This window comes from Coloeus monedula (assembly GCF_965178545.1).
Source record: "Coloeus monedula genome assembly, chromosome: 31".
Classification (NCBI taxonomy): domain Eukaryota; kingdom Metazoa; phylum Chordata; class Aves; order Passeriformes; family Corvidae; genus Coloeus; species Coloeus monedula.
This window is the reverse complement of record NC_138811.1, coordinates 1,581,394-1,649,896: the sequence shown is the minus strand read 5'-3', so window position 1 is coordinate 1,649,896 and position 68,503 is coordinate 1,581,394. Positions and strand designations below refer to the sequence as shown.

At 64.4% G+C, this 68,503-nt stretch overlaps 4 protein-coding genes and 1 long non-coding RNA gene across 8 annotated transcripts in view; 3 read left to right on the top strand and 2 right to left on the bottom strand.

Annotated features, from left to right (window-relative positions):
* ADGRL1 (adhesion G protein-coupled receptor L1) overlaps nucleotides 1–13,272 on the bottom strand; it is a gene marked incomplete at both ends in the record, with an annotated part of 57,346 nt that extends 44,074 nt beyond the window's left edge. Inside the window, 3 exons of the mRNA XM_082299334.1 lie at nucleotides 1,031–1,244; nucleotides 1,685–1,759; nucleotides 13,179–13,272. Coding sequence (XP_082155460.1) covers nucleotides 1,031–1,244; nucleotides 1,685–1,759; nucleotides 13,179–13,272 — 383 coding nt within the window. The remainder of the gene's footprint in view (nucleotides 1–1,030; nucleotides 1,245–1,684; nucleotides 1,760–13,178) is intronic.
* A 1,007-nt stretch (nucleotides 13,273–14,279) lies between these two features.
* Nucleotides 14,280–18,576, top strand: LOC309583650. Its single transcript, XR_014227166.1, has 3 exons — nucleotides 14,280–14,423; nucleotides 17,140–17,213; nucleotides 17,802–18,576. It is a non-coding gene; the product is annotated as an uncharacterized lncRNA (long non-coding RNA).
* Nucleotides 18,577–19,646: 1,070 nt separating this feature from the next.
* On the top strand, nucleotides 19,647–25,954 carry SAMD1 (sterile alpha motif domain containing 1; the record flags this gene model as incomplete). The annotated part of the gene is made up of 6 exons (XM_082299333.1): nucleotides 19,647–20,018; nucleotides 20,076–20,186; nucleotides 22,908–23,190; nucleotides 24,730–24,823; nucleotides 25,125–25,236; nucleotides 25,488–25,954. 6 exons carry the CDS (start codon nucleotides 19,647–19,649, stop codon nucleotides 25,650–25,652), a joined length of 1,137 nt encoding a protein of 378 aa, XP_082155459.1. The 3' UTR covers nucleotides 25,653–25,954.
* A 2,096-nt stretch (nucleotides 25,955–28,050) lies between these two features.
* On the top strand, nucleotides 28,051–59,627 carry MAP2K7 (mitogen-activated protein kinase kinase 7). 4 transcript variants are annotated; one of them, XM_082299394.1, is made up of 12 exons: nucleotides 28,051–28,193; nucleotides 37,728–37,775; nucleotides 40,463–40,598; nucleotides 42,685–42,751; nucleotides 43,187–43,300; nucleotides 44,550–44,669; nucleotides 48,013–48,120; nucleotides 49,666–49,845; nucleotides 52,846–52,926; nucleotides 56,360–56,502; nucleotides 56,642–56,687; nucleotides 59,360–59,627. In XM_082299394.1, exons 1-12 carry the CDS (start codon nucleotides 28,070–28,072, stop codon nucleotides 59,492–59,494), a joined length of 1,302 nt encoding a protein of 433 aa, XP_082155520.1. In that variant the 5' UTR covers nucleotides 28,051–28,069; the 3' UTR covers nucleotides 59,495–59,627. The 4 variants fall into 4 exon arrangements, with proteins under 4 accessions (XP_082155520.1, XP_082155522.1, XP_082155523.1 ...); XM_082299396.1 differs by lacking the exon at nucleotides 37,728–37,775; XM_082299397.1 differs by lacking the exon at nucleotides 49,666–49,845.
* Nucleotides 59,628–59,633: 6 nt separating this feature from the next.
* Nucleotides 59,634–63,534, bottom strand: LOC309583589 (uncharacterized protein; the record flags this gene model as incomplete). The annotated part of the gene is made up of 4 exons (XM_082299332.1): nucleotides 59,634–59,638; nucleotides 60,616–61,704; nucleotides 61,742–61,867; nucleotides 63,525–63,534. 4 exons carry the CDS (start codon nucleotides 63,532–63,534, stop codon nucleotides 59,634–59,636), a joined length of 1,230 nt encoding a protein of 409 aa, XP_082155458.1.
* Nucleotides 63,535–68,503: the final 4,969 nt, after the last annotated feature.

Below are 68,503 nucleotides of genomic sequence, written 5' to 3'. Positions count from 1 at the left end.
GGCCACGGGGACGTCCCTGAGCTGTGCCACCCCCGTGTTGTCCCCACGCTGTCCCCAGGGCCACCCACCCCACTTGTCCCACACCCTCCGTGTCCCTCCTTGTGCCACCCCCACGTGTCCCCGTGTCCTGCCCGTCCCCAGGTGCCCCCGCGTCACCACGGGGCCACGTCCCCCGCCCTCGCCCACGTCCCCTCCATGTCCCCAAGTCCCCAGCGGGTCCCCACCCCCGCCATGTCCCACCCTCCTGAGCGCCTGCACAGCTCCAGCCCGTCCCCATGTCCCCAAAGTGTCCCCAAGGTGTCCCCAAAGTGTCCCCAAGGTGTCCCCAGGGTGTCCCCAGGGTGTCTCCAAGGTGTCCCCAGGGTGTCCCCAGGGTGTCCCCAGGGGTGTCCCCTTCCTGTCCCTCTGTCCCTGTGTCCCCACTCCCAGTGCTGTGTCCCCCATCGCCCATCTGTCCCCATGTCCCCAACCTCCTACACCTTCCCAGTGTCCCCCCAGCGCCCCCAGTGCCCCCCAGTACCCCCAGTGTCCCCAGTACCCCCAGCGCCCCCAGTGCCCCCCCAGTGTCCCCAATGTCCCCAGTGCCCCCCCAGTGTCCCCAATGTCCCCAGTGTCCCCAGTACCCCCAATACCCCCAGCGCCCCCAGTGTCCCCAGTGTCCCCAATGTCCCCAGTGTCCCCAATGTCCCCAGTGTCCCCCCAGTGTCCCCAATGTCCCCAGTGTCCCCAGTACCCCCAATACCCCCAGCGCCCCCAGTGTCCCCAGTGTCCCCAATGTCCCCAGTGTCCCCAATGTCCCCAGTGTCCCCCCAGTGTCCCCAATGTCCCCAGTGTCCCCAGTACCCCCAATACCCCCAGCGCCCCCAGTGTCCCCAGTGTCCCCAGTGTCCCCAGTGTCCCCAATGTCCCCAGTGTCCCCAGTACCCCCAGTGCCCCCCAGTGTCCCCAATGTCCCCAGTGTCCCCAGTACCCCCAGTACCCCCAGTGCCCCCGGTGCCCACCAGTGCCCTCCCAGTGCCCCCAGTGTCACCTCTGGGCCATGATGGGGTGTGCCTGGGGCAGGTAGCACTGCACGTTCGCCATCTGCCCGGGGTCGGCGTCGCAGATTTTGTCGTCGGTCCGGCCGTAGTTGGCATCGGCCACCAGCACCACGTCGCTGCCGGGGCAGCGCAGCTCCAGCGGGTACCCCTCACATGCCAGCTCCCGGCGCGCCAGCCCGAACGGGAGCGCGCCCCGGATCAGCCCTGGAACCCCAAAACGGGGTCAGGGAACCCCAAATTGGATCTGGGAACCCCAAAACAGCCGGGGTACCCCAAACCCCCCAGCTCCAGCGGGTACCCCTCGCACAGCAGATCCCACAGCCAGCCCGAACGGGAGCGCGCCCCGGATCAGGCCTGGAACCCCAAAACGGGATCAGGGAATCCCAAAACGGGGTCAGGGAACCCCAAATGGGGTCAGGGAACCCCAAACCCCCGGGGTACCCCAATCCCTCCCACCCAGGGGTGCCCCTCATACACCGGCTCCCAGTGCACCAGCCCCAACGGGAGCACCCCTGGATCAGCCCTGGGGTCAGGGAACCCCAAAATGGGGTCCGGGAACCCCAAATAGGGTCCGGAAACCCCAAAACGGGGTCAGGGAACCCTAAAGGGCGTCAGGGAACCCCAAACCCCGGGGTGCCCCAAACCCCGCAGCTCCAGCGGGTACCCCTCGCACAGCAGATCCCACAGCCAGCCCGAACGGGAGCGACCCCGGATCAGCCCTGGAACCCCAAAACGGGGTCAGGGACCCCCAAAACGGGGTCAGGGGACCCCCAAACAGCCGGGGTACCCCAATCCCTCCCACAGCAGATCCCGCTGCGCCAGCCCCAGGGAGAGCGCCCCCAGATCAGCCCTGGGGTCAGGGAACCCCAAAAGGGGGTCAAGGAACCCCAAATAGGGTCAGGGAACCCCAAAATGGGGTCAAGGAACCCCAAATAGGGTCCGGGAACCCCAAAACGGGGTCAGGGAGCACCAAAGGGGGTCAGGAAGCCCCAGATGGGGTCCGGGAACCCCAAACAGGTCAGCGGACCCCAAACGGGGCCCTGCACCCCCAAACGGGGTCCCCCAGCCCCACCTCTGTGCCCTGCTCAGCCCTGGGGGCACCGGGGCCACCTGGGTCCCGAACCCCAAATCAGGGACCTGGGCACCCCCCGGCCCTGCAGCCCCCAGCCCCAAATCCCACCACCTGGGATCCCCAATCCCGGACATTTGGGAACCCAATCCCAAAGTCCTGGGACCCCCCGAGCTGACACACCCGGGACCCCAAAACCTGGGGTTTCCTCAATCCCGAATACCCGGGTCCTCCCAGACACCTGGGACCCCAAAACCTGGACAAGAGGGACCCCCAGTGGATGTTTGGGACCCCAAAATCCTGGATCCCCCCAGTCCCCGACACCCGGGTCCCCCCTGACCCCGACACTTGGGACCCCCCAATCCGACACCTGGGACCCCAAAATCCCGGATCCCCCCAGTCCTGGACACCTGGATCCCCCCAATCCCAAACATCTGGGACCCCAAAATCCAGGGGGTCCCCAATCCCTGACAATAGGGACCCCCAATCCTGGACTTTTGGGATCCCCCAGCCCCTGACACCGGGATCCCACCAAGCCTGCACAGCTGGGACACCCAAATCCCAAACACCCGGATCCCAAATCCTGCACACCCGGCTCCCAAATCCTGCACACCCGGCTCCCAAATCCTGCACACCTGGATCCCAAATCCTGCACACCCGGATCCCAAATCCTGCACACCCGGATCCCAAATCCTGCACACCTGGATCCCAAATCCTACACACCCGGATCCCAAATCCTGCACACCTGGATCCCCAGATCCCAAACACCTGGATCCCAAATCCTGCACACCCGGATCCCAAATCCTGCACACCCGGATCCCAAATCCTGCACACCCGGCTCCCAAATCCTGCACACCCGGACCCCAAATCCTGCACACCTGGATCCCCAGATCCCAAACACCTGGATCCCAAATCCTGCACACCCGGCTCCCAAATCCTGCACACCCGGACCCCAAATCCTACACACCCGGATCCCAAATCCTGCACACCTGGATCCCCAGATCCCAAACACCTGGATCCCAAATCCTGCACACCCGGCTCCCAAATCCTGCACACCCGGATCCCAAATCCTGCACACCCGGATCCCCAGATCCCAAACACCCGGATCCCAAATCCTGCACACCCGGACCCCAAATCCTGCACACCCGGATCCCCGATCCCAAGCACCCGGATCCCCTGATCCCGAACACCTGCCCCCCCCAGCTGACACACCTGCGTTCCCCCAACCCCAAACACCTGGGACCCCAAAATCCAGGGTGCCCCCCAATCCCAAACACCTGGGACCCCAAAATCCAGGGTGACCCCAATCCCAAACATGTGGGACCCCAAAATCCAGGGTGTCCCCCATCCCAAACACCTGGGACCCCAAAATCCAGAGGCTCCCCCAACCCCAAACACCTGGGACCCCAAAATCCAGGGTGTCCCCAATCCCAAACATGTGGGACCCCAAAATCCAGAGGCTCCCCCAATCCCAAACATGTGGGACCCCAAAATCCAGAGGTTCTCCCAGTCCCAAACATGTGGGACCCCAAAATCCAGGGTGTCCCCCAATCCCAAACACCTGGGACCCCAAAATCCAGAGGTTCTCCCAGTCCCAAACACCTGGGACCCCAAAATCCAGGGTGTCCCCAATCCCAAACACCTGGGACCCCAAAATCCAGAGGCTCCCCCAATCCCAAACACCTGGGACCCCAAAATCCAGAGGCTCCCCAGTCCCAAACACCTGGGACCCCAAAATCCAGGGTGACCCCCATCCCAAACACCTGGGACCCCAAAATCCAGGGTGACCCCAATCCCAAACACCTGGGACCCCAAAATCCAGGGCGTCCCCCATCCCAAATATGTGGGACCCCAAAATCCAGAGGCCCCCCAATCCCAAACATGTGGGACCCCAAAATCCAGAGGTTCTCCCAATCCCAAACACCTGGGACCCCAAAATCCAGCGGCTCCTAATCCCAAACACCTGGGACCCCAAAATCCAGGGTGACCCCCATCCCAAACACCTGGGACCCCAAATCCTGGACACCCGGAGGTTTGGGTCCCCCAAAATCCGGGAGCCCCCAAACCCTGACAGCCGGGACCCCCCGGACCCCGACACCTGGGACCCCAAAATCAGCGGTGTCCCAATCCCTGACAATGGAGACCCCGATCCCAAAATCCGGGCTGCCCCCAATCCCAGATCCTGGATCCCCCAAAACCCGGGGTCTCCCTTTCTCCAAGGCACCAGGATCCCCCCGATCCCGGATCCCGGGTCCCCAAAAATCGGTGTCCCCCCAGTCCCAGATCCTGGGTCCCCCAAAATCCGGGATCCCCCCATTCCCAGATTCTTCGGTCATCCCAAATCTGGGATCTCCCCGATCCTGGGTCACCCCCAAATCCGGGATGTCCCCGATCCCAGATCCCAGGTCCCCAAAAACCGGTGTCCCCCCAATCCCAGATCCCAAATCCCCCAAATCCGGGATCTCCCCCATTCCCAGGGCCCCCCGGGATCCCTGAACCCGGCACCTCCCGGATCCCCGATCCCGGAATTCGGGGTGTTCCCAGATCCCCGATCCCCGATCCCAGATCCCTGATCCCAGAATTTGGGGCATTCCCAGATCCCGGATCCCGGATCCCCGATCCTGGAATTTGGGGCGCTCCCGGCGCTCCCCTCAATCGGCTCCCGGGCGGGCACCGCTCGATCCCCGGGCGAGTTCGCACGGCCCTGGCACCGCCCGCGGCCCCCTTTGCACACCCCTTGCACACCCCTTACACACTCCTTGCACACCCATTGCACCCCCATCGCACCCCCATTGCACACCCCTTACACACCCCTTACACACCCCTTGCACACCCCTTACACACCCCTTGCACACCCCTTGCACACTCCTTACACACCCCTTGCACCCCATTGCACACCCCTTACACACTCCTTACACGCCCCTTGCACACCCCTTGCACAACCCTTACACACACCTTACACAGCCCTTACACACCCATTACACACCCATTGCAAAGCCCTTACACTCCTCTCACACAGCCCTTACGCAGCCCTTGAACACCCCTTACACACCCCTTACACACCCCTTACACACCCCTTACACACCCATTAACAGCCCTTACACACCCCTTGCACACCCGGGAGCGGAGCCAGCCTTGCACAACCCTTGCACACTCCTTACACATCCCTTACACACTCCTCGCACACCCAGGCCACTGTGCCAGCCTTGCACACGCCTTGCACACCCCTTACACACCCCTGGGATGCTGCACCAGCCTTGCACAAGCCTTACACAATCCTTGCCCGTGCCTTTCACACACCCCTTACACACCCCTTACACACCCCTGGGGCGCAGCCCAGCCCCTGCTCAAACACTGCTCAACCCTTGCACACCCCTTACACACCCCTGGGGTGCTGTGCAAGCCTTGCACAAGCCTTACACAATCCTTGCACGCCCCTTGCACCCCCCTGGGGTCTTGCAGAGACCTCACACGGCCCTTGCACACCCGTTGCACACCCCTGGGGCGCAGCCCAGCCCCTGCTGAAACACTCCTCAACCCTTACACACCCCTTACACACCCCTTGCGCAAGCACTTGTGCAGCCCTGGGGTGTTCCGCATCCCTTGCACGCCCCTTGCACCAACATTAGACCGACACGCGTCCCTTGCACACCCCCGTGCGCCCCTGGGGTGCTGCCCTGACCTTACCCGGCCCTTGCACACCCCTTACACAATCCCTGCGCCCCCTTTGCACCACCCCGGCCGCCTCGGGGGCATCGCACGCCCCTTGCACACGCCTTGCACAAGCGCAGGCACCTCCAGGACGTGTCACAGCCCTCACACACCCCTCGCACACCTCTGGCTGTGCCTGGGGTCTTGCACTGCCTTTGCACAAGCGTTTCACGCCCCTCGCACACCCAGGGCACCTCCGGGCTGTCACACCAGCCTTGCACGCCCCTCGCACACCCAGGGCACCTCCGGGCTGTCACACCAGCCTTGCACGCCCCTCGCACACCCAGGGCACCTCCAGGGTGGCACAAAGCCCTCGCACACCCCTTGCACAAGCACAGGCACCGCTGGAACACGTCCCAGCCCCTTGCACGCCCCTCGCACAAGCAGAGGCACCTCCGGGCTGTTTTACAAGCCTGGCCCACCCCGGGGTGATTTGCCCTGTTGTGTCACACGCCCCTTGCACACCCCTGGGGTGTCACACACCCCTTGCACACCCTTTGCACACCCCTGGGGTGTCACACACCCCTCACACACCCTTTGCACACCCCTGGGGTGTCACACACCCCTCACACACCCTTTGCACACCCCTGGGGTGTCACACACCCCTCACACACCCTTTGCACACCCCTGGGGTGTCTCACGCCCCTCGCACCCCCTTCACACGCCCCTGGGGCGATTTGCACACCTCTGGGTACCTCCAGGGTGTCGCACACCCCTTGCACACCCTTTGCACACCCCTGGGGTGTCTCACGCCCCTCGCACCCCCTTCACACGCCCCTGGGGTGATTTGCACACCTCTGGGTACCTCCAGGGTGTTGCACACCCTTTGCACACCCCCGGCCACCTCTGGGGTGTCGCACACTCCTCGCACGGCCTTGGGTACCTCAACGGTGTCACACGCCCCTTGCACACCCTTTGCACGCCCCTGGGGTGATTTGCACACCCTTTGCACAGCCCTGGGTACCTCCAGGGTGTCACACACTCCTTGCACACCCCTGGGTACCTGAACGGTGTCACACGCCCCTCACACACCCTTTGCACACTCCTGGGTTGATTTGCACACCCTTTGCACGCCCCTGGGATGTCGCACGTCCCCTGCACCCCCTTTGCACACCGCTGGGGATGATTTGGACACACTTTGCACGCCCCTGGGAATCTCAAGGGTGTCCCACAGCCCTCACACACCTCAGGGTGTCACACGCCCCTTGCACACCCTTTGCACGCCCCTGGGGTGATTTGCACACCCTTTGCACACCTCTAGGGTGATTTGCACACCCTTTGCACAGCCCTGGGGTGTCACACACCCCTCTCACGCCCTTTGCACACCTCTTGGGTGATTTGCACACCCTTTGCACGCCCCTGGGGTGATTTGCACACCCTTTGCACAGCCCTGGGTACCTCCAGGGTGTCACACACTCCTTGCACACCCCTGGGTACCTGAACGGTGTCACACGCCCCTCGCACCCCCTTTGCACACCTCTTGGGTGATTTGCACACCCTTTGCACGCCCCCGGCCACCTCTGGGGTGTTGCACACCCCTTGCACGCCCCTGGGTACCTCAATGGTGTTGCACATCCCTTGCACACCCTTTGCACGCCCCTGGGATGATTTGCACCCCCTTTGCACCCCCCTGAGCACCTCAAGGGTGTCGCACCGCCCTGGCACACACCTTCCACACCCCGGTGTGATTTGCACACCCTTTGCACACCTCTGGGATGTCACACGCCCCTTGCACACCCTTTGCACGCCCCTGGGGTGATTTGCACACCCCCGGACCGCTCTGGGGTGTCGCACACCCCTTGCATGCGCCTGGGGCGATTTGCACACCTTTTGCACACCCCTGGGGTGTCACACGCCCCTCACACACCCTTTGCACGCCCCTGGGCACCTCTGGGGTGTCGCACACCCTTTTCAGGCCCCTGGGGAGTCACACACCCCTTGCACACCCTTTGCACAGCCCTGGGGTGTCACACACCCCTCTCATGCCCTTTGCACACCTCTTGGGTGATTTGCACACCCTTTGCACACCTCTGGGATGTCGCACGCACCTCTCACGCCCCTGGGTACTTCAACAGTGTCGCACACCCCTTGCACACCCTTTGCACGCCCTTTGCACACCCCGGGGTGATTTTCACCCCCTTTGCACACCTCTGGGATGTTGCACGCCCCTCGCACACCCTCTGCACACCCCTGGGGTGATTTGCACATGGTTTGCACACCTCGGGAGTGTCACTCGCCCCTCACACACCCTTTGCACACCCCTGGGCACCTCTGGCGTGTCACACATCCTTTTCAGGCCCCTGGGGTGTCACACGCCCTTTGCACACCCTTTGCACACCCCTGGGGTGATTTGCACACCCTTGGCAGACTCCTGAGCACCTCTGGGGTGTCACACGCCCTTTGCACACCCTTTGCACGCCCCTGGGCTGATTTGCACACACTTTTCACGCCCCTGGGGTGTCGCACAGCCCTTGCACACCCTTTGCACGCCCCGGGGTGTCACACTCCCCTTTCACACCCTTTGCACACCCCTGGGGTGTCGCACACCCCTCACACACCCTTTGCACACCCCTGGGGTGATTTGCATGTGCTTTGCACACCTCGGGAATGTCACACATCCCTCGCACCCCATTTGCACTCCCCTGGGTACCTCAAGGGTGTCACACGCCCCTCGCACACACTTTGCACACTCCTGGGGTGTTGCACACCCTTTGTACGCCCCTGGGGTGATTCGCACACCCTTTGCACGCCCCTGGGGTGTCACACGCCCCTCGCACACCCTTTGCACACCCCTGGGGTGATTTGCACACCCTTTGCACACCCCTGGGGTGTCACACACCCCTCGCACACCCTTTGCACACCCCTGGGGTGATTTGCACACCTTTTGCACACTCCTGGGGTGTTGCACACCCTTTGCACACCCCTGGGGTGATTCGCACACCCTTTGCACACCCCTGGGGTGTCACACACCCCTTGCACACCCTTTGCACACCCCTGGGGTGTCACACGCCCCTCGCACACCCTTTGCACACTCCTGGGCTGATTTGCACACCCTTTGCACACCCCTGTGGTGATTCACACACCCTTTTCACGCCCCTGGGGTGTCACACGCCCCTCGCACACCCTTTGCACACCTTTCGGTACCTCAAGAGTGTCACACGCCCCTCACACACCCTTTCCACACCCCTGGGGTGTCACACACCCCTCGCACACCCTTTGCACACCCCTGGGGCAATTTGCGCACCCCTCTCACACCCCTGGGGTGTCACACACCCCTCGCACACCCTTTGCACACCCCTGGGGCAATTTGCACACCCCTTGCACGCCCCTGGGGTGTCACACGCCCCTCGCACACCCTTTGCACACCCCTGGGGCAATTTGCGCACCCTTTGCACGCCCCTGGGGTGTCACACGCCCCTTTCACACCCTTTGCACACCTTTGGGTACCTCAAGGGTGTCACACGCCCCTCGCACACCCTTTCCACACTCCTGGGGTGTTGCACACCCTTTTCACGCCCCTGGGGTGTCACACGCCCCTCGCACACCCTTTGCACACCCCTGGGGCAATTTGCGCACCCCTTGCACACCCCTGGGGTGTCACACACCCCTCGCACACCCTTTCCACGCCCCTGGGCTGTTGCCCGCCCCCTCCCCCCCCGGCGGTCCCGTTCCCCTCTCCCCTCCCCCCCCGGGGGTCCCATCCCCCCCTGCCCTCTCCCCCCGGGGGTCCCCCCTCCCGCCCCGGTCCCGCCCTTACCGAGGCCGCCCGCGGGCAGCAGCAGCAGCAGCAGCAGCGCCGGGACGGGCCCGGGGCCGCGCGGGGCGGGGGAGGGGCGCGCCATGGTGGGGGAGGGGCGCGGGGACCCCCCGAGGTCAGCGGGGGGCGCCGAGCTGGGGGAGAGAGAGGGGAGGGGGGTCATTAATGGGGGAATTAATGGGGGTAAATAATGGGGGGTCATTAATAGGGGTCATTAATGGGCGTAATTAATGGGGGTAAATAATGGGGGGTCATTAATGGGGGGTAAATAATGGGGGGTAATTAATGGGGTAAATAATGGGGGGTCATTAATGGGGGTCATTAATGGGGTAATTAAATGGGGGGGCTGGGATTGATGAAGGTAATTAATGGGGGAAATTAATGGGGGGTAAATAATAGGGGGTAATTAATGGGGGTAAATAATGGGGGTAAATAATGGGGGTAATTAATGAGGGGGTAATTAATGGGAGTAAATAATGGGGGTCATTAATGGGGGTAATTAATGAGGGGCTGGGATTGATGGAGGTGATTAATGGGTGGTAATTAATGGGAGTAATTAATGAGGGTCATTAATGGGGGTAATTAATGGGGGATAATTAATGGGGGTCATTAATGGGGGTAGTTAATGGGGGGACTGGGATTGATGGAGGTAATTAATGGGGGGGTCAATAATGGGAGTCATTAATGGGGTAAATGATGGGGGGTAATTAATGGGGGGCTGGGATTGATGGGGTAATTAATTGGGGGTGTTAATTACTGATGGGGTAATTAATAGGGGGTAATTAATGGGGGGATAATTAATGATGGGGTAGTTAATGGGGGGTTAAGTAATGATGGGGTAATTAATGGGGGGTTAATTAATGATGGGGTAATTAATGGGGGGTTAAATAATGGGGGGTAATTAATGGGGGTTAAGTAATGTTGGGGGTAATTAATGGGGGGGTTAATTCATGATGGGGTAATTAATGGGGAGGTTAGCTAATGATGGGGGTAATTAATGGGGGTTAATTAATGAAGGGGGAAATTAATGGGGAGATTAAGTGATGATGGGGTAATTAATGGGGGGTTAAATAATGGTGGGGTTAATTAATGGGGGAGTAATTAATATTGGGGTAATTAATGGGGGGTTAATTAATGATGGGGTAATTAATGGGGTAATTAATGGGGGGCTAATTAATGATGGGGTAATTAATGGGGGGGTAAAGTAATAGGGGGTAATTAATGGGGTGGTAATTAATGCGGGAGCAATTAATGATGGGGGTAAATAATATGGGGTAATTAATGATGGGGTAATTAATGATGGGGTAGCTAATGACGGGGTAGTTCATGGGGGGTTAATTAACGGGGGGTAAATTAACGAGGCGCATAAATTAATGAGGGGGTAAATTAACGGGGGGATAATTAACGGGGCGTAAACGAACGACGGCGGGAATCGATGAGGTGGGGCAATTAACGACGGCTCAATTAACACCGGCGGGTAATTAACGAGGGGGCTGAACTAATGAGGGCGATTAAACGATCCCCCCACGGGGGGGGGGGAGGGGGCACCCCCGGGCTCCTGCCCCTCCCCCCCCCCCCCGAGCCCCCCGCCCCAAATCCGGCGGGATCCGGATCCAGCCCGGGGGGTCCCGACCCCCTCCCCTCCCCCCACCGAGGGGGGTCCCCACCCCCTCCCCCCCCCTCAAATCCCGGGGGCGCCCCCAGCCCCCCCCATCCCCCAAACCCGGGCGGGGCCGGGCCCCCATCCCCCCCCCCATCCCCCCCTCCCCAAATCGAGGGGGCTCCAGGCCCCCTCCCCTCCCCCCCCCCAAATCCGGGGGGGGCCCGGACGCTCCCTGCCCCCCCCTCCCCCCCCCCGGACCATCTGCTCCCCCCAAATCCGGCCGGGATCGGAGCCCCCCCCCCAATAATCCGCGGCTCAGCGGGGGGGCCAAAGCCGATTATCCCCCCCCTCCCCCCCCCCTCCCCGGGACCCCCGGACCCCCCCCTCCCCCCCCCAGACCCCCCCCCCTCACCCCGCGCAGGGGCCGATGCGGCCGCGGTGCATTGTGGGAAGCTCAGCCCCGGGTTGCCAGGGGCGACGGCGGCGCGGTGCATTGTGGGAGAATCCCCCCATCACACCAATCCCTCCCCCCCCCCCATCAAAGTGGGGAGGGGGGGGTGGGGGGGCGCAGCGCCGTCCCAGAATGCACCGCGCGCCCACATCGGCCCCCCCCACCCCCAATCCCACCCCCCCCTCCTTGGGGAAACTGAGGCGGGGGGGGCCCCCCCCCCAAAAAAAACACCTGAGGGGTCCCCACCCCCCCCCCCGCCCCCACCCCCGCCTCAGTTTCCCCGGGGGGGGGAGGGGAACAACCCCAGCGCCGCCCCCGCCCCCCAGGAGGGTCCCGGGGGGGGCCGGGAGGGGCCGCTCCCCCTTTTCAAACCCCGGACCCCCCCCAAATTCCCGACCCCCCCGTCTTTATTCCCTCCCCCCGCCCCCCGTTTCACCCCGCCCTGCTCACAGCCCCCCCCCCCCCGGGACCCCCCTCATTTACTGAGCCCCCCCCCCCCTGCAGGGCCCCCCCCGCTCCTCACAGCCCCCCTTTTTACCGCCCCTCCCCCGCACCGTGGGACCCCCCAGTTCCCCCCCCCCCCAAATTCGCACCGCCCCCCCCTCAGGACCCACCCCAGACCCTCACGGACCCCATTTCACCAGCGCCCCTTCCCCCCCTCCCCTTTTCACCGACCCCTCCCCAATTTACCGGCGCCCCCCCCGCCCCCCCCCGGCCCCTCCGCACCTCCGGGGGCGCCTCCCCCACCCCCCCTTGGCCCCCCCGGAGCTGCGGGGGCCGCTCCCCCAGACCCAACCGGGCCCCCGCGGGCCCCCCGGGACCCTCCCCAGGACCCCCCCGGGCCCCCTCCGTGCCCCCATCGCCCCCCCCCGGCCCCCCCCGGTACCTGCGGGTTCAGCTCCATGCGGCGATCGCGGCGCGACCCCCCCGGACCCCCCGCGCCCGCGGGCTCCCCCCGGCGGCGGCCGCCGGCACTGCGGGACCCCGGCCCCTCCCGGCCCCGGTACCGCCCCCCCGCGGGCACCGCCGGCACTGCACCGCCCCTCCCCCACCCCGGTACCGCCCCCCCGTGGGCACCGCCGGGACTGCACCGCCCCTCCCCCACCCCGGTACCGCCCCCCCGCGGGCACCGCCGGCACTGCACCGCCCCTCCCCCACCCCGGTACCGCCCCCCCGCGGGCACCGCCGGCACTGCACCGCCCCTCCCCCACCCCGGTACCGCCCCCCGTGGTCACCACCGGGACTGCACCGCCCCTCCCCCACCCCGGTACCGCCCCCCGTGGTCACCACCGGGACTGCCCCTCCCCCACCTCGGGACCCCCCCCGTGGGCACCGCCGGGACTGCCCCTCCCCCATCCCGGGACCCCCCCCGTGGGCACCACCGGGACTGCCCCTCCCCCATCCCGGGACCCCCCCCGTGGGCACCACCGGGACTGCCCCTCCCCCACCCCGGTACCGCCCCCTCGTGGGCACCGCCGGGACTGCCCCTCCCCCACCTCGGGACCCCCCCCGTGGGCACCGCCGGGACTGCACCGCCCCTCCCCCACCCTGGTACCGCCCCCCCGTGGTCACCGCCGGGACTGCCCCTCCCCCATCCCGGCCCCGCCCCCCGCGGTCACTGCCAGGCCCCTCCCCCACCATCGCCCCCCCATGGTCACTGATGCCAAGGGGGTGTGAGGGGCGTTAATTAACGGGGCGTTAATGAGGGGGCGTTAATGAGAGAGCGTTAATGAGGCGCATTAATGGGCCTCCCTATTAAGGGGGCATGCTAATGAGGGCGGAGCGATGAACATTTAATGAGGGGTGCAAATCAGGGGCGGTCGGTGGGGTTCATTAGGGGCAGTGCTAATGAGCGCTAATGAGGGGCGTTAATGAAGGGGGGGCAGGAATGAGGCGGAGCTTTAATGATGGGCGTGTTAATGAGGGAGGGTGCTAATGAGCGGCCAATAACAAAGGAGCGCTTTAGGAAGGTGTGTTAATAAAGGGGATCATTAACGGGAATATTAATGAAGAAGCATTAATGAGAAACGCTAACGAAGGTTGTTAATGAGCTGACCTGGCCGGTGTGAGGCTCCTAAAGTCACTTGACAGGCAGGCCCATCCATGCTAATGAGTAATTAATAGGACCCCTGCTAATTGCTGTCAGTAGCCATACACTAGCGTATGCTAATGAGCTGGCGTAATTACACAGGCGCTTGTTAATTGAACAAGGATAGGAAGTGAGGGTGGACTAATCGACAGAGAGCACAGAGCAGGGCCCCATTAGGTTAATTAAGGAGGTTAATTAACGAGCCCTCGTGCAATGCAACAGGCTGGGCGTGCAAGCCCCGCCCCTGGCCCACCCAGCCCCGCCCATTGCCTGTCAATCACAGATGCCCCGCCCACCACACGTCAGTCTTGCTGTGTGCCCCGCCCCCTCCTCCTGGTCCCGCCCCTCGGCCAATGGGGAGCGGCGGTGGGTGGGACTCAGGGCCGCGCTGACCAATGGGAAGCGGCGGTGGGTGGGACTCAGGACCGCGCTGACCAATGGGAAGCGGCGGTGGGTGGGACTCAGGGCCGCGCTGACCAATGGGAGGCGGAGGCGGGGCGGCGCAGCCAATGAGCGTTGGGGGCGGGGCCGGGCGGAGCCCGCGGGAGCCCCTGGGGCCGTGAGGGGAAACGCGGCGGGAGCGGGAGAGCGGTGAGGGGGACACCGGGATATCGCGATAGGCAGCGCGATACACACCGCGATACACACCGGGATACACACCGGGATACACTCTGGGCTACCGGGACACGGGAGTGGGAGAGAGGTGAGAGAGATGTCGGGATAGACACCGGGATATCGGGGTACGGGGAGTTGGGGAGCGGAGAGCGGAACACGCACCGGGACATCGCGATAGCGGGAGAGCGGTGAGCGGGATACCGGGACACCGGGATCTTGGGCTACCGGGACCGGGATTGGGCTAGTGGGGGAGCTGGAGAGCCGGGAGCGGAGGGAGCGGGACCGGGGAGCTCGGGGGAGGCACCGGAGGAGCCCCGGGACCGAAGGGGACCGGGGGGAGAGCGGGCAGCGAGAACGGTGAGGGGGGCAGCGGGCCCGGGGCTCCGGAGCTGCCGGGACGGGGGGAACTGGAGGGCGAAGGGCGGCTCCGGGAGCGGCTCCGGGAGCGGCGCGGGGGTCGGCACCGGGGGCACCGGGGTCAGACCGAGCTGGGGCGGGGGTCGGCACCGGGGGCACCGGGGTCAGACCGAGCTGGGGCGGGGGTCGGCACCGGGGGCAGCGGGGTCAGGCCGAGCTGGGGCGGGGGTCGGCACCGGGGACAGCGGGGTCAGACCGAGCTGGGGCGGGGTCGGCACCGGGGTCAGGCCGAGCTGGGGCGGGGTCGGCACCGGGGGCAGCGGGGACAGACCGAGCTGGGGCGGGGTCGGCACCGGGGGCAGCGGGGTCAGACCGAGCTGGGGCTCTGGAGCACCGGGGGAGGCTCGGCAGGGGCTGCCCGGGGGGGGGGCGGGGGGCGGGGAAGGGTCGGGGGTTCCCCCTCCCCCCCCGGCGCTGTCACCCCCTCCCCAGCGGGGCCCGGGAAGGGGCGGGGCCCGGGAAGGGGCGGGGCCCGGGAGCGGGCGGGGCCCGGGCGGGGCCGGGGCCTGTGAAGCCAGCGAGCGCTGCCATAGGACCGGGGGGCGTGGCCTGCGGAGGGGGCGTGGCCTGCGGAGGGGGCGTGGCGCTGGTGTTGCCATGGGGACAGGAGGCGCGCGCGGTTGCCATGGGGACGGGCAGGGCTTTGCGGAGGGGGCGTGGCCAGTTGCCATAGTGACGGGGGGCGTGGCTAACGGAAGGGGCGTCGCCACCGCGCCGTTGCCATGGGGACGGGGGCGTGGCCTGTGGAAAGGGGCGTGGCCTGTGGAAAGGGGCGTGGCCCCGGCAGGGCGTGGCCCCCGGGGGATGGGTTTGGGGGGAGGGGGCGCTCCCGGTGCCCCCGGGATGGGTTTGGGGGGGGCCGGGGGGCGTGGCCGAGCCAGGCCCGGCCCCCCCTTCATTCCCCGGGGGCTCGGGAACAAAAGCCGGGGGGTCGCGGGCGGTACCGGGGTCCGGGGGGGGCACAGCGGGGTGGGGGGGGGTGGGCGATGTTCCCCGGGGGTCCCGGGGGGGGCTGGGACCCCCCGTTCCAGCTCTGGGTGCAGGCGCTGCTCTGGGCGCTGCTTTTGGGGCGCCTCCTCCGCTACGGGGGGGGCCGCGGCCGGGGGGAGCCCCCCGGGGACCAGCCCGGGCCGGGGGCACCCCAAAAACGGGGAGGGGACCCCCGGGAGGAGCGCTGATTTTGGGGGGGGGGGCAAAGGGACGCCCCCAAAGGTCCCTCCTGGGTCACCCCGAGGTGGTCTCTGAGTGGGGGGGGGGTCCTGATTTGGGGGGGGGGCGTTGCTCGTGCCTCGGTTTCCCCCGTTCGGGGGAGGGGGTCACGGCCCCCCCCCCCCCACCCCCCAGCGGGGTCACTGGTCTGACTGGGCCGTACTGGGAGGGGCGGCGGCAGCTCCGGACACGGTGAGGGGGGGTTTGGGGGTCCCTTGGGGAGGGGTCCTGGTCCCTTCCCAGCGCTCGGGGTCCTTTTGGGAGTCCCCAATCCTCTTTGGGGGGGGGGTCTCTGTGGTTTTGGGGGGTCCCACGTGCCCTTGAGCCGTTTCGTGTCCCTTTGGGGTCCCCCTCGTCCCCTCCCATCACTCAGGGTCCTTTTGGGGTGCCCCCTGTCCCTTTTGGGGTGTCCCCTGTCGCTTTTGGGGTGTCCCCTGTCATTTTTGGGGGTCTCTATGTCCTTTTGGGGTGTCTCTTGTCCCCTATTGGGGTGCTCCCTGTCCCTTTGGGGTGCCCCCTGTCCCCCGAGGACTCCCCTGTTCCTATTGAGGTGTCCCCTGTCCCTTTTGAGGTGTCCCCTGTCCCTATTGGGGTGCCCCCTCTCCCTTTTGGGGTGTCCCCTGTCCCCCGAGGGCTCCCCTGTCCCTTTTGGGGTGTCCCCTGTCCCCTTTGGGACACTCCCCCGTCCCCCAGGACCCCTCAGTGTCCCTGCTGTCCCCCCCCCGGTGGTTTTTGGGGTTTTGGGGTTCCCACAGTCCCCCCCCCCCCCCCCGCCAGCGCTGGGTCCCGCGGTTGGGGACGCACAGGGGACAGGGGGGACATCAGGGACACCGGGGGGGACGTGGGGGGGACAACCCCAGCACGGAGGGGTGACAGGGGAGGGGACACGGGTGTCCTCAGGGTGTCCCCGGGGTGGGGGGACATCGGGGACAGGGGACATGGGTGTCCCCAGGGTGTCCCCAGGGTGTCCTCAGGGTGTCCCCGGGGTGGGGCGGTCACCAGGGAGCGGGAGGGGACCGGGATGTCCCCAGGTGTGGCACAGCTGTGTCCCCAGGTGTCCCCAGGTGTGTCCCTGTCCCTGTTCCTGTCCCCAGGAGTGTCCCTGTCCCTGTCCCTGTCCCCAGGTGTCCCCAGGTGTCCCCAGGTGTCCCCAGGTCTGTCCCTGTCCCTGTCCCCAGGTGCTGCCCCCAGAGCTGCTCCAGCTCCTGCCAGGACCTCCCCATTCCTGGGGCACCTCCGGTGGCCCTTCAAGGTGTGTCCCCATTGTCCCCAGGTGTCCCAGGGTCCCTTCAAGGTGTGTCCCCATTGTCCCCAGGTGTCCCCAAGGTCCCTTCAAGGTGTGTCCGAGGTGTCCCCAGGTGTCCCCAGGTCCCCCGGGACAGTGCCCAGGGTCATCCCTGTCACCCCCAGCGTGTCACCCACCCCCCCAGGCTGTCCCCAAAGTGTCCCCTGTGCCTCTGGGGTGTCCTTGAGGTGTCCCCTGTCCCCTTGGGGCATCCCCAGGGGGCTCTTGGAGGGTCTCAGGGGGTTTGAGGGGTCCCAGGGGATCTCGAGGGGGGGGTCCTTGGGGACTTTTGGGGACATGGGAGGGTCCCAGGGAGGGTCTGGGGGGGCCTGTCAGAAGATTGGGGGTGTCCCAAATGGTTTGGGGGGATCTTGGGGGGTCCCTGGAGGGTCTGGGGGGCTCTGGGGTGGTTGGGGGGGGGGGTTGGGGACAACGGGAGCTCCCAGAGGGTCTGGGCTGGGGGGGCTCCAGTGGTTCCCAAGGGGGGTTTGGGGGTCCCTGGGGTGGGGTCTTGGGGGGTTTCCAGGGGGGTCTGAGCCCCCCGTGCCCCCCCAGGGAGCCCCACCCCGGTTTTGTGTGGGGGCTGAGCTCCAAGGACCTGCGGGGCCCGGAGCCGACCTGCCAGGACCTGAGCCCAGAGCCCACTCGGGGAGCGGCGGGGACACCTGGAGGTACCCAAAATGCTCACCTGGACCCCGAAATGCTCACCTGGAACCCGAAATGCTCACCTGGACCCCGAAATGGTCACCTGGAACCTGAAATGCTCACCTGGACCCCGAAATGGTCACCTGGAACCCGAAATGCTCACCTGGACCCCGAAATGCTCACCTGGAACCTGAAATGCTCACCTGCACCCCAAAATGAACACTTGGACCCCAAAATGCACACCTGGGACCCTGAAATGCTCACCTGGACCCCGAAATGCTCACCTGGAACTCAAAAAAATACACACCTGGAACCCAAACACACACCAGGACCCCAAAATGCTCACCTGGAACCTGAAATGCTCACCTGGACCCCCAAAATGCTCACCTGGGACCCAAAATGCACACCTGGACCCCAAAATGCTCACCTGGACCCCAAAATGCACACCTGGAATCTGAAATGCACACCTGGAACCCCAAAATGCACACCTGGACCCCAAAATGCTCACCTGGAACCCAAAAAAATACACACCTGGACCCCAAAATGCTCCCTGGGGTTTTGGGGTGTCCCAGGGCTCTGTTTGGGGGTCCCAGGGGAGAGACCCCAAAACAAAGGAGGGGCCCCCAAAACCCCCGAGGGGTCCCCAGTCCTCCCTGCCCCCCCCCCCCCCGAAGTTTCGTTGCGTTTGGGACAAATCAATAAAATTTTGGTTAAAAACCTGGTTTGGAAATTTTGGGGTCCTCCCAAAGTGGGGGTTCCCGTGGGTTTGGGGTGGGGGGTCACTTTTGGGGTTCCCAGGCACGTGGAAGGTTTGGGGGGCGCTTGGAGTGGGGGGGTTGCCGTGAGTTTGGGGGGGGACCTTGGAAATCGGGGGGACCCCAACGGGTTTGGGGTGACCCCAAAGGGCTCAGGGGGTCCTTGGGTTTGGGGTGACCCCGTGGGTTTTTGGGGTGACCCCAACGGGCTTAGGGGGTCCCTGGGTTTGGGGTGACCCCAATGGGTTTGGGGTGTCCATGGGTTTGGGGGGGCCTGGAATTGGGGTGACCCCAACGGGTTTGGGGGGGATGTGGGCTGGGGGACCCCCATGAGTTTTTGGGGGGGTCCCAGTGGGTCTGAGGAGCCCGTAAGGGGAGGGACCCCATGATTTTGGGGGGATCACTGGGAATTGGTGGGTTTGGGGTGACCCCAAGGGTTTGGGGTGTCCATGGCCCAGGGGGTCCTTGGGTTTGGGGTGACCCCGTGGCTTTGGGGTGACCCCATTTTAGGGGGGCAGCCCGGGGGGGGGGGGGGGAGGGCTCCGCTCGGTGGGCGTGGCCATTGGAGGGGGCGTGGCCATTCGTAATGGGCGTGGCCTTTCCACACGGGGCGTGGCTTTGTCCAGTGGGCGTGGCCTAGCCGGGTGGGCGGGTCAGAGCCGCGGAGTGGGCGGGGCGACTGAATGGGCGGGGCTTATCTCGACAGTGGGCGTGGCTTAGCGCGGCCATGGGCGTGGCTTATCGCGGCCGTGGGCGGGGCTTATCGCGGCCGTGGGCGGGGCTTATCGCGGCCGTGGGCGGGGCTTATCGCGGCCGGGGGCGGGGCCTGCCGGGGGCGCGGCCGCGCGGGGCGGCTCCACCCCGAGGCGCGCGCGCGCGGCGGCCGCCGCTCCTCCTCCGAGCGGGCGCGCGCGGGCGGGGCGGGGGCGGAGGAGGAGGAGGAGGAGGAGGAAGGGGCGCGGGAGGGGGGGGGGGCCGGCGGTGCCGCGGGGGGGGGGCCATGGCGGTGCCGCCGCCGCCGCCGCCGGGCCCCGAGCAGGCCCCGCGGTACCAGGAGTGGATCCTGGACACCATCGACTCGCTGCGTTCGCGCAAGGCGCGGCCGGACCTGGAGCGCATCTGCCGCATGGTGCGGCGGCGGCACGGCCCCGAGCCCGAGCGCACCCGTGCCGAGCTGGAGAAGCTGATCCAGCAGCGCGCCGTGCTCCGCGTCTCCTACAAGGGCAGCATCTCGTACCGCAACGCCGCCCGCGTGCAGCCGCCGCGCCGCCCGCCGCCGCCCGCCCGCCGCCCGCCGCCCGTCAGCCTCCGCGACACCGCGCGGCTGCTCGGCGGCGACGGCCGCCTCACCCGCGGCCGCCTCCAGGGCTCGGCCGCGCCCGGCGGCGGCGGGGGGGCGGCCGGGGCGGCCCCCGGGGCGGGCGGCGGCGGAGCGGGCGGCGGAGCGGGCGGCGGGGCCCGGCCCGAGCGCACCCGGCTGGGCGCCATCGCCACGGCCCGCGGGGAGCGCGGGAGAGCGGCCGCGGGGAGAGCGCGGAAGGTGAGGAGGGGGCGTGAGGGGGAGCGCGGCGAGGGGGCAGCGGTGAGGGGCTGAGGGGAACGGGGGGCCCGGGGATTGTGAGGGGGGAGCGCGGGAAGTTGGGGGGAGACGTGAGGCGGCTGAGGGGAATGGGGGTCGTGAGGGGGCACCGAGGGCTTGAGGGGACCTTGAGGGGCTGAGGGGGCATCGAAAGGAGGGCGTCATGAGGGGCTGAGGGGAACGGGGGCTGCGGGGGTCGTGAAGGGGCGCCGGGGGTGGGAGGGGGGAGGGGACCGGGAGTCGTGAGGAGGAGCGCGGGAAGGGGGGGAGCGATGAGGGGCCGAGGGGAATCGGGTTCCGGGGGTCGTGACGGGGCACCGGGGGGCTGAGGGGACCCTGAGGGGTCCGAGGGCCGTGAGGGAGAGCGCGGGAAGGGGGGGAGCGATGAGGGGCTGAGGGGAATGGGGGTCCGGGGGTCGTGAGGGGGCCCTGGGGGGGCTGAGGGGACCCTGAGGGGTCCGGGGGTCGTGAGGGAGAGCGCGGGAAGCGGGGGAATCATGAGGAGCAGAGGGCCCGGGGGGGCTCTGGGGAGGGGTCCGGGGGTCGTGAGGGGGAGCGCGGGAAGGGGGGGGAGCGATGAGGGGCTGAGGGGAATGGGGGTCCGGGGGTCGTGAGGGGGCACCGGGGGGCTGAGGGGACCCTGAGGGGTCCGAGGGCCCTGAGGGGGAGCGCGGGAAGGGGGGGACACATGAGGGGAAGAGAGGGGGGGTCCGTGGGCAGGGGGTCGTGTGGAGACCCTGAAGGGTCCGAGGGTGGTGAGGGGGAGCTCGGGAGGGACCGGGAGTCTTGGGGGGGCTGAGGGGAACGGAGGGGCCCGGGGGTCGTGAGGGGGCATCGGGTCTGAGGGGATCCTGAGAGGATCGGGGAGAGCGAGCCCTGAGGGGAACGGGGCCCTCTGTGAGGGGGGACCCTGGGGAGGGGCCGGGGGTCGTGAGGGGGAACCGGGGGTCGTGGGGGGATCTGAGGGGCTGAGGCGTTCGGGGGTCGTGAGGGGGCATCGGGTCTGAGGAGATCCTGAGAGGATTGGGGGGGGGTCCGAGGGTCGTGAGGGGGAACCGGGGGGAGAGCGAGCCCTGAGGGGGGACCCTGGGGAGGGGCCGGGGGTCGTGAGGGAGAACCGGGGGTCGTGGGGGGATCTGAGGGGCTGAGGCGTTCGGGGGTTGGGAAGGGGCTGAGGGGACCCTGAGGGCATGGAGGGGACCGGGGGGCTCTGGGGGGGTGACCCTGAGGGAACCCTGAGGGGCTTCAGGGGCACTGGGGACAGGAGGGCTGAGGAGGCTGAGGGGGCATTGGGGACCTGAGGGGACCCCTGAAGGGGCGGTGGGGACGCAGGGGGGGCTTCAGTGGGTTGAGGGGACCTGGTGGAGGAGGTGGGGGGGACACGGGACACAGAGAAAGAGGTTTGGGGGGGCTGAAGGGACTTGGGGAGGGAACCTGAGGGGACTTCGGGGGCTCCTGAGGGGACTGGGGCAGCTGAGGGGACTTGGGGGGGGGTCCCCTGAGGAGATTTGGGGGGGCTGAGAGCCCTGAGGGGGTTGGGGAGACCCTCGAGGGGACCCCTGAGGGAACTGGGGGGGGGTTGAGGACGTGGGGGGGGGAGAGACCCTGAGGGGACAGTGGAGATCCCAAGGGGATGTTGGGGACCCCCAAGAGGAGTCGGGTGATGTGAGGGGACCCCTGAGGGGGCTGTGGGGACCCCTGGGGGGGCTGTGGGGGTCCCCAAGAGCCAGGACTGGATGGGGGTGGGGGGCTGGGGCGTTGGGGGGAGGGGGACAAGGACAAGGATGGGTGACAGCTCTGGGGGGAAAGTGCAGAATTGGGGTGTCCCGGGGTTGGGGGCCCCGCAGGACTGGGGGGTTCATTTTTGGGGGTGTCCCGGGGTTGGGGGCCCCGCAGGACTGGGGGGTTCATTTTTGGGGGGGAACCTGGGTTTGGGGGGCCCCGCAGGACTGGGGGGTTCATTTTTGGGGGTGTCCCGGGGTTGGGGGGCCCTGCAGGACTGGGGGGTTCATTTTTGGGGGGGGATCCTGGGTTTGGGGGGCCCCGCAGGACTGGGGGGTTCATTTTTGGGGGATCCTGGGTTTGGGGGGCCCTGCAGGACTGGGGGGTTCATTTTTGGGGGGCCCTGCAGGACTGGGGGGTTCATTTTTGGGGTGTCCTGGGTTTGGGGGGCCCCGCAGGACTGGGAGGTTCATTTTGGGGGGGGCTCCTCAGGACTGGGGGTGTTGTGATTTTTTGGGGGGCCCTGCCAGACTGGGGGGTTCATTTTTGGGGGATTCTGAGTTTGGGGGGCTCTGCAGAACTGGGGTGTTCATTTTTGGGGGTCCCCGCAGGCCTGGGGGTGTTGTGATTTTTGGGGGGCCCCTCAGGACTGGGGGTGTTGTGATTTTTTGGGGGGCCCTGCCAGACTGGGGGGTTCATTTTTTGGGGGGCCCCGCAGGGCTGGGGGTGTTGTGATTTTTTGGGGGGTGCTCTCCCCGTCCCCTGAGCTCTGGAGCAGCTCTGGAGCCCCTGCTTTGGGGTGCCTTTGGGGGCCGTAGCTTTTGGCGTCAGGGCTGCCCATTTTTGGGGGGCTGTAGCTTTTCGGGAAGGGGGGTGTCCGTCTCCCGGGGTCCCCCTGTGGGGGGGGTGGGGTGACCTTCACGCTGATTTTCGGGGTGTCCCCCCCCCCCCCCACCCCAGCCCCCCTGCAGCAGCAGCGAGGCCTCGGCGCGGGAGGAGGAGGAGGAGGAGGAGGATGAGGACGAGGAAGACGAGGACGGGACGGGCTCCGAGGCCTCGGAGGACGCGGGGCCCCCCCGGCAGCTGAACGGGGAGGGCCGGGGGGGGCCCCCCCTGCGCCCCCCGGGGCAGCCGCCCCCCGAGAGGCCCCCCCAGCCCAAGGCCTGCGCCCCGGGCGAGGGCGGCTGCCAGCACATGGCCCCCCTCAAAAAGGAGGGGGCCTTCGGGCAGCCCGACAGAGCAGGTGCCGGGGGGGGCGGTTTGGGGGTGCTGGGGGCGGTTTGGGGGTGATGGGGGCAGTTTGGGGGTGATGGGGGCTGTTTGAGGGTGATGGGGGCAGTTTGGGGGTGCTGGGGGCTGTTTGGGGGTGATGGGGGCGGTTTGGGGGTGATGGGGGGAGTTTGGGGGTGATGGGGGCAGTTTGGGGGTGATGGGGGCGGTTTGGGGGTGATGGGGGGAGTTTGGGGGTGATGGGGGCAGTTTGGGGGTGATGGGGGCGGTTTGGGGGTGCTGGGGGCAGTTTGGGGGTGATGGGGGCGGTTTGGGGGTGATGGGGGGAGTTTGGGGGTGCTGGGGGCAGTTTGGGGGTGATGGGGGCAGTTTGGGGGTGATGGGGGCTGTTTGGGGGTGATGGGGGCGGTTTGGGGGTGGTGGGGGGAGTTTGGGGGTGATGGGGGCGGTTTGGGGGTGATGGGGGCGGTTTGGGGGTGGTTTGGGGGTGCTGGGGGGCGGTTTGGGGGTACTGGGGGCGGTTTGGGGGTGCTGGGGGCTGTTTGGGGGTGATGGGGGGCGGTTTGGGGGTACTGGGGGGAGTTTGGGGGTGATGGGGGTGGTTTGGGGGTGGTGGGGGGCGGTTTGGGGGTGCTGGGGGCTGTTTGGGGGTGATGGGGGGAGTGTGGGGGTGGTTTGGGGGTGCTGGGGGCGGTTTGGGGGTGATGGGGGTGGTTTGGGGGTGGTGGGAGCTGTTTGGGGGTGCTGGGAGCTGTTTGGGGGTGCTGGGGGGTGGCTTGGGGGTGGTTTGGGGGTGCTGGGAGATGGTTTTGGGGTGATGGGGGCAGTTTGGGGGTGATGGGGGGAGTTTGGGGGTGCTGGGGGGAGTTTGGGGGTGATGGGGGCGGTTTGGGGGTGCTGGGGGCTGTTTGGGGGTGATGGGGGCGGTTTGGGGGTGCTGGGGGCTGTTTGGGGGTGCTGGGGGCAGTTTGGGGGTGCTGGGGGCGGTTTGGGGGTGCTGGGGGCTGTTTGGGGGTGCTGGGGGGAGTTTGGGGGTGCTGGGGGGTGGCTTGGGGGTGGTTTGGGGGTGCTGGGAGATGGTTTTGGGGTGATGGGGGCGATTTGGGGGTGCTGGGGGCAGTTTGGGGGTGGTGGGGGCGGTTTTTGGGTGGTGGGAGCCGTTTTGGGGGTGGTGGGGGCAGTTTGGGGGTGCTGGGGCAGTTTTGGGGTGGTTTTGGGGTACTGGGGGCAGTTTGGGGGTGCTGGGGGCAGTTTGGGGGTGGTGGGTCAGGCCAGAGTGTGGGTGGATGGTCAGTGGGTGCTGTGGGTCGGGGGGGGTCAGTTTGGGTTGGGGGGGTCAGTCTGGGGTCAGTGTGGGGTCAGTGTGGGGTGTGGGGGGGTCAGTGTGGGGTGGGGGTCAGTGTGGGGTCAGTGTGGGGTCAGTGGGGGTCAGTGTGGGGTCAGTGGGGGTCAGTGTGGGGTGGGGGTCAGTGGGGGTCAGTGTGGGGTCAGTGGGGGTCAGTGTGGGGTCAGTGGGGGTCAGTGTGGGGCTGACCCGGTGCTGTCCCCGCAGTGTCCCCGGCGCTGGTGGGGGCAGAGCCCTCGGTGCCGCTGTCCCCGGGCCGGCCGGGCCCCCAGGCGGCCGAGGGGGCCCCGTTCAGCTGCACGTGAGTGGGGGGCCAGCGGCCCCTCGTGTCCCCCAGTGTCCCCCAGTGTCACCCAGTGTCACCCAGTGTCCCCTCGTGTCCCCTTGTGTCACCCCATGTCCCACCCAGTGTCCCCCTGACCGTTGTCTCCGTGTCCCCGTTGATGTCCCCCTGTCCCTGTGTCATCCCCCGCTGTGCTGTGACCGTGTCCCCACAGCATCCCCTGTCCCAGTCACCGTGTCCTGCTGTCCCCGTGTCCCCCTGTCTGTGTGTCCCCCACCTGGGTGTCCCCGTGCCGGTGACGCTGTCCCCGTGTCCCCAGGGCCGGGCGGAAGGACAAGGCCGTGGACCCGGTGGAGTGGTCAGTGCGGGACGTGGTGGAGTATTTCACCGAGGCCGGCTTCCCCGAGCAGGCCGGGGCCTTCCAGGAGCAGGTGGGGCCACCCCTGCCACCCTTGTCCCCTCCCAGTGTCCCCACAGTGTCCCCAGGGCTCCCCCAAGGACACCCCTCCCCAATTTCTCCATGTCCCCTCCATCCCTGGGGTGTCCCCTCCATCCCTGGGGTGTCCCCTCTGGGGGTGTCCCCGCTGTCCCTTGGGTGTCCCCTGTCCCTCACTGTCCCTCACTGTCCCTCACTGTCCCTCACTGTCCCTCTCTGTCCCTCTCTGTCCCTCTCTGTCCCCAGGAGATCGATGGCAAGTCTCTGCTGCTGATGCAGAGGGCTGACGTGCTCACGGGGCTCTCCATCCGCCTGGGCCCCGCGCTCAAGATCTACGAGTACCACGTGAAGCTGCTGCAGCGCAGCCACTTCCAGGACGAGGAGCCCCCCCCGGAGCCCTTCCCGGCCTGAGCCCCCCCCCAGACCCGCGGGGGCACCCCCAGACCCGCGGGGGCACCCCGGTATCCGGGAGGGCTCCTCCCCCCTCGCTGCTGCACACAGAGACTTTGGGGGGGTCCCACCCCTTTTTTGGGGGGGTCTCCCCTCTCTTTGGGGGGCTCCCATCCCTACTTTGGGGGGGGGGGGGGGCATCGCCTCTCTTTAGGGTCCCACCTCTATTTTGGGGGGGGTCCCACCCTTATTTGAGGGATCCCACCTCTCTCTGAGGGGGTCTCATCTCTATTTTGGGGGGGTCCCATCTCTACGCTGGGGGGTCCCACCTCTATTTTGGGGGTCCCACCCCTTTTTGAGGGGGGTCTCTCTTTTGGGGGGGGTCCCACCCCTTATTTGGGGGGGACTTCTCTTTTGGGGGGGGGGGTCCCACCCCTCTTTTGGGGGGGGTTTCTCCTTGGGGGACCCCTCTTTTAGGGGGTCACGTCTCTTTGGAGGGGCCCACCCCTCTCTTTTGGGGCTCACCCCTCTTTTTTGGGGGGGGGGTCACCTCTCTATGGGGCGCACTGGGGGTGGGGACACCCCACTCCTTGTGGGGGTCACCCATCTTTTGGGGGGGGGTGTCACCTTCTTTGGGGGGGGGGTCACCCCTCCTTGAGGGAGCCCCCCCCTTTTTAGGGGATCCCCCTTTTCTTTGGGGGGGATTTTTACCACGGGGGGAGGGGGTTGGGGGGGCTCTGCCCGGAGATGTTTTAACCTTCCCCAGCCTGTGCCCCCTCCCCTACACCCCCCCCTCCCCAAATTGGGGTGCGGCCCCCCCACCCCTAAACCCCCCCGCAGTCTGTGCCCCTCCCCCCTTCCCCGGGCCTGGCTCGTTTTGGGTTTTTTTAAAGAAAAACGGAAAAAATAAAATGGATAAATACAAAACCTGGGGGCGTCTTTTGGGGGGGGGGGTGATATCCCCCCCTGCCCCCCCCCCCATTTGGGGGGTTTGGGTGGAATTGGGGGGGATTTGGGGGTGGGCTCGGGGAACCCCCCCCGTGAGGGGAGGGTGCTGCGCATGCGCGGGTCCTCCTGGCCGCCAGGGGGCGCCTGCGCCGCTCGCCCCCTCCCCACGGGAGAGCCCCTCCCCCCCTCTGCGCATGCGCGGGTCCTCCTGGCCGCCAGGGGGCGCCTACGCCACTCGCCCCTCCCCACGGAGGAGCCCCTCCGCCCCTCTGCGCATGCGCCGGCTCGGATGTGAGGGCGCCACGTTCCCTACGGCGGCCGCCAGGGTCCAAAAGGCCCGCTCTCGAAACGAGCCTCGGCTGCCTCAAAATACCCCCAGCAGCCCTAAACTGCCCCAAACAGCCCTAAAAGAGCCTCGGGCTTGACTAAAGGAGCCACAGCTGCCCCCAAACCAGCCTAAACTGCCCCAAACCAGCCTCAGACGCCACGGAAGCCATAAAAACCCCTAAACTGCCCCAAACACCCCCAATGTGCTTCGAACCGCTCTAAAACATCCTCAGCCCCCACCTACGGCCCTTCCGACCGCCAGAAGCCCTAAAAAAGCCGTAATTGCGCCCAAACGCCGCTAAACCCCCAAAAATGTTTATTTAGGAATCGCCCTCCGCCGTGCCCCCCTACGGCGGCCGGTGACGTCCACAAGACCCTGCCCCGCGGGCCTCGCGCATGCGCAGACGCTGTTCTAGAGGAAGATGGCGGCGTCCTGTGTCCTGATTCTGTTCCCCCCCCCCAAACTACGGCGGCTGAGGAGGCCAAAATACCCCTGTACGTTACCACCCCCTTGTCTGCCCCGCGTCCCTCGTTCTTACGGCGGCCGGAGAGGCCCAAAAGCCCCTGTGTTCCCCTTCCCCCGAATCAGCTCCCTCTTCGCTTTCCTACGGCGGCCGAACAGGCCCAAAGCCCCTCCGCTGTGCGCATGCGCAATGGCCGTTTCCTGTGAACATGGCGGCGCCCGCGTGTCCTCCTTTCGTACGGCGGCCAGCGAGGCCAAAAAGCCGGCGTGTCCTCTCCGCACACCCTTTGGCGTTCCTACAGCGGCCAAAGGGACCCCAACGCCCCCCTCGGCCTCCCTTCAACTCCCCCCATCTACAGCGGCCGGTGAGGCTCAGAACACCCGCCCGTTGCCCCGCACATGCGCAGTGGCTGCCGAAGGGCAAAGATGGCGGCGCCCTGAACCCCAGGAGCGCCCTGCGCCTGCGCAGTGCCGCTGTGGGGGAAAGATGGCGGCGCCCACAACCCCCCAGGAGCGCTCTGCGCCTGCGCAGTGCCGCTGCAGGGAAAAGATGGCGGCGCCCAGAACCACAACACCGCTCTGCGCCTGCGCAGCGCCGCTGCAGGGCAACGATGGCGCCGCCCTCCCTCCGTACGGCGGCCGGCGGGGGCCGCAAGCCCCGCCCCGCGCGGGCCCCGCGCATGCGCGGCGCGGGGGGAAGATGGCGGCGTCCTCGCTGGAGCAGAAGCTGTCGCGGCTGGAGGCGAAGCTGAAGCAGGAGAACCGCGAGGCGCGGCGGAGAATCGACCTCAACCTCGACATCGGCCCCGCCCGCGCCCGCCCCGGTACGGGGGGACCGGGGCAGAACCGGGGGGGCCGCGGGGGCAGCGGGGGCAGCGGCGCCGGGGCTGGGGGGGGCGGGGCGGGTGAGGGGAGGCCGCGGGGGGGGAGGGGAGGGGGCTCTGAGGGGGCGGCGGGGGCGGTTCTGGAAGGTTTGGGGCGGTTCTGGAAGGTTTGGGGCGGTTTTGGGAGATTTGGGGCGGTTCTGGGATTTTTGGGGCGGTTCTGGAAGATTTGGGGCGGTTCTGGGAGATTTGGGGCGGTTTTGGGAGATTTGGGGCGGTTCTGGAAGGTTTGGGGCGGTTTCGGGAGATTTGGGGCGGTTTTGGGAGATTTGGGGCGGTTCTGGGATTTTTGGGGCGGTTCTGGGAGATTTGGGGCAGTTCTGGGTTGTTTGGGTCGGTTCTGGAAGATTTGGGGCGGTTTCGGGATTTTTGGGGCGGTTTCGGGAGATTTGGGGCGGTTCTGGGACTTTTGGGGCGGTTTCGGGAGATTTGGGGCGGTTCTGGGAGATTTGGGGCGGTTCTGGGATTTTTGGGGCGGTTTTGGGAGATTTGGGGCGGTTTCGGGATTTTTGGGGCGGTTTCGGGAGATTTGGGGCGGTTCTGGAAGATTTGGGGCAGTTTTGGGAGATTTGGGGCAGTTTCGGGATTTTTGGGGCGGTTCTGGAAGATTTGGGGCGGTTCTGGGATTTTTGGGGCGGTTCTGGAAGATTTGGGGCAGTTCTGGGTTGTTTGGGTCGGTTCTGGAAGATTTGGGGCGGTTTCGGGATTTTTGGGGCGGTTTCGGGAGATTTGGGGCGGTTCTGGGATTTTTGGGGCGGTTCTGGGAGATTTGGGGCGGTTCTGGGATTTTTGGGGCGGTTCTGGGATTTTTGGGGCGGTTCTGGGATTTTTGGGGCGGTTTTGGGCTGTTCGGGGATGTTTGGGGCAGTTTCGGGACATTTGGAGCAGTTCTGGGTTGTTTGGGTTTTTTTGGGGCAGTTTCAGGACGTTTTGGGGCGGTTTTGGGTTGTTCAGGGAGTTTTGAGGATGTTTGGGACAGTTCTGGGACATTTTGGGGCTGTTCGGGGGTGTTTGGGGCAGTTTTGGGATTTTTGGAGCAGTTCTGGGTTGTTTGGGTTTTTTTGGGGCAGTTTAGGGATATTTTGGGGCGGTTCTGGGGTGTTTGGGGCAATTTTGGGGTTTTTGGGGCAGTTTAGGGACATTTTGGGGCAGTTTAGGGACATTTTGGGGCAGTTTAGGGACATTTTGGGGCGGTTCTGGGTTGTTCGGGGATTTTTGGGGCAGTTTAGGGATTTTTGGGGGCGGTTTCGGGAGATTTGGGGCAGTTTTGGGGTGTTTGGGGGTTTTGGGGCAGTTTAGGGCCATTTTGGGGCAGTTCTGGGTTTGGGGTTTTTTGGGGCAATTTAGGGACATTTTGGGGCAGTTCTGGGTTCTTTATGGGGCCGGGGGGTTGTGGGGGGGGGGGGTGCTGAGGACAAATTAGGGCCATTTTGGGGCAGTTTGGGGCCATTTTGGGGCATTTTGGCGTCATTTTGGGGCAGTTTGGGGCCATCTTGGGTCCATTTTGGGGCAGTTTGGGGACATTTCGGGCCCTTTTTGGGGCAGTTTGGGGCCATTTTGGGGCAGTTTGGGGCCATTTTGGGGCAGTTTGGGCTGTCTGGGACAGGTTTGGGGCAATTTAGGGACATTTGGGGGCAGTTCTGGGTTCTTTATGGGGCCGGGGGGTTGTGGGGGGGGCCTGAGGACAAATCAGGGCTCTTTTGGGGCAATTTGGGGCCATTTTGGGGCCGTTCTGGGTTGTTTGGGGGTTTTGGGGCAATTTAGGGACATTTTGGGGCCGTTTGGGTTGTCTGGGACAGGTTTGGGGTGTTTGGGGCAGTTCAGGACCATTTTGGGGCGGTTCTGGGATATTTTGGGGCAGTTTGGGGCCATTTTGGGGCAGTTTTGGGATATTTTGGGGCAGTTTGGGGCCATTTTGGGGCAGTTTTGGGATATTTTGGGGCAGTTTGGGGCCATTTTGGAGCAGTTTAGGGCCATTTTGGGGCTGTTTGGGGCCATTTTGGGGCAGTTCTGGGATATTTTGGGGCAGTTTGGGGCCATTTTGGGGCAGTTCTGGGATATTTTGGGGCCGTTTGGGGCCATTTTGGAGCAGTTCTGGGCCATTTTGGGGCAGTTTGGGGGGTGGGAAGGGATTTTGGGGGGGGGTCTCTGGTAATTTGGGGGGGCTGGGGGGGCTGTACTGGGAGCACTGGGACTGTACTGGGAGCACTGGGCCTGTACTGGGAGCACTGGGACTGCCCCAGGCCCAGCCCAGGAATTTGGGGGGGGGGGGGTTGGGATTGGGATTTTGGGGGTTCCCCCCCCCATTGTCCCCCCAAGGACCCTCCTGGGGGGGTCCCGCCCCTCCCCCACCCCCCGGGGATTTTCTGGGATCTTCCAGAACGTTCCAGGCTGGGGGAGGGGCGGGGGGGGGGGGAGGGGGAGCTGCCCCCCCCTTTCCCCTCCCCCCCTTCCCAAATTGAAGCCCCTCCCCCCCCCCAAAATCCCTCCCAGCCCCCCCCAGTTCAGCCCAGTTCCCACTGGATCCCCGCCCCTCCCCCCCCCCAAATTCCTCCCTGCCCCCCCCAAATTTTCCTTCCCTCGATGCCGGTCCTGCCCCTCCCCCCCATTCCCAGTTTGAGCCCATCCCTCCCAGTTTGAGTCCATCCCCTCCCAGTTTGAGTTCTGCCCCTCCCAGTTTGAGTTCTGCCCCTCCCAGTTTGAGTCCATCCCTCCCAGTTTGAGTTCTGCCCCTCCCAGTTTGAGTCCATCCCCTCCCAGTTTGAGTCCGTCCCCTCCCAGTTTGAGTCCATCCCTCCCAGTTTGAGTCCATCCCCTCCCAGTTTGAGTTCTGCCCCTCCCAGTTTGAGTTCTGCCCCTCCCAGTTTGAGTCCATCCCCTCCCAGTTTGAGTCCATCCCCTCCCAGTTTGAGTCCATCCCCTCCCAGTTTGAGTCCATCCCCTCCCAGTTTGAGTCCGTCCCCTCCCAGTTTGAGTCCATCCCCTCCCAGTTTGAGTCCATCCCCTCCCAGTTTGAGTTCTGCCCCTCCCAGTTTGAGTTCTGCCCCTCCCAGTTTGAGTCCATCCCCTCCCAGTTTGAGTCCATCCCCTCCCAGTTTGAGTCCACCCCTCCCAGTTTGAGTTCTGCCCTTCCCAGTTTGAGTTCTGCCCCTCCCAGTTTGAGTCCATCCCCTCCCAGTTTGAGTCCATCCCTCCCAGTTTGAGTCCATCCCCTCCCAGTTTGAGTTCTGCCCCTCCCAGTTTGAGTTCTGCCCCTCCCAGTTTGAGTCCATCCCTCCCAGTTTGAGTCCATCCCCTCCCAGTTTGAGTCCATCCCCTCCCAGTTTGAGTCCATCCCTCCCAGTTTGAGTCCGTCCCCTCCCAGTTTGAGTCCATCCCTCCCAGTTTGAGTCCATCCCCTCCCAGTTTGAGTCCATCCCCTCCCAGTTTGAGTTCTGCCCCTCCCAGTTTGAGTCCATCCCCTCCCAGTTTGAGTCCATCCCCTCCCAGTTTGAGTTCTGCCCCTCCCAGTTTGAGTCCATCCCCTCCCAGTTTGAGTCCATCCCTCCCAGTTTGAGTCCATCCCCTCCCAGTTTGAGTCCATCCCCTCCCAGTTTGAGTTCTGCCCCTCCCAGTTTGAGTCCATCCCCTCCCAGTTTGAGTCCATCCCCGCCCAGTTTGAGTTCTGCCCCTCCCAGTTTGAGTCCATCCCCTCCCAGTTTGAGTCCATCCCTCCCAGTTTGAGTCCATCCCCTCCCAGTTTGAGTTCTGCCCCTCCCAGTTTGAGTTCTGCCCCTCCCAGTTTGAGTTCTGCCCCTCCCAGTTTGAGTCCATCCCCTCCCAGTTTGAGTCCATCCCCTCCCAGTTTGAGTCCGTCCCTCCCAGTTTGAGTCCATCCCCTCCCAGTTTGAGTCCCTCCCCTCCCAGTTTGAGTCCATCCCCTCCCAGTTTGAGTCCATCCCCTCCCAGTTTGAGTCCATCCCCTCCCAGTTTGAGTCCATCCCCTCCCAGTTTGAGTCCATCCCCTCCCAGTTTGAGTCCATCCCCTCCCAGTTTGAGTCCATCCCCTCCCAGTTTGAGTTCTGCCCCTCCCAGTTTGAGTCCATCCCTCCCAGTTTGAGTTCTGCCCCTCCCAGTTTGAGTCCATCCCCTCCCAGTTTGAGTCCATCCCCTCCCAGTTTGAGTCCATCCCTCCCAGTTTGAGTTCTGCCCCTCCCAGTTTGAGTCCATCCCCTCCCAGTTTGAGTCCATCCCCTCCCAGTTTGAGTCCATCCCCTCCCAGTTTGAGTCCATCCCCTCCCAGTTTGAGTTCGTCCCCTCCCAGTTTGAGTTCTGCCCCTCCCAGTTTGAGTCCATCCCCTCCCAGTTTGATTTCTGCCCCTCCCAGTTTGAGTCCATCCCCTCCCAGTTTGAGTTCTGCCCCTCCCAGTTTGAGTTCTGCCCCTCCCAGTTTGAGCCCATCCCTCCCAGTTTGAGCCCATCCCCTCCCAGTTTGAGTCCATCCCTCCCAGTTTGAGTTCTGCCCCTCCCAGTTTGAGTTCTGCCCCTCCCAGTTTGAGTCCATCCCTCCCAGTTTGAGTTCTGCCCCTCCCAGTTTGAGTCCATCCCCTCCCAGTTTGAGTCCATCCCCTCCCAGTTTGAGTCCATCCCTCCCAGTTTGAGTCCATCCCCTCCCAGTTTGAGTCCATCCCTCCCAGTTTGAGTTCTGCCCCTCCCAGTTTGAGTCCATCCCTCCCAGTTTGAGTCCATCCCCTCCCAGTTTGAGTCCATCCCTCCCAGTTTGAGTCCATCCCTCCCAGTTTGAGTCCATCCCTCCCAGTTTGAGTTCTGCCCCTCCCAGTTTGAGTCCATCCCTCCCAGTTTGAGTTCTGCCCCTCCCAGTTTGAGTCCATCCCCTCCCAGTTTGAGTCCATCCCCTCCCAGTTTGAGTCCATCCCTCCCAGTTTGAGTCCATCCCCTCCCAGTTTGAGTCCATCCCTCCCAGTTTGAGTTCTGCCCCTCCCAGTTTGAGTCCATCCCTCCCAGTTTGAGTCCATCCCCTCCCAGTTTGAGTCCATCCCTCCCAGTTTGAGTCCATCCCCTCCCAGTTTGAGTTCTGCCCCTCCCAGTTTGAGTCCATCCCTCCCAGTTTGAGTCCATCCCCTCCCAGTTTGAGTTCTGCCCCTCCCAGTTTGAGTCCATCCCTCCCAGTTTGAGTCCATCCCTCCCAGTTTGAGTTCTGCCCCTCCCAGTTTGAGTCCATCCCTCCCAGTTTGAGTCCATCCCCTCCCAGTTTGAGTCCATCCCCTCCCAGTTTGAGTCCATCCCCTCCCAGTTTGAGTCCATCCCCTCCCAGTTTGAGTTCGTCCCCTCCCAGTTTGAGTTCTGCCCCTCCCAGTTTGAGTCCATCCCCTCCCAGTTTGATTTCTGCCCCTCCCAGTTTGAGTCCATCCCCTCCCAGTTTGAGTTCTGCCCCTCCCAGTTTGAGTTCTGCCCCTCCCAGTTTGAGCCCATCCCTCCCAGTTTGAGCCCATCCCCTCCCAGTTTGAGTTCTGCCCCTCCCAGTTTGAGTTCTGCCCCTCCCAGTTTGAGTCCATCCCTCCCAGTTTGAGTTCTGCCCCTCCCAGTTTGAGTCCATCCCCTCCCAGTTTGAGTCCATCCCTCCCAGTTTGAGTCCATCCCCTCCCAGTTTGAGTCCATCCCTCCCAGTTTGAGTCCATCCCCTCCCAGTTTGAGTTCTGCCCCTCCCAGTTTGAGTCCATCCCTCCCAGTTTGAGTCCATCCCCTCCCAGTTTGAGTTCTGCCCCTCCCAGTTTGAGTCCATCCCTCCCAGTTTGAGTCCATCCCTCCCAGTTTGAGTTCTGCCCCTCCCAGTTTGAGTCCATCCCTCCCAGTTTGAGTCCATCCCCTCCCAGTTTGAGTCCATCCCCTCCCAGTTTGAGTTCGTCCCCTCCCAGTTTGAGTTCTGCCCCTCCCAGTTTGAGTCCATCCCTCCCAGTTTGAGTCCATCCCCTCCCAGTTTGAGTCCATCCCCTCCCAGTTTGAGTCCATCCCCTCCCAGTTTGAGTTCTGCCCCTCCCAGTTTGAGTCCATCCCTCCCAGTTTGAGTTCTGCCCCTCCCAGTTTGAGTCCATCCCCTCCCAGTTTGAGTCCATCCCCTCCCAGTTTGAGTCCATCCCTCCCAGTTTGAGTTCTGCCCCTCCCAGTTTGAGTCCATCCCTCCCAGTTTGAGTCCATCCCCTCCCAGTTTGAGTCCATCCCTCCCAGTTTGAGTCCATCCCTCCCAGTTTGAGTTCTGCCCCTCCCAGTTTGAGTCCATCCCCTCCCAGTTTGAGTTCTGCCCCTCCCAGTTTGAGTCCATCCCCTCCCAGTTTGAGTCCATCCCCTCCCAGTTTGAGTCCATCCCCTCCCAGTTTGAGTTCTGCCCCTCCCAGTTTGAGTCCATCCCTCCCAGTTTGAGTCCATCCCCTCCCAGTTTGAGTTCTGCCCCTCCCAGTTTGAGTCCATCCCTCCCAGTTTGAGTCCATCCCTCCCAGTTTGAGTTCTGCCCCTCCCAGTTTGAGTCCATCCCTCCCAGTTTGAGTCCATCCCCTCCCAGTTTGAGTCCATCCCCTCCCAGTTTGAGTCCATCCCCTCCCAGTTTGAGTCCATCCCCTCCCAGTTTGAGTTCGTCCCCTCCCAGTTTGAGTTCTGCCCCTCCCAGTTTGAGTCCATCCCCTCCCAGTTTGATTTCTGCCCCTCCCAGTTTGAGTCCATCCCCTCCCAGTTTGAGTTCTGCCCCTCCCAGTTTGAGTTCTGCCCCTCCCAGTTTGAGCCCATCCCTCCCAGTTTGAGCCCATCCCCTCCCAGTTTGAGTTCTGCCCCTCCCAGTTTGAGTTCTGCCCCTCCCAGTTTGAGTTCTGCCCCTCCCAGTTTGAGTCCATCCCTCCCAGTTTGAGTTCTGCCCCTCCCAGTTTGAGTCCATCCCCTCCCAGTTTGAGTCCATCCCCTCCCAGTTTGAGTCCATCCCTCCCAGTTTGAGTCCATCCCCTCCCAGTTTGAGTCCATCCCCTCCCAGTTTGAGTCCATCCCCTCCCAGTTTGAGTCCCTCCCCTCCCAGTTTGAGTCCATCCCCTCCCAGTTTGAGTTCTGCCCCTCCCAGTTTGAGTCCATCCCTCCCAGTTTGAGTCCATCCCCTCCCAGTTTGAGTCCATCCCCTCCCAGTTTGAGTCCCTCCCTCCCAGTTTGAGTCCATCCCTCCCAGTTTGAGTCCATCCTTCCCAGTTTGAGTCCCTCCCCTCCCAGTTTGAGTCCATCCCTCCCAGTTTGAGTCCATCCCTCCCAGTTTGAGTCCATCCCCTCCCAGTTTGAGTCCATCCCCTCCCAGTTTGAGTCCATCCCCTCCCAGTTTGAGTTCTGCCCCTCCCAGTTTGAGTCCATCCCTCCCAGTTTGAGTCCATCCCCTCCCAGTTTGAGTCCATCCCCTCCCAGTTTGAGTTCTGCCCCTCCCAGTTTGAGTCCCTCCCCTCCCAGTTTGAGTCCATCCCCTCCCAGTTTGAGTCCATCCCCTCCCAGTTTGAGTCCATCCCTCCCAGTTTGAGTCCATCCCTCCCAGTTTGAGTCCATCCCCTCCCAGTTTGAGTCCATCCCTCCCAGTTTGAGTTCTGCCCTTCCCAGTTTGAGTCCATCCCCTCCCAGTTTGAGTCCATCCCTCCCAGTTTGAGTCCATCCCTCCCAGTTTGAGTTCTGCCCCTCCCAGTTTGAGTCCATCCCCTCCCAGTTTGAGTCCATCCCCTCCCAGTTTGAGTCCATCCCTCCCAGTTTGAGTCCATCCCCTCCCAGTTTGAGTTCTGCCCCTCCCAGTTTGAGTCCATCCCTCCCAGTTTGAGTCCATCCCCCATTCCCAGTTTGAGTCCATCCCTCCCAGTTTGAGTTCATTTCTGCCCCTCCCCCACTTTTATTCTGGTCCCTCCCCAATTTAAATTAATTTTTCCCCAATTTAAATTAATTTTTCCCAAATTTGAATTCTTTTTCCCAATTTAAATTCATTTCTCCCCAATTTAAATTAATTTTCTCCCAATTTAAATTGATTTCCCCCAAATTTAAATGAATTTCCCTTCAATTTAAATTAATTTCTCATAAATTTTAATTAATTTCCCCCCAATTTGAATTAAATCCTCCCAATTTCAATTAATTTTTTCCCAATTTAAATTCAATTTCTCCCCAATTTAAATTGATTTCCCCCAAATTTAAATTAACTTTTTCCCAATTTTAATTAATTTTCCCCAATTTAAATTCGTTTCCCCACAGTTTCAATTAATTTCTGTCAATTTCAATTAATTTCTCCCCAATTTAAATGATTTTTTTCTCAATTTAAATTGAATTCCCCCGAATTTTAATTTATTTCTCCCAAATTTAAATTAATTTCTCCCAATTTTAATTCATTTCTCCCAATTTAAATTTCTTTTCTCTCCAAATTTAAATGGATTCACCCCAAATTTGAATTATTTTTGTCCGGATTTAAATTAATTTCTCCTCAATTTAAGTTAATTTCTCCCAATTTAAGTTCATTTCTCTAATTTAAATTCATTGCTCCCTAATTTAAATGGATTTCTCCTCAATTTAAATTTATTTTCCCCGAATTTCAAATAATTTCCCCCAAATTTGAATTCATTTCTCCCGATTGCAATTCATTTCTCCCCAAATTTAAATTAATTTCTCCAAATTTCAATTTATTCGTTTCCCAAATTTCAATTCATTTCCCCCAATTCCATCGATTTTTGCCCAAATTCCATCGATTTTCGCCCAAATTTCATCGATTTCTGCCCAAATTTCATCAATTTTTGTCCAAATTTCCATCAATTTCTGCCCAAATTCCATCGATTTTTGCCCAAATTCCATCGATTTTTGCCCAAATTCCATCGATTTCTGCCCAAATTTAATCAATTTTTGCCCAAATTTCCATCGATTTTTGCCCAAATTTCCATCGATTTTCGCCCAAATTTCCATCAATTTCTGCCCAAATTCCATCGATTTTTGTCCAAATTCCATCGATTTTTGCCCAAATTCCATCGATTTTTGTCCAAATTCCATCGATTTTTGTCCAAATTCCATCGATTTTTGCCCAAATTCCATCGATTTTTGCCCAAATTCCATCGATTTTTGCCCAAATTCCATCGATTTTCGCCCAAATTTCATCGATTTCTGCCCAAATTTCATCAATTTTTGCCCAAATTTCATCGATTTCTGCCCAAATTCCATCGATTTTTGCCCAAATTCCATCGATTTTTGCCCAAATTCCATCGATTTTTGCCCAAATTCCATCGATTTTTGCCCAAATTCCATCGATTTTTGCCCAAATTTCCATCGATCCCCCCAATCCCAGCCCCGCCCCTCCCCCTCCCCCATTTCCCACAATGCACCGCTCTCATTGCTCTTTTCTTCCCCTTTTTTCCCCATTTTTTGTTTTCTCCGCCCCCCCCGCGCCCCTCCCCCACCTCCCCCCGCCCCTCCCCCACCCCGCCCCTCCCCCCTCAGTCATCGTCATCACCCTCAGCCCCGCTCCCGCTCCGTCCCAGCGAGCAGGTACCGCCCCTCCCCCACCCACCGAACCGCCCCTCCCCCACCCATTGAACCGCCCCTCCCCCACCCACCGAACCGCCCCTCCCCCACCCACTGCCCCTCCCCCACCCACCGAACCGCCCCTCCCCCACCCGCTGAACTGCCCCTCCCCCACCCACTGAACCGCCCCTCCCCCACCCATTGAACCGCCCCTCCCCCACCCACTGCCCCTCCCCCACCCACCGAACCGCCCCTCCCCCACCCACCGAACCGCCCCTCCCCCACCCACCGAACCGCCCCTCCCCCACCCATTGAACCGCCCCTCCCCCACTCTGCCCCTCCCCCACTGAACCGCCCCTCCCCCACCCTGCGCCCCTCCCCCACCCACCCTGCCCCTCCCCCACCCATTGACCCGCCCCTCCCCCACCCTGCGCCCCTCCCCCACCCACCGAACCGCCCCTCCCCCACTCTGCCCCTCCCCCACCCACCACTGCCCCTCCCCCACCCTCCCACGCCCCTCCCCCACCCTGCCCCTCCCCCACCCATTGAACCGCCCCTCCCCCACCCTGCGCCCCTCCCCCACTCCGCCCCTCCCCCACCCATTGAACCGCCCCTCCCCCCTCCCCACCCCAATGACCCCTCCCCTCCCCCAGTGACCCTTCCCCTCCCCCTCCCTGAATGACCCCTCCCCCCAAAATCCCCCCGAATGACCCCTCCCCCACCCCAATGACCCCTCCCCCCTCCCCCAATGACCCCTCCCCCCCGAATGTCCCCGATTGCCCCTCCCCCACCCCAATGACCCCTCCCCCCCGTGTGTGACCCCTCCCCCCCCCGATTGCCCCTCCCCCCCCCGGCTGTGGCATGGAGTGCGCCCCCCCCGGCCCCGTGGCGCATGCGGCCGCTCGGGAACGGGAATGGGGCAAAACCGGGGGAAAACGGGAAAAACGGCGGGGGGGGGGAGGGGGTGGGGCTGGGGGGTGGGGAGAGATGGGGGGGAAGGGGAAATTGGGGCAGAAATGGGGAAAATGGGGAGAAATGGGGGGAGAAAGAGGGAAAATGGGGAGAAATGGGGCAGGAAGGGGAAAAATGGGGAAAAATTGAGGAAAAATGGGGAGAAATGGGGGGAGGAAGAGGGAAAATGGGGCAGGAATGGGGAAATTGGGGCAGAAATGGGGAGAAATGGGGGGAAATGGGGAGAAATGGGGTGGGAAGGGGAAAATGGGGCAGAAATGGGAAAAATGGGGTTGAAATGGGGAAAATGGGGCAAGAAAGAGGGGAAATGGGGCAGAATTGGGGGAAAATGGGGCAGAAATGGGGCGGGAAGGGGGGAGATTGCGGCAGAAATGGGGAAAATGGGGGGAGAAAGAGGGAAAACGGGGCAGGAAGGGGGAAAATTGGGGCAGAAATGGGGGAAATGGGGCAGAAATGGGGGAAAATTGAGAAAAAATGGGGAGAAATGGGGCAAGAAAGAGGGAAAATGGGGAAGGAAGGGGGAAAATGGGGCAGAAATGGGGAGAAATGGGAAATTGGGGCAGGAATGGGGCAGAAATGGGGGAAATTGGGGAGGAAGGGGGAAAATGGAGAAAATGGGGGAAAATGGGGCAGAAATGGGGCAGGAATGAGGGAAAAATGGGGCAGAAATGGGGAAAATGGGGCAGAATGGGGCAGAAATGGGGAAAAATGGGGCAGAAATGGGGGAAATGGGGCAGAATGGGGGGAAATGGAGAAAATGGGGGGAAAATGGGGCAGAAATGGGAAAAATGGGGCAGAATGGGGCAGAAATGGGGGAAATTGGGGCAAGAGAGAGGGAAAATGGGGCAGGAATGGGGAAAATGGAGGGAAAATGGGGCAGAAATGAGAAATGGGAAATTGGGGGGTGAGGAAATGGGGCAGGAAGGGGGAAATGGGGCAAGAAAGAGGGAAGGCGGGGCAGGAATGGGGGAAATGGGGCAGAAATGGGCAAAAATGGGCTGAGAAGCGGAAAAAATGGGACAGGAATGAGGAAAATGGAGCAGGGAGGGAAAAAACGGGGCAAAAAAAGGTAAAAAGAGGAGAGGAAGGGGCAAAATTGGGGGCAAACGGGGCAGAAACCGAGGTGGGATCAACCCAAACTGGGGCTGGAACGGGGCCAGACTGGTCCAAACTGGGACTGACCCCCCCCCAATTTTCAGGGTCCCCCATTTTGGGGTCCCCCATGGATCCTTTTGTCCGCCCCCCCATTTTTGGGGCTCCCCCTTCGTTTTTGGATTCCTGCTGGCTCTGCCCCCCCATTTTTGGGGTGCTGATGTTGTTCCCCCCCATTTTTGGGGTGCTGATGTTGGTCCCACCCCCCATTTTTGGGGTGCTGACTCCCCCTTCCCCTCCATTTTGGGGTTCCTGACGCGCCTCTCCCCAATTTTGGGGTTCCCATTTGTGTTTCCCCACTTCTGGGATTCTCTCCCCATTTTTGGGGTGCTGATGTTGGTCCCCCCCATTTTTGGGGTGCTGCCTCCCCCTTCCCCTCCATTTTGGGGTTCCTGACCCCGTTTTGGGGTCCCTCAGGGGTTTCTCTTTTCCCCCCCTCCCCCACACCAATTTTGGGGTCCCCGTTTGTGTCTCCCCACTTTTGGGGTTCTCTCCCCGATTTTGGGGTCCCCGTTTGTCTCTCCCCACTTTTGGGGTTCTCTCCCCAATTTCGGGGTCCCTGACGCTTCTCTCCCCCCCTCCCCCAGCTCTGCAGCTGCCCCTGGTGAGCGAGGGGGGCCGGGGGGGGCCCCCCGAGAGCCCCCAGCCCGCGCCCCCCCCCCGGCCCCGGCAGATGCTGGGGCTGCCCCCGCCCCCCTTCCTGGTGCCGCGCAGCCTCGAGAGGTGAGGCCACGCCCCCGAGCCCTGATTGGCTGGTGGGGAGACCCCCCCCGCGTGCTGATTGGGCGGGGGGATGGCGGGGTGGGGTTGGGTGGAGGGGGTTCTGTGTTCTGATTGGCTGGAGGGGGGTCCTATATTCTGATTGGCCGGAGGGTTGGGGGGAATCCTGTGCTCTGATTGGCCGGAGATTTGGGGTATCCTGTGTTCTGATTGGCCAGAGGGTTGTGGGATCCTGTGCTCTGATTGGCCAGAGGGTTTGGGATAGCCTTTGCTCTGATTGGCCGGACGGTTGGGAAGATCCTGTGCTCTGATTGGCCGGAGATTTGGGGTATCCTGTGTTCTGATTGGCCAGAGGGTTGTGGGATCCTGTGCTCTGATTGGCCATAGGGGAGTCATGTGCTCTGATTGGCCAGAGGTCGGGGAGGATGCTGTGTTCTGATTGACCATTGGTCAGTGAGGATGCTGTGCTCTGATTGGCCGGAGGGTTGGGGGGAATCCTGTGCTCCGATTGGCCGGAGATTTTGGGGGGGATCCTGTGTTCTGATTGGCCATAGGGGAGTCATGTGCTCTGGTTGGTCAGAGGTCAAGGAGGATCCTATGCTCTGATTGGCCAGAGGTCAGGGAGGATGCTGTGCTCTGATTGGCCAGAGATTTTGGGGGGGATCCTGTGTTCTGATTGGCTGGAGGTTTGGGGAGATCCTTTGCTCTGATTGGCCAGAGGTCAAGGAGGATGCTGTGCTCTGATTGGCCAGAGGGTTGGGGAGATCCTGTGCTCTGATTGGCCGGAGGGTTGGGGGGAATCCTGTGCTCCGATTGGCCAGAGATTTTGGGGGGGATCCTGTGTTCTGATTGGCCATAGGGGAGTCATGTGCTCTGGTTGGTCAGAGGTCAGGGCGGTTCCTGTGCTCTGATTGGCCAGAGGTCAGGGAGGATCCTATGCTTTGATTGGCCAGAGGTCCAGGGCAATCCTGTGTTCTGATTGGCCAGAGGTCCGGGAGGTTCCTGTGCCCTGATTGGCCTCAGGCGTGCAGGGATCGTGTGTCCTCATTGGCCAGAAATCCAGGAGAATCGCGGGCCCTGATTGGCCAGGGGTCTGGGGGCGATCCCGTGCTCTGATTGGCCAGAGGACGGCCATGCGTCCTGATTGGCCAGAGGTCAGGGAGGCTCCAGTGCTCTGATTGGGTCGGGCTCCAGGGAGATACCGTGAGCTGATTGGCCGGATGTGCGGGAGTCGGCAGTTGCTGATTGGCCAGAGAGTCTGGGAGATCCTGTGCTCTGATTGGCCAGAGATCCGAGGGGATCGCGAGCTCTGATTGGCTGGGCAGGAGGCGCTGCCCCGCGATTGGTCGGGTGTTCAGGAGCCCGCAGGTGCTGATTGGCTGCGGCTCTGAGGGCTCGCCGGTCCTGATTGGCAGAGCTCCGGGGAGCGCTGTGTTGTCATTGGCCAGAGCTGCAGAGTGATCCCGAGCTCTGATTGGCTGCGCCACAGCCTGCAGCTGCTGATTGGTCGATGGCTCAGAGGATCCCAGCTGCTGATTGGCTGAGCGGGCAGGAGAGCTGTGTGCTCATTGGCCAGCAGTGCGAGGGCCCCTGGGTGCTGATTGGCTGGGCAGGGCCTGCTGGGTGCTGATTGGTCGGCTGGCCCAGAGCCCTGGGTGCTGATTGGCCACACAGGCGGGACTCCCTGTGCTCGGATTGGCCAGAGCTGCCATTCCCTGGGTGCTGATTGGCCGGGCTCGCTCTGTGCTGATTGGCCGGGCTCTCCCAATGCCCTGAGCTGATTGGCCGGGCTCTCCCTGTGCCCTGAGCTGATTGGCCAGGCTCTCTCTGTGCCCTGAGATGATTGGCTGAGGTTTCCCCATGCCCTGAGCTGATTGGCTGGGCTCTCTCTGTGCCCTGAGCTGATTGGCTGAGCTCTCCCAATGCCCTGAGCTGATTGGCCAGGCTCTCCCCGTGCCCTGAGCTGATTGGCCGGGCTCTCCCCATACCCTGAGCTGATTGGCTGAGCTCTCCCTGTGCCCTGAGCTGATTGGCCGGGCTCTCCCCGTGCCCTGAGCTGATTGGCTGAGCTCTCCCGTTACCCTCCCAGCATCGAGATCGACCAGAAGCTGCAGGAGATCATGAAACAGACGGGGTACCTGACCGTGGGGGGGCAGGTGAGCCATGGGGGGCACAGGTGGGTGTGAGGGGGGCACAGGGGGGGTACCTGGCGATGGGGGGTGCCCAGGTCTGAGGGCACAGGGGGGTGAGGGGTCCCGGGGGGGGCACAGGGGGGGTACCTGAGGGGGGCTGGGGGTGCCCGGCTGTGGAGGGACACGGGGAGGGCACAGGGGACCATGGGGGGGTTACCCGGCCGTGGGGGCACAGGGGAGCCCGGGGGTGTCCCGGGGGTGCCCCAGGTGAGTCCAGGGGTGTCCCAGGGGTGTCCCAGGGGTGTCCCAGGTGAGCCCGGGGGTGTCCCAGGGGTGTCCCAGGTGAGCCCAGCGGTGCCCCAGGTGAGCCCGGGGGTGTCCCAGGTGGTCCCGGGGGTGTCCCAGGTGGTCCCAAGGGTGCCCCAGGTGGTCCCTGACCCCCCCCGTGCCCCCCCCCAGCGGTACCAGGCGGAGATCAACGACCTGGAGAACCTGGGGGAGATCGGCAGCGGCACCTGCGGGCAGGTGTGGAAGATGCGCTTCCGCAAGACCGGCCACGTCATCGCCGTCAAGGTGGGGCCCTCACCCCCTGTGACCCCCCCGTCACCCCCTGTGACCCCTCGTGACCCCCCCGACCCCCTGTGACCCCCCCATGACCCCCTGACCCCCCCCGACCCACCGTGACCCCCCCCGACCCCCCGTGACCCCCCCTGTGACCCCCTGTGACCCCTCATGACCCCCCCCGTGACCCCCTGTGACCCCCCTGCGACCCCCCCCGACCCCCTGTGACCCCTCGTGACCCCCCCGTGACCCCCCTGTGACCCCCCCATGACCCCTTGTGACCCCCCCGTCACCCCCCGTCACCCCCTGTGACCCCCTGTGACCCCCTGTGACCCCCCTGTGACCCCTCATGACCCCCCCCATGACCCCCTGTGACCCCTCGTGACCCCCCGTGACCCCCCCCGACCCCCTGTGACCCCCCGTGACCCCCTGTGACCCCTCGTGACCCCCTGTGACCCCCCCGACCCCCTGTGACCCCTCGTGACCCCCCCGTGACCCCCCCGTGACCCCTGATGACCCTGTGACCCCTCGTGACCCCCCTGTGACCCCCCTGTGACCCCCCCGTGACCCCCCTGTGACCCCGTGACCCCCCCATGACCCTGTGACCCCCCATGACCCTGTGACTCTCTCAATGACCCTCCCATGACCCCTCATGGCCCCTCCATGTCCCTGAGTGACCCCCCGTGACCCCCCATGACCCCGTGATCCCCCATGACCCTGTGACCCCCCATGACCCCGTGATCCCCCATGACCCCGTGACCCCCCCATGACCCTGTGACCCCCCATGACCCCGTGACCCCCATGACCCCGTGACCCCATGACCCCCCATGACCCCGTGACCCCCCATGACCCCGTGACCCCCATGACCCCCCGTGACCCTCTCATGACCCCGTGACCCCCCATGACCCCGTGACCCCATGACCCCGTGACCCCTTATGACCCCGTGACCCCCCATGACCCCGTGACCCCCATGACCCCCGTGACCCCTTGTGACCCCGTGACCCCTCGTGACCCCGTGACCCCTCATGACCCCGTGACCCCCATGACCCCGTGACCCCCCCATGACCCCCCGTGACCCCTCATGACCCCGTGACCCCCATGACCCCTTATGACCCTGTGACCCATGACCTCGCGATACCCCCATGACCCTGTGATGTCTCAAGACCCCATGACCCTCCCATGACCCCCGTGACCCCTTATGACCCCGTGACCCCTCCGTGACCCCGTGACCCCTCCGTGACCCCCCCTCCCCCCCCCGCAGCAAATGCGGCGCTCGGGGAACCGCGAGGAGAACAAGCGGATCCTGATGGACCTGGACGTGGTGCTCAAGAGCCACGACTGCCCCTACATCGTGCAGTGCTTCGGCACCTTCATCACCAACGTGGGCACCGGGGGGCACCTGCGGGCACCTGCGGGCACCTGCGGGGAGCTGGGGGGCACCTGCGGGCACCTGGGGGGAGCTGGGGGGCACCTGGGGGGCACCTGGGGGGAGCTGGGGGGCACCTGGGGGGTACCTGGGGGGCACCTGGGGGGAGCTGGGGGGAGCTGGGGGGAGCTGGGGGGTACCTGGGGGCACCTGGGGGCACCTGGGGGGAGCTGGGGGGCACCTGCGGGCACCTGGGGGGAGCTGGGGGCACCTGGGGGGCACCTGGGGGGAGCTGGGGGGCACCTGGGGGGAGCTGGGGGCAGCTGGGGGGCACCTGGGGGGAGCTGGGGGGCACCTGGGGGGAGCTGGGGGCAGCTGGGGGGCACCTGGGGGGAGCTGGGGGGCACCTGGGGGGAGCTGGGGGGAGCTGGGGGGCACCTGGGGGGAGCTGGGGGGCACCTGGGGGGAGCTGGGGGCACCTGGGGGGAGCTGGGGGGAGCTGGGGGGCACCTGGGGGGAGCTGGGGGGAGCTGGGGGCACCTGGGGGGTACCTGGGGGGCACCTGAGGGGAGCTGGGGGCACCTGGGGGGAGCTGGGGGGAGCTGGGGGGAGCTGGGGGGCACCTGGGGGGCACCTGGGGGTACCTGGGGGGAGCTGGGGGGTACCTGGGGGGCACCTGGGGGGAGCTGGGGGGAGCTGGGGGGCACCTGGGGGCACCTGGGGGGAGCTGGGGGGTACCTGGGGGGTACCTGGGGGGAGCTGGGGGTACCTGGGGGGCACCTGGGGGGAGCTGGGGGGTACCTGGGGGGCACCTGGGGGGAGCTGGGGGCACCTGGGGGGAGCTGGGGGGCACCTGGGGGGAGCTGGGGGGCACCTGGGGGGCACCTGGGGGGAGCTGGGGGCACCTGGGGGGCACCTGGGGGGAGCTGGGGGTACCTGGGGGGCACCTGGGGGGAGCTGGGGGGTACCTGGGGGGCACCTGGGGGGAGCTGGGGGCACCTGGGGGGAGCTGGGGGGCACCTGGGGGGCACCTGGGGGGAGCTGGGGGCACCTGGGGGGAGCTGGGGGGCACCTGGGGGGCACCTGGGGGGAGCTGGGGGGAGCTGGGGGCACCTGGGGGCACCTGGGGGGCACCTGGGGGGAGCGGGGGGGAGCTGGGGGCACCTGGGGGGCACCTGGGGGGTACCTGGGGGCACCTGGGGGGAGCTGGGGGTACCTGGGGGGTACCTGGGGGGCACCTTCATCACCGTGAGGGGCCCTGGGGGGCCGCAGCACCGCCCTCAGCCCGGGCACCGCGGGAGCTGCTCCCAGTGCTCCCAGTGCCCTCCCAGTGCCCTCCCAGTGCTCCCAGTGCTCCCAGTGCCCTCCCAGTGCCCTCCCAGTGCTCCCAGTGCTCCCAGTGCCCTCCCAGTGCTCCCAGTGCCCTCCCAGTGCCCTCCCAGTGCCCTCCCAGTGCTTGTCCCAGTGCCCTCCCAGTGCCTTCCCAGTGCCCTCCCAGTACCCGTCCCAGTATCCCCACCGTCCCCAGTGCCCATCCCAGTGCCCCCAGTATCCCCAGTTCCGTCCTAGTGCCCCCAGTACCCGTCCCAGTACCCTCCCAGTTCCCCCAGTACCGGTGCCCGCACACGGACGTGTTCATCACCTTGGAGCTCCCAGTACCCTCCCAGTGCTCCCAGTGCCTGTCCCAGTATCCCCAGTGCTCCCAGTGCCCCCCAGTGCCTGTCCCAGTATCCCTAGTGCTCCCCCAGTTCCCCCAGTACCGGTGCCCGCACACGGACGTGTTCATCACCTTGGAGCTCCCAGTGCCCTCCCAGTTCCCTCCCAGTGCCCCCAGTACCCTGCCAGTCCCTCCCAGTACCCCCAGTATCCCCAGTGTCCTGTGCCCACAGACCGATGTGTTCATCGCCATGGAGCTCCCAGTGCTCCCAGTGCTCCCAGTGCTCCCAGTGCTCCCAGTACCCCCAGTACCCCCAGTATCCTTTACCCACAGACCGATGTGTTCATCGCCATGGAGCTCCCAGTGCTCCCAGTCCCTCCCAGTGCTCCCAATCCCTCCCAGTCCCTCCCAGTACCCCCAGTATCCTTTACCCACAGACCGATGTGTTCATCGCCATGGAGCTCCCAGTCCCTCCCAGTACCCCCAGTACTCCCAGTACCCCCAGTATCCTGTGCCCACAGACTGACGTGTTCATCACCATGGAACTCCCAGTGCTCCCAGTCCCTGCCAGTCCCTCCCAGTGCTCCCAGTCCCTCCCAGTCCCTCCCAGTCCCTCCCAGTACCCCCAGTATCCTTTACCCACAGACTGACGTGTTCATCGCCATGGAGCTCCCAGTCCCTCCCAGTCCCTCCCAGTGCTCCCAGTCCCTCCCAGTCCCTCCCAGTCCCTCCCAGTGCTCCCAGTCCCTCCCAGTCCCTCCCAGTACCCCCAGTATCCTTTACCCACAGACCAATGTGTTCATCGCCTTGGAGCTCCCAGTGCTCCCAGTGCTCCCAGTCCCTCCCAGTCCCTCCCAGTACCCCCAGTATCCTTTACCCACAGACTGACGTGTTCATCGCCATGGAGCTCCCAGTGCTCCCAGTCCCTCCCAGTCCCTCCCAGTCCCTCCCAGTATCCCCAGTATCCTGTGCCCACAGACCGATGTGTTCATCGCCATGGAGCTCCCAGTGCTCCCAGTCCCTCCCAGTCCCTCCCAGTCCCTCCCAGTCCCTCCCAGTACCCCCAGTATCCTTTACCCACAGACCGATGTGTTCATCGCCATGGAGCTCCCAGTGCTCCCAGTACCCCCAGTACCCCCAGTATCCTTTACCCACAGACTGACGTGTTCATCGCCATGGAGCTCCCAGTGCTCCCAGTACCCCCAGTACCCCCAGTATCCTTTACCCACAGACCGATGTGTTCATCGCCATGGAGCTCCCAGTGCTCCCAGTGCTCCCAGTCCCTCCCAGTCCCTCCCAGTACCCCCAGTATCCTTTACCCACAGACCGATGTGTTCATCGCCATGGAGCTCCCAGTGCTCCCAGTCCCTCCCAGTCCCTCCCAGTACCCCCAGTACCCCCAGTATCCTTTACCCACAGACCGATGTGTTCATCGCCATGGAGCTCCCAGTGCTCCCAGTGCTCCCAGTCCCTCCCAGTACCCCCAGTATCCTTTACCCACAGACCGATGTGTTCATCGCCATGGAGCTCCCAGTGCTCCCAGTGCTCCCAGTCCCTCCCAGTCCCTCCCAGTACCCCCAGTATCCTTTACCCACAGACCGATGTGTTCATCGCCATGGAGCTCCCAGTGCTCCCAGTGCTCCCAGTCCCTCCCAGTCCCTCCCAGTCCCTCCCAGTACCCCCAGTATCCTTTACCCACAGACCGATGTGTTCATCGCCATGGAGCTCATGGGCACCTGCGCCGAGAAGCTCAAGAAGCGAATCCAGGGCCCCATCCCGGAGAGGATCCTGGGCAAGATGACGGTGGCGGTGAGGGGCACTGGGAGCGACTGGGAGGGCACTGGGAGGGGATTGGGAGGGACTGGGGCAGCAGTGGGAGCACTGGGAGGGACTGGGAGGGGATTGGGAGGGAACTGGGAGGGACTGGGAGGGACTGGGAGGGGATTGGGAGGGACTGGGGGGGCACTGGGAGGGGATTGGGAGGGACTGGGAGGGACTGGGGGGGCACTGGGAGCACTGGGAGGGACTGGGAGGGGACTGGGAGGGACTGGGAGGGACTGGGAGGGGATTGGGAGGGACTGGGGGGGCACTGGGAGGGGATTGGGAGGGACTGGGAGGGACTGGGGGGGCACTGGGAGCACTGGGAGGGACTGGGAGGGGACTGGGAGGGACTGGGAGGGGATTGGTAGGGAGCAGGGAGGGAAATGGGAGGGCACTGGGGGGGACTGGGAGGGACTGGGTGGCACAGGGGGGACACTTGGGGGGTCCTGGGGCTGGGTGGGTGGCACAGAGGTGGCACAGGGCAACACTGGGCTGACACTGGGTGACACTGGGGTGACACTGGGTGACACTGGGTGACACTGGGTGACACTGGGGTGACACTGGGGTGACACTGGGTGACACTGGGGTGACACTGGGGTGGCACAGGGAGACACTGGGGTGACACTGGGTGACACTGGGGTGACACTGGGGTGGCACAGGGAGACACTGGGTGACACTGGGGTGACACTGGGTGACACTGGGTGACACTGGGGTGACACTGGGGTGGCACAGGGAGACACTGGGTGACACTGGGGTGACACTGGGGTGACACTGGGGTGACACAGGGAGACACTGGGTGACACTGGGGTGACACTGGGTGACACTGGGTGACACTGGGGTGACACTGGGGTGGCACAGGGAGACACTGGGGTGACACTGGGGTGACACTGGGGTGACACTGGGGTGACAATGGGAGACACTGGGGTGGCACAGGGTGACAGAGGTGACACACAGGTGACACAGGGGTGGCGCAGGATGGGCACAGGGGGGACACAGGGCATCAGGGGTGGCACAGAGGTGACAAAGGTGACACTGGGGTGGCACAGGGGTGACAGGGTTGGCACAAACAGACACAGGGGTGGCACAGAGGTGGCACTGGGGTGGCAGAGGTGACACGAGTGGCACAGGGAGACACTGGGGTGGCACTGGGGTCACAGAGGTGGCACACAGGTGGCACAGGGGGTGACAGAGGTGACACAGGGGGTGACACAGGTGGCACAGGGTGACAGGGCTGGCACAGGTGACCCAGGGGTGACACTGGGTGACACACAGGTGGCACAGGGATGACAGAGGTGACACAGGGGGTGGCACAGGTGGCACAGGGGCGATGTGGCGCTGTGCCCGCAGATCGTGAAGGCGCTGCTGTACCTGAAGGAGAAGCACGGGGGGGACACAGGGGGTGACAGGGCTGGCACAGGGATGACAGAGGTGACACACAGGTGGCACAGGGTGGCACAGGGTGGCACAGGGGTGGCACAGGGTGACGCAGGGGTGGCACAGGGGTGGCACAGGGTGACGCAGAGGTGCCCGCAGATCGTGAAGGCGCTGCTGTACCTGAAGGAGAAGCACGGCGTCATCCACAGGGACGTGAAGCCGTCCAACATCCTGCTGGACGAGCGGGGCCAGGTGAAGCTCTGCGACTTCGGCATCAGCGGCCGCCTCGTCGACTCCAAGGCCAAGACCCGGAGCGCCGGCTGCGCGGCCTACATGGCGGTGAGGGACGGACAGACGGACAGACAGACAGACACAGGGATAGCCCTCACAGCGCCGGCTGCGCGGCCTACATGGCGGTGAGGGACGGACAGACGGACACAGGGACAGACAGACACAGGGATAGCCCCTCAGTGCCAGCTGCACGGCCTACATGGCGGTGAGGGACGGACAGACGGACAGACAGACAGACAGACACAGGGATAGCCCTCACAGCGCCGGCTGCGCGGCCTACATGGCGGTGAGGGACGGACAGACGGACAGACAGACAGACACAGGGACAGACAGACAGACAGACACAGGGATAGCCCCTCAGCGCCGGCTGCGCGGCCTACATGGCGGTGAGGGACGGACAGACGGACAGACAGACAGACAGACAGGGACAGACAGACACAGGGACAGACAGACACAGGGACAGACGGACAGACAGACAGACAGACAGACACAGGGATAGCCCCTCAGCGCCGGCTGCGCGGCCTACATGGCGGTGAGGGACGGACAGACGGACACAGGGACAGACAGACACAGGGACAGACAGACACAGGGACAGACAGACACAGGGACGGACAGACAGACAGACAGGGACAGACAGACAGACACAGGGACAGACCCGGAGCGCCGGCTGCGCGGCCTACATGGCGGTGAGGGACGGACAGACGGACAGACAGACAGGTACAGGGACAGACAGACGCAGCGACAGACAGACAGACAGACAGACACAGGGACAGACGGACACAGGGACAGACAGACACAGGGATAGCCCCTCAGTGCCGGCTGCGCGGCCTACATGGCGGTGAGGGATGGACAGACGGACAGACAGACAGACAGACACAGGGACAGACAGACACAGCGACAGACAGACAGACAGACACAGGGACAGACGGACACAGGGACAGACAGACACAGGGATAGCCCTCACAGCGCCGGCTGCGCGGCCTACATGGCGGTGAGGGATGGACAGACGGACAGACAGACAGACAGACACAGGGACAGACAGACACAGCGACAGACAGACAGACAGACACAGGGACAGACGGACACAGGGACAGACAGACACAGGGATAGCCCTCACAGCGCCGGCTGCGCGGCCTACATGGCGGTGAGGGACGGACAGACGGACAGACAGACACAGGGACAGACAGACACAGGGACAGACAGACACAGGGATAGCCCCTCAGTGCCGGCTGCGCGGCCTACATGGCGGTGAGGGATGGACAGACAGACAGACAGACAGACACAGGGACAGACAGACACAGGGACAGACAGACAGACAGACGGACAGACAGACACAGGGACAGACCCTGAGCGCCGGCTGCGCAGCCTACATGGCGGTGAGGGACGGACAGACAGACAGACAGACAGACACAGGGACAGACAGACACAGGGACAGACAGACAGACACAGGGACAGACACAGGGACAGACAGACAGACACAGGGACAGACAGACAGACACAGGGACAGACAGACAGACACAGGGACAGACAGACACAGGGACAGACCCTCAGAGCCCTCACAGCGCCAGTGGGGGGAGGGACAGACGGACAGAGGGACACAGGGACAGGGGGATTTGGGGATCAGGGGGGATTTGGGGATCGGGGGGGATTTTGGGGATCAGGGGGGGATTTGGGGGTCAGGGGGGGATTTTGGGGATCAGGGGGGGATTTTGGGGATCAGGGGGGGATTTGGGGATCAGGGGGGGATTTGGGGATCAGGGGGGGATTTGGGGGTCAGGGGGGGATTTTGGGGATCAGGGGGGGATTTTGGGGATCAGGGGGGGATTTGGGGATCAGGGGGATTTTGGGGATCAGGGGGGGATTTTGGGGGATCAGGGGGGGATTTTGGGGATCAGGGGGATTTTGGGGATCAGGGGGATTTTGGGATCAGGGGGGATTTTGGGGATCAGGGGGGATTTGGGGATCAGGGGGGATTTGGGGGATCAGGGGGATTTTGGGGATCAGGGGGGGATTTGGGGATCAGGGGGGGATTTTGGGGGATCAGGGGGGGATTTTGGGGGATCAGGGGGGATTTGGGGATCAGGGGGATTTTGGGGATCGGGGGGGATTTTGGGGATCAGGGGGGGATTTGGGGATCAGGGGGATTTTGGGGATCAGGGGGGGATTTTGGGGGATCAGGGGGATTTTGGGGATCAGGGGGGGATTTTGGGGGATCAGGGGGATTTTGGGGATCAGGGGGGGATTTTGGGGATCAGGGGGATTTTGGGGGATCAGGGGGGATTTGGGGATCAGGGGGGGATTTTGGGGATCGGGGGGGATTTGGGGATCAGGGGGATTTTGGGGATCAGGGGGATTTTGGGGGATCAGGGGGGGATTTTGGGGATCAGGGGGATTTTGGGGATCAGGGGGGGATTTTGGGGATCGGGGGGATTTGGGGATCAGGGGGGGATTTTGGGGATCAGGGGGGGATTTGGGGATCAGGGGGATTTTGGGGGATCAGGGGGATTTTGGGGATCAGGGGGGATTTTGGGGATCAGGGGGGGATTTGGGGATCAGGGGGGATTTTGGGGATCAGGGGGGATTTTGGGGATCAGGGGGATTTGGGGATCAGGGGGATTTTGGGGGATCAGGGGGGATTTGGGAATCAGGGGGATTTTGGGAATCAGGGGGATTTGGGGATCAGGGGGATTTTGGGGATCGGGCAATGGGGCTGCAGGGACCTCCCCCCCCCGGTGCCCCCAGACCCAGCTCGGTGGGGGGGGGTCCCAGGGGGGTCCCGGAAGGGCTCAGGGGGGGCTCAGAGGGGGTTGGGGTCCCCAAGGGGGGCTCAGGGGGTCCCCAGGAGGGTCCTGGGGGGGCTCAGGGGGGGTTGGGGTCTCCTTGGCTTGGGGGTCCCCAGGATTTGGGGGTGGGGCTGGGGGGGATCCCCTCAGTTTGGGGGTTGGGGGTTCCCCAGTTTGGGCTCTGGGGTTCCCCAGTTTGGGCTCTGGGGGTGCTGGGGGTCTGCGCCCCCCCCGGTGCCCCCCAAACCCCCCGGTGCCCCCCCAGCCCGAGCGCATCGACCCCCCCGACCCCACCAAGCCCGACTACGACATCCGCGCCGACGTCTGGAGCCTCGGCATCTCCCTGGTGAGCGCCCAAACGGCCCCGAACGGACCCAAAACGGCCCCAAACTGACCCAAACTGACCCAAACGACCCAAAACTGACCCAAACTGACCCAAAACGACCCCAAACTGACCCCGAACAGCCCCGAACGGACCCAAAACGGCCCCAAACTGACCCAAACTGACCCCAAACGGCCCCGAACGGACCCAAAACGGCCCCAAACTGACCCAAAACGGCCCCAAACTGACCCAAACTGACTCAAAACGGCCCCAAATGGCCCCAAATGGCCCCAAACTGACCCCAAACGGCCCCGAACGGACCCAAAACGGCCCCAAATGGCCCCAAACTGACCCCAAACGGCCCCGAACGGACCCAAAACGGCCCCAAACTGACCCAAAACGGCCCCAAACTGACCCAAACTGCCCCAAAACGTCCCCAAACGTCCCCAAATGGCCCCAAACTGACCCCAAACGGCCCCAAAACGGCCCTGAACTGACCCAAACTGACCCCAAACGGCCCCAAACTGACCCAAAACGGCCCCAAACTGACCCAAAATGGCCCCAAATGGCCCCAAACTGACCCAAACTGACCCCGAACGGCCCCGAATGGACCCAAAACGGCCCCAAATGGCCCCAAACTGACCCCAAACGGCCCCGAACGGACCCAAAACGGCCCCAAATGGCCCCAAACTGACCCCAAACGGCCCCCAACGGACCCAAAACGGCCCCAAACTGACCCAAAACGGCCCAAAACTGACCCAAACTGCCCCAAAACGGCCCCAAATGGCCCCAAACTGACCCCGAACGGCCCCGAATAGACCCAAAACGGCCCGAAATGGCCCCAAACTGACCCCAAACGGCCCCGAACGGACCCAAAACGGCCCCAAATGACTCCAAACTGACCCAAACTGACCCAAACTGACCCAAAACGGCCCAAAACGGCCCCAAATGGCCCCAAACTGACCCCAAACGGCCCCGAACGGACCCAAAACGGCCCCAAATGGCCCCAAACTGACCCAAACGACCCCAAACTGACCCAAACTGACCCAAACTGACCCAAAACGGCCCCAAACGGACCCCAAACTGACCCAAAACGGCCCAAAACGGCCCCAAATGGCCCCAAACTGACCCAAAACGGCCCCAAACTGACCCAAAACGGCCCCAAATGGCCCCAAACTGACCCAAACGACCCCAAACTGACCCAAACTGACCCAAAACGGCCCCAAACGGACCCCAAACTGACCCAAAACGGCCCAAAACGGCCCCAAATGGCCCCAAACTGACCCAAAACGACCCCAAACTGACCCAAACTGACCCCAAACCGAGCCCAAGTGTCCCCAGTGTTCCCAGTGTTCCCAGTGATGTCCCAGTGTTCCCAGTATCCCCAGTAACACCCCAAACCATCCCCAGGTGGAGCTGGCCACGGGCCAGTTCCCGTAGCAGAACTGCAGTGTCCCAGTGTTCCCAGTATCCCCAGTAACACCCCAAACCATCCCCAGGTGGAGCTGGCCACGGGCCAGTTCCCGTACCAGAACTGCAGTGTCCCAGTGTTCCCAGTATCCCCAGTAACACCCCAAACCGTCCCCAGGTGGAGCTGGCCACGGGCCAGTTCCCGTAGCAGAACTGCAGTGTCCCAGTGTTCCCAGTATCCCCAGTAACACCCCAAACCATCCCCAGGTGGAGCTGGCCACGGGCCAGTTCCCGTACCAGAACTGCAGTGTCCCAGTGTTCCCAGTATCCCCAGTAACACCCCAAACCATCCCCAGGTGGAGCTGGCCACGGGCCAGTTCCCGTACCAGAACTGCAGTGTCCCAGTGTTCCCAGTATCCCCAGTAACACCCCAAACCATCCCCAGGTGGAGCTGGCCACGGGCCAGTTCCCGTACCAGAACTGCAGTGTCCCAGTGTTCCCAGTATCCCCAGTAACACCCCAAACCATCCCCAGGTGGAGCTGGCCACGGGCCAGTTCCCGTACCAGAACTGCAGTGTCCCAGTGTTCCCAGTATCCCCAGTAACACCCCAAACCATCCCCAGGTGGAGCTGGCCACGGGCCAGTTCCCGTACCAGAACTGCAGTGTCCCAGTGTTCCCAGTATCCCCAGTAACACCCCAAACCATCCCCAGGTGGAGCTGGCCACGGGCCAGTTCCCATAGGAGAACTGCAGTGTCCCAGTGTTCCCAGTATCCCCAGTAACACCCCAAACCCTCCCCAGGTGGAGCTGGCCACGGGCCAGTTCCCGTACCAGAACTGCAGTGTCCCAGTGTTCCCAGTATCCCCAGTAACACCCCAAACCCTCCCCAGGTGGAGCTGGCCACGGGCCAGTTCCCGTAGCAGAACTGCAGTGTCCCAGTGTTCCCAGTATCCCCAGTAACACCCCAAACCATCCCCAGGTGGAGCTGGCCACGGGCCAGTTCCCGTACCAGAACTGCAGTGTCCCAGTGTTCCCAGTATCCCCAGTAACACCCCAAACCATCCCCAGGTGGAGCTGGCCACGGGCCAGTTCCCGTACCAGAACTGCAGTGTCCCAGTGTTCCCAGTATCCCCAGTAACACCCCAAACCGTCCCCAGGTGGAGCTGGCCACGGGCCAGTTCCCGTAGCAGAACTGCAGTGTCCCAGTGTTCCCAGTATCCCCAGTAACACCCCAAACCCTCCCCAGGTGGAGCTGGCCACGGGCCAGTTCCCGTAGCAGAACTGCAGTGTCCCAGTGTTCCCAGTATCCCCAGTAACACCCCAAACCCTCCCCAGGTGGAGCTGGCCACAGGCCAGTTCCCGTAGCAGAACTGCAGTGTCCCAGTGTTCCCAGTATCCCCAGTAACACCCCAAACCATCCCCAGGTGGAGCTGGCCACGGGCCAGTTCCCGTAGCAGAACTGCAGTGTCCCAGTGTTCCCAGTATCCCCAGTAACACCCCAAACCATCCCCAGGTGGAGCTGGCCACGGGCCAGTTCCCGTAGCAGAACTGCAGTGTCCCAGTGTTCCCAGTATCCCCAGTAACACCCCAAACCATCCCCAGGTGGAGCTGGCCACGGGCCAGTTCCCGTAGCAGAACTGCAGTGTCCCAGTGTTCCCAGTATCCCCAGTAACACCCCAAACCATCCCCAGGTGGAGCTGGCCACGGGCCAGTTCCCGTACCAGAACTGCAGTGTCCCAGTGTTCCCAGTATCCCCAGTAACACCCCAAACCATCCCCAGGTGGAGCTGGCCACGGGCCAGTTCCCGTACCAGAACTGCAGTGTCCCAGTGTTCCCAGTATCCCCAGTAACACCCCAAACCATCCCCAGGTGGAGCTGGCCACGGGCCAGTTCCCGTACCAGAACTGCAGTGTCCCAGTGTTCCCAGTATCCCCAGTAACACCCCAAACCCTCCCCAGGTGGAGCTGGCCACGGGCCAGTTCCCGTACCAGAACTGCAGTGTCCCAGTGTTCCCAGTATCCCCAGTAACACCCCAAACCCTCCCCAGGTGGAGCTGGCCACGGGCCAGTTCCCGTACCAGAACTGCAAGACGGATTTCGAGGTTCTGACCAAGGTGCTGCAGGAGGACCCCCCCCTGCTGCCCCCCGCCATGGGCTTCTCCGGGGACTTCCAGGCCTTCGTCCGCGACTGGTGGGTGGCACTGGTGGCACTGGGTGGCACTGGGGGGCACCTGGGGGGCACCTGGGGGGCACCTGGCAACGGGGGGGGATGGGGGGACCCAGCGCGGGGGTCCCCAAGGCGCTGACTCCTCCCCCCTCCCCTCCCCCAGCCTCACCAAGGACCACAGGAAGAGACCAAAGTACAACAAGCTACTGGTGAGTGTCCCTGGCACACCTGGCACCTGTCCCTGGCACACCTGGCACACCTGGCACACCTGGCATGCCTGGCACGCCTGGCACGCCTGGCATGCCTGGCACACCTGGCACACCTGGCACACCTGGCACACCTGGCATGCCTGGCACACCTGGCACACCTGGCACACCTGGCACACCTGGCACGCCTGGCATGCCTGGCACACCTGGCACACCTGGCACACCTGGCACGCCTGGCATGCCTGGCACACCTGGCACACCTGGCACACCTGGCACACCTGGCACACCTGGCATGCCTGGCACACCTGGCACCTGTCCCTGGCACGCCTGGCACACCTGGCACACCTGTCCCTGTCCCTGGCACACCTGGCACACCTGTCCCTGTCCCTGTCCCTGGCACGCCTGGCACACCTGGCACACCTGTCCCTGTCCCTGGCACACCTGGCACACCTGTCCCTGTCCCTGTCCCTGGCACACCTGGCACGCCTGGCACACCTGGCACACCTGGCACACCTGGCATGCCTGGCACACCTGTCTCTGGCACGCCTGGCACACCTGGCACACCTGTCCCTGGCACATCTGGCACCTGTCCCTGGCACACCTGTCCCTGTCCCTGTCCCTGGTACACCTGGCACCTGTCCCTGGCACACCTGTCCCTGTCCCTGTCCCTGGCACACCTGGCACCTGTCCCTGGCACACCTGTCCCTGTCCCTGTCCCTGGCACACCTGGCACCTGTCCCTGGCACACCTGTCCCTGTCCCTGTCCCTGGCACACCTGGCACCTGTCTCTGGCACGCCTGGCACACCTGGCACACCTGGCACGCCTGTCCCTGTCCCTGTCCCTGGCACACCTGGCACCTGTCTCTGTCCCTGTCCCTGTCCCTGGCACACCTGGCACACCTGGCACACCTGTCCCTGGCACACCTGTCTCTGGCACGCCTGGCACACCTGGCACACCTGGCACACCTGTCCCTGTCCCTGTCCCTGGCACACCTGGCACACCTGGCACACCTGGCACCTGTCCCTGGCACACCTGGCACACCTGTCCCTGTCCCTGGCACACCTGGCACACCTGGCACACCTGGCACCTGTCCCTGGCACACCTGGCACCTGTCCCTGGCACACCTGGCACACCTGTCCCTGGCACACCTGGCACATGTCTCTGTCCCTGTCCCCTGTCCCTGGCACACCTGGCACACCTGGCACCTGTCCCTGGCACACCTGGCACACCTGTCCCTGGCACACCTGTCCCTGGCACACCTGGCACATGTCTCTGTCCCTGTCCCCTGTCTCTGGCACACCTGTCTCTGGCACACCTGTCCCTGGCACACCTGTCCCTGTCCCTGGCATCTGTCCCTGTCCCCTGTCACCTGGCACACCTGTCCCTGTCCCCTGTCACCTGGCACACCTGTCCCTGGCACCTGGCACACCTGTCCGTGGCGCTTGGCACACCTGTCCCTGTTACCTGTCCCTGGCACACCTGGCACGTGTCTCTGTCCCTGTCCCCTGTCCCTGGCACACCTGTCTCTGGCACACCTGGCACACCTGGCACGTGTCTCTGTCCCTGTCCCCTGTCCCTGGCACACCTGTCTCTGGCACACCTGGCACACCTGGCACGTGTCTCTGTCCCTGGCACACCTGTCCCTGGCACACTTGGCACCTGGCATTCCTGTCGCTGGCACCTGGCACATCTGGCACCTGTCTCTGTCCCTGGCACCTGTCACACCTGTCCTTGTCCCTGTTACCTGTCCCTGGCACACCTGGCACACCTGGCACCTGTCTCTGTCCCCTGTCTCCTGGAATACCTGTCCCTGGCACCTGTCCCTGTCCATGGCACACCTGGCACACCTGTCCCTGTCCCTGGCATCTGTCCCTGTCCATGGCACACCTGGCACACCTGTCTCTGGCACACCTGTCCCTGGAACACCTGTCCCTGTCCCTGGCACCTGTCCCTGTCCATGGCACACCTGTCCCTGGCACCTGGCACCTGGTACACCTGTCTGTGGCACCTGGCACACCTGTCCCTGTCCCTGGCATCTGTCCCTGTCCCCTGTCACCTGGCACACCTGTCCCTGGCACCTGGTACACCTGTCTGTGGCGCTTGGCACACCTGTCCCTGTTACCTGTCCCTGGCACCTGGCACAGTGTCCCCTCCCTTGGCACACCTGTCCCTGTTACCTGTCCCTGGCACCTGGCACAGTGTCCCCTCCCTTGGCACACCTGTCCCTGTCCCTGGCACACCTGTCCCTGGCACACCTGGCACACCTGGCACACCTGTCCCTGTCCCTGTCCCTGGCACACCTGTCCCTGTCCCTGGCACACCTGTCCCTGGCACATCTGGCACCTGTCCAGCGTCCCCAGCATCCCCAGCATCCCCAGCATCCCCAGTATCCCCAGTGTCCCCAGTGTCCCCAGTATCCCCAGTGCCCCCAGTATCCCCAGTGTCACCCAGTATCCCCAGCATCCCCAGTGCCCCCAGTGTCCCCCAGTATCCCCAGCATCCCCAGTATCCCCAGCATCCCCAGTGCCCCCAGTATCCCCAGTATCCCCAGCATCCCCAGCATCCCCAGCATCCCCAGTATCCCCAGTATCCCCAGTATCCCCAACATCCCCAGCATCCCCAGTATCCCCAGTATCCCCAGTATCCCCAGTGACGTCCCCCCGTGTCCCCACAGGAGCACACCTTCATCAAGCGCTACGAGACGCTCGAGGTGGACGTGGCCACCTGGTTCAAGGACGTGATGGCCCGGACAGAGTCCCCACGCCCGGGGGGTGGCCTGGGCCACCACCTGCCCTTCTTCAGCAGGTAGCGCCCGCCCGGCGCCGCCTGCCCGGCCCGGGGCCACCCCAGGGACACCCCGGGGCCACCCCAGGGACACCCCGGGGACAGCCCTGGGACACCCTGGGTGACACCGGGGACACCCCAAGGACACCCCAGGGACAGCAGGGTCACCCTGTGGGACACCGAGGACACCTTGGGGACACCCTGTGGGACACCGGGGACACCTTGGGGACACCCTGTGGGACACCCTGTGGGACACCAGGGACACCTTGGGGACACCGCCCAGGATGGGGACACAGGGACACCCTGGGGACACCCCTGGGACAGCCAGGACACCCCTGGGACACCCACCTGGGACAGTGACACCGGGGACACCCCCTGTGACACCCACCTGGGACAGTGACACCGGGGACACCCCCTGTGACAGCCACCTGGGACAGTGACACCCACCTGGGACAGTGACACCCCCCGTGACACCCCCTGGGACAGTGACACCCACCTGGGACAGTGACACCCCCCGTGACACCCCCTGGGACAGTGACACCGGGGACATCCCCCCGTGACAGCCAAGGTGACGGTGACACTGCCACGGCCACCACAGCCCCCGCGTGTCCCAGTGTGTCCCAGTGTGTCCCAGTATGTCCCAGTGTGTCCCAGTGTGTCCCCTCCCGCTGTCCCCACCTTCCCAAGGCCGGGGACACCCCTGTCCCCTCGGTGTCCCCCTGGCCGTGCCTCAGTTTCCCACAGGGCCCCGTGTGGGGACAGGACGGGGACGTGGCACCGAGGATGTGACACTCCGGGAGGTGGCACCGGGAGGTGGCCCAGGGACACGGGTGTGGCACCGCCGGGGGTCTGGGGATGTGGCACTCGGCCCCGAGGCGACGGAGGACACGCGGGGACATTGAGGGGACACGGAGGTGGCACCGGAACGTGGCACGGGGGCCAGGGGACAACGTGGAGACCCAGCAGGGCACGTGACAGCGAGGGGACACGGAAGGATGGCACCGGGATGGCACCGCGATGTGACACGGGGACGCGGCAATGAGATGGCACCGGGATGGCACCGCGATGTGACACGGGGACGCGGCAATGAGATGGCACCGGGATGGCACCGCGATGTGACACGGGGACGCGGCAATGAGATGGCACCGGGATGGCACAGGATGGAGATGGCACCGGGATGTGACACGGGACACAGCAGTGAGGTGGCACCGGGAAGTGACACGGGGATGGCACCGTGATGTGACACGGGGACACAGCAGTGAGGTGGCACCGGGAAGTGACACAGGACACAGATGGCACCAGGATGGCACCAGGATGTGACACAGGACAGAGATGGCACCAGGATGGCACCAGGATGTGACACAGGACAGGGGCGTCCCCGGGCTGTGACACGGGGATGGCACCAGGATGGCACCGGAAAGTGACACAGGACACAGATGGCACCGGGATGTGACACGGGGATGGCACCAGGATGGCGATGGCACCGGGAAGTGACACAGGACAGAGATGGCACCGGGATGTGACACGGGGATGGCACCGGGAAGTGACACAGGACACAGATGGCACCGGGATGTGACACAGGACAGAGGCGTCCCCAGGATGTGACACAGGGATGGCACCAGGATGGCACAGGACAGAGATGGCACTGGGAAGTGACATGGGGACACGGGACAGAGATGGCACCGGCAAGTGACACGGGGATGGCACCGGGATGTGACACAGGACAGAGGCGTCCCCAGGATGTGACACGGGGATGGCACCAGGATGGCACAGGACAGAGATGTCGCCACGCTGTGACAGCGGGCACACGGACACGTCCCGGGGCTGTGACACCGGACGGTGGCAGTGGGGGGACACTGGGATGTGGCACCGGGATGTGACACCGGACTGTGACACCGGGCTGTGGCACCGGGATGTGGCACCGGACTGTGGCACCGGACTGTGGCACCGGGCTGTGGCACCGGGATGTGGCACCGGGAGAACACCGGGGGGACACCGGGCTGTGACACCGGGAGGACACCGGGGGGACACCGGGATGTGGCACCGGGATGTGGCACCGGGATGTGACACCGGGAGGACACCGGGGGGACACCGGGATGTGGCACCGGGATGTGGCACCGGGATGTGACACCGGGCTGTGGCACCAGGGGGACACCGGGATGTGGCACCGGGCTGTGGCACCGGGCTGTGACACCGGGAGGACACCGGGATGTGACACCGGGCTGTGGCACCGGGCTGTGACACCGGGGGGACACCGGGCTGTGGCACCGGGGGACACGGCCCGGGGTGGCCGCGGGTGGCACGGTGACAATCAGGGCGGGGCCGTGTCCCCGCAGTGTCCCCGGGGCCGGTGCAGTTTTAGTGCATTGGGGGCGCGGGCGGCGCCGCCCCCGCCACCCTCATTAATTATTATTATTAATTATTATTATTATTATTGTTATTATTATTATTATAAATGGCATGTGGAACCCGAGGGGCCGCGTCGGCGTCCGGCTCTGGGGACACTGGGAAACACTTGGGGACATTGGGGACATTGGGGTGGGGAGGGGGGACACGGGGAGAGGGACTTGGGGACATTGGGGAGAGGGACATGGGGACATCGGGGACATTGGGGTGGGGAGGGGGGACATGGGGAGACATTGGGGTGGGGAGGGGGGACATGGGGAGACATTGGGGACATTGGGGTGGGGACAAGGGGAGAGGGACATTGGGGACATTGGGATGGGACAGGGGACATGGGGGTGGGGAGGGGAGACACGGAGACATTGGGGACATCGGGGACATTGGGGTGGGGGGACACGGGGGGACATTGGGGTGGGGAGGGGGGACATCGGGAACAGTGGGGACATTGGGATGGGGACACGGGGAGAGGGACATTGGGGACATTGGGGACACGGGGACATTGGGGACATTGGGATGGGGACACGGGGAGAGGGACATTGGGGACATTGGGACATTGGGGACATTGGGGTGGGGACAGAGGTGGGACACTGGGGACAGGATGAGATTGGGATGGGGACGGGGGATGGGGGTGGCAGAGATGGAGCTTGGGGACATCGGGGATGGGGAGGTGGAGGGTGGGGACATGGGGGACACTGGTGGACACTGGGGGACACTGGGGGATACTGGGGACACTGGGGGACACTGGGGGACACTGGGGATACTGGGTGACACTGGGTGACACTGGGGACATGGGGGACATGGGGGACACTGGTGGACACTAAGGGACATGGGGGACACTGGGGATACTGGGGGACACTGGGGGATACTGGGGGACACTGGGGGACACTGGGGATACTGGGGACACTGGTGGACACTAAGGGACATGGGGGACACTGGGGACACTGGGAGATACTGGGGTACAGTGGAGGGACACTGGGGACATGAGGGACACTGGGGGACATGGGGGACACTGGGTGACACTGGGGGACACTGGGGACACTGGGGGACACTGGGTGACACTGGGGGACACTGGGGACATGGGTGACACTGGGGGACACTGGGGGACACTGGGTGACACTGGGGGACACTGAGGGACACTGGGGACACTGGGGGACACTGGGGACACTGAGGGACACTGAGGGACACTGGGGACACTGGGGACACTGGGGGACACTGGGGGACACTGGGGATACTGGGTGACACTGGGGACACTGGGGATACTGGGGACATGGGGGACACTGGGTGACACTGGGGACATGAGGGACACTGGGGACACTGGGTGACACTGGGGACACTGGGTGACACTGGTGACACTGGGTGACACCGGTGGCGTGGGGGGCACGGGCACAGGAGGGTGGCAGAGGACACGGGGCTGGGGCGGGGGGGGGGCGATGGGGACATTGGGGCCATCGGGGGGGGGGGAGGGGAGGGGGACAGCGGTGGCACCTCAGGGACACGCGGGGGCCCGCGGGTGACGCCCCCCGTGACGCGGCCGGGCCCAAGGGTGTCACCGGGGTGACGGGGGGGAGGGGGGACACGGGGACATCCCCGAGGCGTGGGCGGGGACAGAGAGGGGACAGACGGACAGAGAGGGGACAGACGGACAGACGGACAGAGGGACATCGAGGGGACCCCGATGGCGGCGCCGCGGAGCCTCCCCCGCCCCCTCCCCCTCCTCCTCCTCCTCCTCCTCCTCCTGCCCGGGGGGGGCCCCGCAGGTGAGGGGGGGACAGGGGGGATTTGGGGGGGGGGGGGGAGGGAGGGGACAGGGGGACCCCAGGGGGGTCAGGGAGGGTCCCAGGGGGACATCGGGGGGTCCCGGGGGTGTCGGGGGGGGGTCCCGGGGGGTCCCGGGGGTGTCGGGGGGGGGTCCCGGGGGTGACAGGGAGGGTCCCGGGGGGGTCCCGGGGGGTCCCGAGGGGTCCCGGGGGTGTCGGGGGGGGGTCCCGGGGGTGACAGGGAGGGTCCCGGGGGGGACATCGGGGGGTCCCGGGGGTGTCGGGGGGGGGTCCCGGGGGGTCCCGGGGGTGTCGGGGGGGGGTCCCGGGGGGGTCCCGGGGGGGGCGTGGCCGAGGGGGGGCACCCAGAGGTGGCCGCGTCCCCAGGGCCCCCCCCGGGCTGGCCGTGGGGTGACCCCACCCCCCCGAGCCCCCCGAGCCCCCCCCGGCAGCGCTGCAGCGGGGACCGGCCCGGGGTGAGTGCGGGCACTGGGAGCACTGGGAGGGCACTGGGAGGGCACTGGGAGCACTGGGAGGGCACTGGGAGCACTGGAAGGGCACTGGGAGGGCACTGGGAGGGCACTGGGAGCACTGGGAGGGCACTGGGAGGGCACTGGGAGCACTGGGAGGGGGCACTGGGAGCACTGGGAGGGCACTGGGAGGGCACTGGGAGCACTGGGAGGGGGCACTGGGAGGGCACTGGGAGCACTGGGAGGGGGCACTGGGAGCACTGGGAGGGCACTGGGAGCACTGGGAGCACTGGGAGGGGGCACTGGGAGGGCACTGGGAGCACTGGGAGTACTGGGAGGTGACACTGGGAGCACTGGGCCGTTACTGGGAGCACTGGGCCGTTCCTGGGAGCACTGGGCGGTCACAGGGCCGTTACTGGTCCGTTCCTGGGAGCACTGGGCGGTCACTGGGAGCACTGGGAGGTTACTGGGCTGTTACTGGGTGGTTACTGGGAGCACTGGGCCGTTACTGGGAGCACTGGGCGGTCACTGGGCCGTTACTGGGCGGTTACTGGGAGCACTGGTCCGTTACTGGGCCGTTACTGGGAGCACTGGGCGGTCACTGGGCCGTTACTGGGCCGTTACTGGGAGCACTGGTCCGTTACTGGGCCGTTACTGGGAGCACTGGGCGGTTACTGGGAGCACTGGGAGGTTACTGGGCTGTTACTGGGTGGTTGCTGGGAGCACTGGGCCGTTACTGGGAGCACTGGGCGGTTACTGGGCCGTTACTGGTCCGTTCCTGGGAGCACTGGGCCGTTACTGGGCCGTTACTGGGAGCACTGGGCGGTCACTGGGCCGTTACTGGGCGGTTCCTGGGAGCACTGGGCGGTCACTGGGCTGTTACTGGGCCGTTACTGGGAGCACTGGGCGGTTACTGGGCCGTTACTGGGCCGTTACTGGGAGCACTGGTCCGTTCCTGGGAGCACTGGGCGGTCACAGGGCCGTTACTGGTCCGTTCCTGGGAGCACTGGGCGGTCACTGGGAGCACTGGGAGGTTACTGGGCTGTTACTGGGCCGTTACTGGGAGCACTGGTCCGTTACTGGGCCGTTCCTGGGAGCACTGGGCCGTTACTGGGCCGTTACTGGGAGGTCACTGGGCGGTTACTGGGAGCACTGGGAGGTTACTGGGCTGTTACTGGGTGGTTGCTGGGAGCACTGGGCCGTTACTGGGAGCACTGGGCGGTTACTGGGCCGTTACTGGTCCGTTCCTGGGAGCACTGGGCCGTTCCTGGGCCGTTACTGGGAGCACTGGGCGGTCACTGGGCCGTTACTGGGCCGTTCCTGGGAGCACTGGGCCGTTCCTGGGCCGTTCCTGGGAGCACTGGGCGGTCACTGGGCCGTTACTGGGCCGTTACTGGGAGCACTGGGCCCCCCCCAGCCCCGCTGCCGGCCCCGCCCCCCCCGGCTCCTCCTGGACGTCGCCGCCTCCCCCGAGTTCCCCCCGGCGGCGGGGCCGCGCACGGTGCCCGCGGGAGCGCGCGTGTTCCTCAGGGTGAGGGGGGGCTTTGTGCAGGTGGGGGCGGGGCCGCGCGGGGGTTCGGGGTCCTTCAGGGGGCGGGGGGAGGCACTGGGGGGGGGGTCCTGACCCCATCGCCCCCCCCCGTGTGTCCCCCCCAGGTGTCCCTGTCCCGCTGACCCCCCGTGTCCCCCCTGTGACCCCCCGTGTGTCCCCCAGGTGTCCCTGTCCCTGACCCTGTCCCTGTCCCTGACCCTGTCCCTGTCCCTGTCCCTGTCCCTGTCCCTGTCCCCCCCAGGTGTCCCTGTCCCTGACCCTGTCCCTGTCCCTGTCCCTGTCCCCGTCCCTGTCCCTGTCCCTGACCCTGTCCCTGTCCCTGTCCCTGTCCCTGTCCCTGTCCCTGTCCCTGACCCTGTCCCCCCCAGGTGTCCCTGTCCCTGTCCCTGTCCCTGTCCCTGTCCCCCCCAGGTGTCCCTGTCCCCCCCAGGTGTCCCTGTCCCTGACCCTGTCCCTGTCCCTGTCCCTGTCCCTGTCCCCCCCAGGTGTCCCTGTCCCTGTCCCTGTCCCTGTCCCCCCCCAGGTGTCCCTGTCCCTGTCCCTGTCCCTGTCCCCCCCAGGTGTCCCTGTCCCTGTCCCTGTCCCCGTCCCTGTCCCTGTCCCTGTCCCTGTCCCTGTCCCTGTCCCCCCCAGGTGTCCCTGTCCCCCCCAGGTGTCCCTGTCCCTGACCCTGTCCCTGTCCCTGTCCCTGTCCCCCCCAGGTGTCCCTGTCCCTGTCCCTGTCCCCCCCAGGTGTCCCTGTCCCTGTCCCTGTCCCTGTCCCTGTCCCTGTCCCTGTCCCCCCCCAGGTGTCCCTGTCCCTGTCCCTGTCCCTGTCCCCCCCAGGTGTCCCTGTCCCTGTCCCTGACCCTGACCCTGTCCCTGTCCCTGTCCCTGTCCCTGTCCCTGTCCCTGACCCTGTCCCTGACCCTGTCCCTGTCCCTGACCCTGTCCCTGTCCCTGTCCCCCCCAGGTGTCCCTGTCCCTGACCCTGTCCCTGTCCCTGTTCCTGTCCCTGTCCCTGACCCTGTCCCTGACCCTGACCCTGTCCCTGTCCCTGACCCTGTCCCTGTCCCTGTCCCTGTCCCTGACCCTGTCCCTGTCCCTGTCCCCCCCAGGTGTCCCTGTCCCTGTCCCTGTCCCTGTCCCTGTTCCTGTCCCTGTCCCTGACCCTGTCCCTGTCCCCCCCCAGGTGTCCCTGTCCCTGACCCTGTCCCTGTCCCTGTCCCTGTCCCTGTCCCTGTCCCCCCCAGGTGTCCCTGTCCCTGTCCCTGTCCCTGTCCCTGTCCCTGTCCCTGTTCCCCCCCAGGTGTCCCTGTCCCTGTCCCTGTCCCTGACCCTGTCCCTGTCCCTGACCCTGTCCCTGTCCCTGTCCCCCCCAGGTGTCCCTGTCCCTGTCCCTGACCCTGTCCCTGTCCCTGTCCCCCCACCAGGTGTCCCTGTCCCTGTCCCTGTCCCTGTCCCTGTCCCTGACCCTGTCCCTGTCCCTGTCCCCCCACCAGGTGTCCCTGTCCCTGTCCCTGTCCCTGTCCCTGACCCTGTCCCTGTCCCCCCCAGGTGTCCCTGTCCCTGTCCCTGTCCCTGACTCTGTCCCTGTCCCTGTCCCCCCCAGGTGTCCCTGTCCCCCCCCAGGTGTCCCTGTCCCTGACCCTGTCCCTGTCCCTGTCCCTGTCCCTGTCCCCCCCAGGTGTCCCTGTCCCTGACCCTGTCCCTGTCCCTGACCCTGTCCCTGACCCTGTCCCTGTCCCTGTCCCCCCCAGGTGTCCCTGTCCCTGACCCTGTCCCTGACCCTGTCCCTGTCCCTGACCCTGTCCCTGTCCCTGTCCCTGTCCCTGTCCCTGTCCCTGTCCCTGTCCCCCCCAGGTGTCCCTGTCCCTGACCCTGTCCCTGTCCCTGTCCCTGACCCTGACCCTGACCCTGTCCCTGTCCCTGTCCCTGACCCTGACCCTGACCCTGACCCTGTCCCTGTCCCTGTCCCCCCCAGGTGTCCCTGTCCCGCGCCCCCCCCGGGCTGGGTTTCTCCCTCCGCCGCTGTTTCGTGTCCCCTCTGTCGTCGCCGCGCCCCCCCCGGGGCCGCCCCCCGGTGCCGCGGCCGCTCGTGGTGCTGCGGGGGGGCTGCGGGGGGCGCGGGGGGGGCCCGGTGGGGCCGCGGCGGCGGCTCCGGGGCTCGTTCGTGCTCCCGGCGCGGTTCCCGGAGCCGCTGCAGTTCCTGCACTGCCGCCTGCGCCTCTGCCGGGAACCGGGAGCGCCCGGGGCGCCGGGGGGGCTGCCCACGGTACCGACCCCGTAACGGGAACGGGATAACGGGAACGGGATAACGGGAATGGATAACGGGATAACGGGATAACGGGAACGGGATAACGGGGATGGGATAACGGGAATGGGGATAACGGGATAACGGGATAACGGGGATGGATAACGGGATAACGGGATAACGGGATAACGGGATAACGGGAATGGGATAACGGGATAACGGGGATGGGATAACGGGAATGGGATAACGGGAATGGGGATAACGGGATAACGGGAATGGGATAACGGGATAACGGGATAACGGGAATGGGATAACGGGAATGGGGATAACGGGATAACGGGAATGGATAACGGGAATGGGATAACGGGATAACGGGATAACGGGAATGGGATAACGGGAATGGGGATAACGGGATAACGGGAATGGATAACGGGATAACGGGAATGGGGATAATGGGAATGGGATAACGGGAATGGGATAACGGGAATGGATAACGGGAATGGATAACGGGAATGGGATAACGGGAATGGGATAATGGGAATGGGATAATGGGAACGGGGATAACGGGAACGGGATAACGGGAACGGGATAACGGGAATGGGATAACGGGATAACGGGA

What these genes read in the sequence shown, in the direction of transcription:
- MAP2K7 (XM_082299394.1), top strand. Translation starts at nt 28,070, where the DNA reads ATGGCGGCGTCCTCGCTGGAGCAGAAGCTGTCGCGGCTGGAGGCGAAG. An exon ending in CGCTCCGTCCCAGCGAGCAG is followed by an intron (nt 37,776 to 40,462) that starts GTACCGCCCCTC and finishes CCCCTCCCCCAG; the next exon opens with CTCTGCAGCTGCCCCTGGTG. An exon ending in GGAGCCTCGGCATCTCCCTG is followed by an intron (nt 52,927 to 56,359) that starts GTGAGCGCCCAA and finishes AACCCTCCCCAG; the next exon opens with GTGGAGCTGGCCACGGGCCA.